We start from the raw sequence: 54,568 nt of genomic DNA on the forward strand, positions 1-54,568 counted from the left end.
AATGATTTTCTCTCCCTTTCTACAAAACCCCTTTACCTGTTTAATCTCAGTTCCTTTTCTGTTAAAATATCTCTATAGCACTTTTTTATACTGCTCCCCTTTTGTGTTCTATCTGGTCTCTTCTTTCCTTATGATTTATTACTTTTTACAATTTTTTTTTTTTTTACAATTTTCCATTCCCCAATTCTCTCCTCCATCTGTAGTTTGGTTTTCAAACTTTCAAAAATCCCCTCAAAACTTTGACCCTGCAGCATCGTATTCCCACACATTTTATTAGGTATACAGTACAGACAGACACAGCCAGCACCATCCACAGTCACACACAGGTACAAACACTGGGTCAGGGGGGGAAAGTGGGAACCGTACGGTACGTACTCGTCTCCACTCTCTGTCTCACATGCACAGCAGCAGCAGCACAGGCAGCTCCTAGTCCGACCAGCCCGCCCCGAGTCCAGCAGTCACGCGGTGCCAGTGCAGGCAGGCAGCCTCTGCCTAATCTTGCTTCTTCCGCTCTCCCTGCCTCACCTGCACCGTCTGTCACGTGACTCACGTCACAACGTGCGACGTCCACACAACGACACAAGAGGAAGAGGGAGGGCGAGAGGCGAGTACAGACGTCAGACGAGCAGAGAGAGAGAGGGCGGAAGTAAGAATGAGGCGGACTCGGGAGCAGTGGCGTAACTCGGGAGTATGCCTGGAGAGGAGGTAGGGCCAGTGGCAGTGGGGACGGATGACGGATCAAACACCCGATGCGATGCTGGCTGCATTCATCAGCCAGGAGCCAGGAGGACATCAATTTCGGCCGGGCCCCCTCTCCTCCCGGGCCCCCCCGCAGCTGCGGGGTCTGCTTCCTCCCTAGTTACGCCACTGGACTTGATCCATTGACGGATCTTGCTATGTATCTGCATTTATATACAATAACCCTCATTTCTAATTTGGAATGTGTTGGCCCTTGCTGAATCTTAATCTCCTCCCTTTTGACCAATTAGCTTATGCTGACACAATAATTCACAAACACCCCAAACATCCTGAAGTTCAGTGCACAAATAAAAGCATCCTCAAGGGCCAGTGCATTACAATACACACAACACTACTGCATAATTACCAATCTTGGGGAACTCACTGCTCAGTCCCTGTAGCAGACTGCATATAGCCCTTAATGACCCTGTAGTGAATTGTATTTACCCTCTAAGACAGGGATCCCCAACCTTTTTTACTCATGAGCAACACAAGCCTGAAAAAGTCCATTGGAATATCAAATAAGGACTGTGATTGGCTGTTTGGTAGCCCCTATATGGACTGGTAGCCTACAGGAGGCTCTTTTTGGCAGTTCACCTGGTTTTTATTCAACCAAAACTTGCCTCCAAACCGGGAATTCAAAAATAAACACCTGCTTTGAGGCCACTGGGAGCAACATCCAAGGGGTTGGTGAGCAACATATTACTTGCAAGCTACTGGTTGGGGATCACTGCTTAGCCAAGTCAGTCAAACTTCACTGTTCACATGCTGCTCATTACACTACCCCATGGCCCCTGCATGTCCCACTATATACATTGCCTTTTATATCTAATCCTCCCCTTGCGCATTCTTACAGCCTTTTTATGTCACAATATAAATCCCCAGTTTACATATCCTTCTCTCTTAACAATAACAATGTAGTACTTCTCCCTAAATCTTCTTTTAAATTGAATACATTCAGAGAATGTATTTATTTTCCAAAATTACTTTGTTGTAATAAGAAAATAATTTTATAATTGTTTGCCATTTTGTTACTATCCATTAACAAGAACCCAAAAGAAAGGTGGTCTGTTTGACAGCATTATGGGAATGGCCATCTGAGCCATTAATGCAACATGGCATTGCAGGAACATTTCACGATATTTTCTCATATACTATATTGAAAAATACAATGGCAGCATAGCTATTCCACCTGTACTAAGCCCCCTTATCCAGTAAAATATGAGGGGAAAATAGTCCTTTACAAAAAAAAAAAAAATAAGGTCTGTGGGTGTTTTGTTAAAAGCCACCAGTGGTCAGTAGATTTCACCAGTCCAGTGTAACTTGATTAAAAAGCAAAGACCTTGCTATGTATTTCTGGACTAAGGTTACCACTGCTCTTGTTACCACACATATACAGTATATCCTCCTATAGCATACCTCCCAACATTTTGGAAATAAAAAGAGATACAAAAAAAGATGCCCATTTTTGTGGCCACATCCTCTAATTACCATGTTCATTTTACAAAATTTGGCAGGTCATAAAAGTTTGAACATATTTCTGTGGTTTTTTTCCCCACAGTTTTGCTAATGAAGTTGAATTGCCCTTTAAGCTGTGAGTGTAACTTTTCCCAAGGGACCTGTTATATTATATTGTTACAATTACGTATTTGCTTATCTCGAAATTGTTACAAAAGTTTCTTATTTGCAGCTGTGGCTGTTCTGGGCTCTCTGCTAAAAGCCAATTGAGTTAAAAACTTTGTTTCTTTTTCTGGGTGTTCAGTGCAGAGAAAGTCGGGACTTTCCTGTACAAACGAGGAACTGTGGGTTGAGCTGTCAAACGCGGGACTGTCCCTCTGAAAATGGGACAGTTGGGAGGTATGCTATAGAGTATAGAGAAAGGTATATGTGAATGTTATAATCTACTTTAACCACATTAACAATGTATCTTTAATCTGTAAATTTTCATGAAATATACAGGTTTTAGCCTTTGCAGTATATCAAACATGTATACTTTTAAATTGGTAAGGCCAACTGGATTTCATGTTTGTGCATAATATGCCCATATCTGTTTTAGAGACTGTGCCAATTGCCCCTGAGTATGCATAATGTAAAATCATAGAGTTTTTATATACATAAATATAAGTCTGCTTGTCCATTATTCTGTAAAGAATTAGAATTTGGCTTCCATTAGAAGTGATGCCACAGGGAAGAAACATGGCAGCTGAAATATACTAGTAATGTGGTGAACGTCGGGTGGCAGTTTCTTTATCTTATGAATAAATGCTTAAAAATTATGGAGATTTAAGAGAGAAGAGTAGGACCTACTGTAATTATTCTGGATATGTTTCCGTCTCCTTTAACAATGAATATCAGATGTTCTGGAAGCAACATTGACTACACTTTCCGCTCAAACATCTGCTGAACTATATCTCTCTTTGAGAAATGGTATAAAATGGTTGAACCATTAGTTGTTCATGGAAAATGCTGCAAGGCCTGATACTGTGGGTGCCTCTACAATGCAATCAGTAATAGTTCCAATGATATAGCAAAGCCCCAGCAGCAGTATCAGTACAATAAGAACTGTAAGTGGCCCTTTGATGACTTAATATTGACACTTTTGAATGATACAAGTAGTAATAATAGCTTCATTCTAGTGGTCTAAAAACCTAGGGCAATATGTTGGCCTTTTTACATTTACCTTGCCTGAAATCAGAACCAAACAGTCACATTCAATCTTTGTCGTAATAAGTCCAGTTGGACAATGTTATACCCTTAAGTGTTCTCTCCATGTCCATCAGGCTGATTCTTCTGAGCACTTCCATATTTTGTGTCCACAATGGTCAGCTTAGTATTTGATAGTCGACTGGTCAAAGATGGAGACTTGGCAATTTCTTTTATTTTCAATGGCTTCTGACAGCACAAAACATAACGTATAAGCCTAAGAACAGGAGGTCTTAAGATGGTGAAGACCCAGGGGTCAATAATTGAATTGACAGAGATAAATCTTAGAGCTAGAAGGTCCCTCTTGTCATTATGGCGATCCGGACAGAACCTATTCATGTATACCTGGACCTGCAAATTAAAGACAAAGATGATGTTATAGTGCAGTGTCTGCAGACCTGTGAATTAAAGAAAGCAAATCATAGGGTACTTTATCTACTTCAATGTTATGTTTGAAATGTCAATAGCCTAGAAATTCTTGCCTTTGCAAATTGCTAATTTTCTTTATTAACATATTTGACCCCAATTCCTTAAAAAAACCCTTAAGTGCCATAGATCCAATAATGTTCATTGTGGACTCTCAATTTACAGAGCGTCAACCCAGTAGCCATTTTTCGAGATATAGGTTATTCAGTATCATAATGTGAATTGCTTGGCAACTTGTCATCTTACTCATAATATAATTGTCTCACTTGCAAAGGGTTAAAACAAGGAACAGCAGGTGAAATATACGTCTTTACTGCAACGAGAAATCAAGCACACGTGATTGATTGCGAAGTAACCGGGGGGGGGGGTGCAACAGCCCTTACTTTCAGAAATTTTCCATGCTAATTGATAATGGCTAATTTGGAATCCTTTATCGAACTACTTGGTGATACACCGTGGAATTTTACCCTTGTGCACTCTTTATTTTTAAGATATTATGGCATTCTGTTGTAGTTAGATTTGCCACCATAACAAATATTATAAAAGGCAGCAAATTGATGAATAATACAATTGACCCCCAAAGTGCTACTGGAACTTGAACGGCAGCTTGAATTAAATGTAGCTGCCTTCTGTATTGAAAAAGCCAGTTGCATTGACTTACTACTATAGCTATACCATGACCTGGATGAATGACAACCTTCACAGACAATGTAGCTGCCCATTTTATATAAAATTTATTACAGCTTTTAATGGAGAAACAAACCCTTAATAAAAAAAAACCCTACCCCCCAGCCTAGCTGCCCCCTTGGGAAAATGCCCCTAACTCTTTACTTACCCCTCAGTCCAGATTCTGTCCAGCGGAGTTAACGGGCGCCATCTTCAGCCGCTTCTGTAATCTTTGGAATGAGACTGGCTCTTCAGCAATTTCACGTGAGTTTTGGCGCATGCGCAGTTATTGCGAGACACAAAATTTCTCAGACTGCACATACGCCGCTTCGCCAGTCTCATTCCGAAGATTACTGAAGAGAAGAAGTTGGCGCCCATGAACTCCGCTGGACAGAATCTGCACGGAAGGGGGTATGTAAAAAGTTTGGGGGTATTTGACCGGGGGAGCAGCTAGGCTGGGGGGGGGGGGGGGAGGAGAGAGGGGGACTATGTAGGTTAGGGGTTTTTTTAAATTAAGAGTTTGTTTCTTCTTTAAAGCTAAAGCACAGTTTTTACCAATGCAGAGTATATTTTATATAAATGGAGAACACTTTTAGCCCTTTCACCCTCTTGCTGGAAGCTAAAGGGCCAAATGTAATAGTTTATAAGAGAAATCAATTTGTCTGCAGCCATTAAAGGAAATAGATATACCGTATCTATATCCACACATATTCAGTAGGAAAAGTTGTGTAGCTCCCATCACATATAAAGCATTTAAATATGAATACAGCAAAGGGATGTTCTATGGGATGAGCTGTGCCCACATCCTTTACTGGAGACAACTTATTACAATATGCAGTTCATTTAATAGATGATAAGAGAACAATCCAAATTATTCTTTATGTAAATGTACCATTTAAGTGAAAATAAGAAAAGTTTGCAATGCTAATGTTACGTTTACAGTTACAAATTAATAACTCAAATGAATAACTTCCCAACCAAAGTTTGGTTATTGATGTAGCAAATAACTAATTTTATCCATTCCAAGTTCACTAGTGGACTCACCCAGGATCTATTTTTTCCTGTTTTTCTAATTCAGGGACATTTACCTTATTTTAAAAGCATTTGAAGCAAACATCTCTAACAACTAGGGGTAATACTAGTTTTGTTTCTCAGTCTACACATTGCCATGTCTGATATTACCACAATGTATTGGTTTTTTTAAAGTTCTCTCCAAATGGATCACGTGTTTATAAAAACTCTTCTGTGCTCTGCAAGGAGTTTGTATTGTCTTCCCTTGTCTGTGTGCGTTTCCTTTGGGTACTCCAGTTTTCTCCCAGATCAAGCAAGCAGATTCATTAGCTCTTGATAATACTGACCCCATACCTCCCAACTGTCCCGTTTTTTGGGTTTGAGTCTCAATTTTGACAGCTCAACCCACAGTCCCAGATTGTTACTGAAATGCCCTGCCTTTCCCTTTGATCTCCTGCACTGACACCAATAAAAGATACAAAGTTTCTGAAACTTAATTAAATAAGAGGCTTTTGGCAGAGAAACCAGAATACTCAGCACCTGCACTAAGATACAATTGTAACTATTTAAGGTAAGCAAGTCTCTTGGGAAAACTATGACTTGCAGCTTAAAGGGCAATTCACCTTCATTAGCAAAACTGTAATAACACATAAAACATGACCTTAAAACCCCCATAAATGTCTTCAAACTTTCCATAACCTGCCAAATATATTTATTTAGTGGTTTGGCCATAAAATGGGTGTGGTGCATTACGCACAGCCAAACTTTTTGTCCCTCTTAGCATTTTTCAACTATGTGGGACGTGTGTGTCATAGGGACCTTAGATTGTAAACTCCACTGGGTCACAGACTTATGTGAATAATATATAATCTCTGGAAAAACACTGTTAAATATATATTTTTGCTATATTAAGCATAATAATAATACCATCAAAATAATATTCTCATACTGGGAGTACAAATGTCTATGTTTATTAGTAAAGGAACAGTGCAGTGTACAAATAAAAACTGGGTAAATAGATGGTACATGCAAAATAAAAAAATGTTTCTAATATAGTTAGTTAGCCAAAAATGTAATGTATAAAGGCTGGAGTGCTTGGATGTCTAACAGAACAGAACAGAACTTCCTGCTTTTCAGCTCTCTAACTCTGAGTTAGTCAGTGACTTGTAGGGGGCTACATGGGACATAACTGTTCAGTAAATTTGCAATTGATCCTCATCATTTAGCTCAAATTCTAATGCAACAGTTATGACCCATGTGGCCCCCTCAAGTCACTGATTGGTTACTGCCTGGTTACCAATCAGTGGAAACCAAGAGAGCTGAAAAGTAGGAATTAGTGTTCTGTTCTGTTAGACATCCAGTCACTCCAGCCTTTTATACATTACATTTTTGGCTAACTATATTAGAAACATTTTTTATTTTGCACATACTATTTATTTACCCAGTTTTTATTTTTACCCTGAACAATTCCTCTAGCAAAGCTATTGTTCTGACATTTTTCACAATTCAGCCACCTTACAGTACTAATTTATTAGAATCTATGAATCTATTTCCCATATACTTATTCAAAATACTAGTTTGGCAACACATGAGTAATTATCCAATGCAATAAAATAAGGCTTCCCTTGCAGCTAAACCAATGCCTGTGTTATTAGAGTTAGTTCACTCGAGGGGATTTGGGGAGATTTTGTCGTCTGGCGACTAATTGCTTCTTCTTCTGGGCTACAATCTCCTCGAACTGTTTCCTTGTGTCTTCCCATCCGCTAAAATGAAAAGTTGGCGGCGCTGCGTTTTCAGAAGTTGCCCAAAGTTTCCTCGTGAGGCAACTTCGGGCGACTTCTGAAAACGCAGTGCCCAGAAGAAGAGGCGATTAGTCGCCAGGCGACAAAATCCCCCCGAATCTCCTTGTGTGAACTAACCCTTACTATATTAGATTATTAGATTATATCAGAGGGTTACTACCTTCACTTCCCTTTTACCTTGGGCCCGCCTGCAAATAAATGGGGGTTCCCTCCACATTAATTTATTGTGAGCCCCTCCAGTGGCAATAAGCAAATTGAACTGATAACACAGAAATACAACAAACTATACCTATACTGAGAGCACAATATAATTTCCTAAAAACTCCGAAAGCAGAAGCCCTGGCTTAATGGGCAAACACGCATTAAAAACCTGTAGCATGAATCATGCTTGTGAATGTTTACTAGAAAAAAAAAGAAGACAGAATTTTTGGCAGGGAAAGCAAAAATAATTGTGATTTCCCAAATATGGGTTTTGTAGCAGAAACAGATGACAAGTGTTTAAGTAACTACTGCATACTTTATTGAAGATAGCCTGAGGTTAGTTGGTTATATAAATGAAATTCTAAAAGCTTTTGTGTTTGTACACAGCTGACGAAAGTGCAACGCCTACATTAATCTACACAAGTAGAGTGAGGGAACAGGAGAATGACTCATGGTTTTCGAGGGAATTTACAGTAGCTGCAGATCATTTGGTTGTACTGGTGCATAGTCACAATAGTACAACTGTGTTATCAGAACTTTCCAAATAATGGTGTGCAATTGCTCTTCGTTTGTTGTTATTTTTGTAATGAACCTTATGGTTCTGCACTTTGGCGTGAAATTGCTATGTGCTCAGAACCATTGACACTTGCAGGCAGTTGATTGTCTGAAAGGGAACTAAGAAAGCCTGAATGTAAGATTTGTAATGACAATACAGACCTTGCATCACACTGACACCAAAAAAATGTATCACCTTCACAGAACTGATTCCTTAATGAAATTTATATGAGAACTTTTTTTTATTTGGGATTTTTCCAGCATTTTATATTATGATATACAAGAAATAAGGACATGACCCCGAATATGAGACCTTTTAATGGATAGGGTGGCCATATATTCTGCTTTAGGAAGTAAAGTCCTACTTTTGAGGACTCTGTTCTCTCCTCTGTGGCACCTCAAGCAGGACATGAATTTGTCCTTTTTGGGACCTGTCTAAAAAGAATTAAAGCCAACAGAAAACTCCTGGAGATGGCAGAAATACAAAAACTTGAGTAATGAGTTTGCTAACTACTATAATTTGTTAATTGGTGATTCTGCTTACTATAATATAATGCAGTAAAATGTATATTATATAAATATATAATTTATATATAATATAAAACTATATCCTAATTAAGGGCAGACTTTTGAGTTTGAAGAAATAGCAACCACAAATATGTGGGTGGAAATAAAAAAAACGAGACAATACTCATAATTTTTTTTCCGCAGCTGCATGTTTTATTCTCAAGCGCTTGCGTAATATATGTGGGGAAAAAAACCGAGACAAAACTCACACTTTTTTTTCCGCAGCTGCATGTTTTATTCTCAAGCGCTTGCGTAATAAAGAAAAAGCCCAAACAGAATAGTGGATTGCATGTTGTCAAAGAAAAAAGGTTCTTTTTCACATTCATTTTCAGTAAAACTAAAAATTTTAATTGTTTTAATAAACTTGGAAAAAATAAAATAAAGCTGCTTGAAGTATTCAGAGACAATTCCCACTGATTTCAATACAAACTTGTTAAAAAATATTCTTGAGTATATTTGTGTTTAGTTTTTTTTCTCCCAAATCGCTGAAAAAGTCAATCTTGAATTTGGATAAATCTTTCCGTAAATGTCATTGATCCATTTTTATTTTACGTACATGGTGTCCTATAGTTATTTTATTGGATACATTTCACATTAATACAATATGTTATTTCTTGGAAGAGCTAGATTTTTCTTTAGAATATTAATACGTTATTCTGATTTCAACATACTAATAAATTGATTCTGCTTATAAAATTTAAATGAAGACATTGATAACATTAGGAACAATTATCCAAAAACTGACTATTTTTGTTAAAAAGGTGTAGTTTGCATTTTAACAGGCTGTAATTAACGTGTAGTAAATGCTATTTCGAGAAATGTTGCAGCTGGTCTTTTGTGAGTGCCTGAACAGAAAGTTAGTTAAGAAAAATGTACTTTTTGTCTGCTTGGGTCAGTGTCCCCCAATTGAAAGCTAGATATAGTCAAAAATGGACTTTTAAATCAATTGAATAGTAATAGTTCACTGCTAAAGGAAATGTTTTAATGAATTTCCGATTCTTAGCAACTCTTTTGTTTTTCATTTTTTTACTTTTTCTGTATTTGGAACACTTTGTCTTCTTTGCCTTTCCAGCTTTCGTACGGGGGGTCACTGATCTGGCAGCCAACAAACTATTACTTTGTTAGGCTACAATTTGATTGTTATGGTTACTTTATATAAATGATCTTTCTAATCAGCAACAAAAATTGTGACTGTTGCTGGTGCAATGCCCTATTAATGCATTTTCATGCGAGGAAAGTTGTTGCTGGTCCCTGACTAAGGTACCAAACTGGTTATTTCAGAATAAGAGAAGTTAAAAAAATGAAAAATATTCACTTGTAGAAATGCAAGTTACCCATGCCTGCCTGTAAAGATGTTTTATCTGAAAGCAAAGTACAGACTTTTATTGATGTGTGTCTCCTCTTACATTATAAATATGTTTGTTCTTTGTACATAAAACCCACACACAGCCTCTGTCTAACTAGGCCAAGAGTTCAAGTAGAAAGGAGAATATCTACAAAGTGAAAGTAAAAGTACTGTTAACTAAAGATAGATCTTGAGAAGAGATGGCAGCATTTACATTATGTATACAGTAAATGCATATCAGTAATATATTTTTATTGTAGGTTATTGACCCTTTTAAAGGGACATATTAAATGTAAACTTTCCACTGTACAAGCAGTAAAATATAAGGCCAAAAAAACTTTTTGCATCCATAATCTGTTATGACCACTAGGGGCAGTGCAGTTAATGTATGGGAGTACACAGAGCCATTTCAGCCCTGGATTGCACTTAGAGAAATTGTGGAATATGATACTTCATAACAATGTGCAACAATCTGCTGCCTCTTCCCAGCAATAGAAAAAAAGTACCGCTCGGAGATAAACATGGGTTCAATGAATGGTGGAAACAGCATGACATATAGTTTAGTTCCAAGATTATTGCAAGATTTCGAATGGGCTACAAATGAAAAAAATATTACTTTTATTTTTGACCTTCTTTGTCATACAATATGCAAATAAGGATCTGTGATTCATTTAGTTTGTTATTGGAAAGAACTCTGTAATATTTATAAATCCTTCATGTCCCTGATGGTGCCGTTTTTTTTCCATATGTAGAAATGACAAGAAAAGCTCATGTTAGCTTCGGTGGAGTTCAAGGCTGACGTACACTGTGTCTTGTACAACAGTCCTGTAAAATCTGAAACACCAAAACTTTAAGACACATTTTCTTACATTGAGCAAAGTGCAATTTGAGCATTTTTTCCACAATGTATCATTTTCCCCTCTAAGCATTTCTGCATCAAAAGGATTCAACTGCATGTTAACTTCCTCTCAAATCAGACGCAGTTGAAATAAATATTTTTAAAGTCTGTCTGACGCCATTGCCAGTGTTAGGTGAGCTGAGCTTATTGATGAAGGGAACAATGGGAACCCCGGAGCTACCTCCTGGTCTGGTGGTGGTGGTATCTCCAGGTTTCCCCGGCACCAATAGAAGTGGCAGCGCCACGTTTGCAGAGGAAGGCACAAAGGACTGAGCATGTGCCAGGAGTGCTTTTTGTAAGTTACTTAAATGAAAGTGGTTTTAGGCATAACTCATTGCAAGGAAAAGGGTAAGCTGCCCACTGCATTTGCGGGGGTGTAAATGAGTACTTATATGTGAGAGGTAGTAATGGGGATGGCACTTAGAATGTAAAGTCAATAAAAGCTACAATCCATTTTAAATATATTTATGTATATGTTTAGGACATAAAATAATACAATGTAAAATGTGGAGGCAGTATGCAGTCTGAAAATGGCACAGGACACCTGATCTGGTGGACCCTGGGCAAAGTCCCCATTTGACTTTTTATTAAAGCAGCCCTGGTGTGGATGGAGGCATAACCTCCATCCCAAAAGCCAGAGGATAGGAGAGAGCAACTATTAAAGGTAACAATGTGGGCTGGAATAAGATCACTGTATCAACTGAATACACCCTTATATTACACTGCTCCTTTTCTTTCAATCCGAATCAACAGGAAGCAAGGCATGGCTTGATGATCTGCACTGTGATAAGGTAAAAGAATTCAACATATCTTGGCAAATCAAGGCGCCACTGAGGCAGTGATGCATGTCCTATTTACTCAGGTATTATCTGCTGTATAGAATACATACAGGCACCAGCATGGTCATCAAAACCTACATGCCAGCTAATGTAGAATAAAAAAAAACTTGCACAATCTGCTATTTGCCTTGATTGACTAATCTCACTTTAAAAACCACAATGCTTTGTCAATCTGTCCGAGGACAGATGATTAATATAGACAAATAATAATATAGACTAAATTCACCTAGAGAGACACATGAACCTACATAAACTGCTTTACTGTATATGTTAACTCTCTAAATATAAAGTGTTGTGGCTGATGCCTATGGTTGCTAGCCTGCAAGTACTAAAAGATAAATGTAGTCCAGTCCAGATATGCAGGGAAACAGTTGTATAGATTATTCGGACAGAAGCATTACCAGCTTCAAAATGGAAGGTTTGTGTGTGGGTGTACAGTAGGTTGAGTATACACATGTACTCTGATTGTAGTTATATATGGCTGTATGAATTTACAATATAGGTTATATGGGATAAGGGAGCGGTGTCTACTGCGTTATCACATGTTAAGCAAAAAAAAGGGTGTTGAGCTATTTTATTAGAAATGCTGCACTGTATATATATTAACTGCTTGTGTCCCCTTGAGTGTGCACTGGCTCTTTCTCTATTTGGTGTCAGATTTAAAGTGCCAGCTGGTGAAGAGACTGTGAACTTACTGGGACTTACTGGCAACTATTTAAATTTAGATCACATCCACTGCCATCTATTATGCATAAAACCTTACTGGCACAAACTTATAGTATTTTGCTCACCAAAATCAAGCATTAAAGGAATTCTGTCATGATTTTTATGGTGTCATTTTTATTTTTAATTTACACTGTTTACACTGCAAATAATTCACTCTAGTGCATAACATTTTATTTCTCAACCACCAAGTTAGTTGTAATATTGGTGTGTAGGCAGCCATCTTATGTAATTTTGCCTGGTCATGTGCTTTCAGAAAAGAGCCAACACTTCATGATGGAACTGCTTTCAGTTAAGCTATTCTTTCTCCAACTCAATATAACTGAAGGAATCGCAGATGGACTTGGATTTTTACTATGGAGTGTTGTTCTTTTATATACCAGGGAGCTGTTATCTTGTGTTAGGTAGCTGTTATCTGGTTACCTTCCCATTGTTTTGTTGTTAGGCTGCTGGGGAGGTGTGACATCACTCCAACTTGCAGTACAACAGTAAAGAGTGACTGAAGTTTATCAGAGCACAAGTCACAGGACTGAGGGCACCTGAAAAACTGACAACATGTCTAGCCCCATGTCAGATTTCAAAATGAAAAAATCTGTTTGCTCTTTTGAAAAATGATTGGAGCCGCACTATTAACTGATGCGTTTTAAGTAAAACTTTAAGTAGAAATGGTTTTGGGAACATGTGATACAACATTAACACTAAAAGCTTAAAGGGAAACTTACCCCCAAAATGAATACTTAAGCAAAAGATTTATAGAGTTTATATCATATTAAATGGCATATTAAACAATCTTACCATACTGGAATATATATATATATATATATATAAATCTTCTGGTGACAGCACTCTAAGTAAAGTAAATAAAACAAAACAGTTAAACTAAAGCAGGTTTATTGTATCCTTTCCCTGATGAAGATTCTGAGATAGAACCGAAACGTTGGATACAATAAACCTGCTTTAGTTTCACTGTTTTGTTTAATTTACTTGGAGTGCTGTCACCAGAAGATTTCTACATTAATAAAAAAAACAGACTGGCACCCAGGCTTTGATTGAACTTTTGGTGTGCATTCCATTGGGGACTATATATATATATCCTAAAAATTGAAGTTTTTTTTGTATTACCCAAGGGCACATACTACAAAAAAGGTATATTATTATGAAAATGGTTTATTTAGATGATGCCAGGTTTTACTTATAAGCTGTTTTATACAATATATTTTTATAGAAACCTACATTGTTCAGGGGTATAGTTTTCCTTTAAGCTTCTCTCTCAGAGATCCATGCTAGAGAGTTGTGTAAAGCAGAAAGCCTGTAATACGAATATGTCTCTGGTATCAGAAAGGAAAGTGCAGTATAATACAGGAAATAAGTGCTACAGCAGATAACTGTATGTAATTATGTTCATTTCTGAAACTAGTCCACAGTGTGGTTTAAGAATTGTACAGTCAAAGAAGCCATGCAGAGAGGTGCTATTCACAAGTTACTTCCTCAAATAAAAGTACATACAAGCCATTTGTATTTTAAAAAATGTAGGGATATATTTCTCTATAAGGGTCTCTACACCCAGAGGAAAGGCTGGGACAGCTCAGTTTACATCGATGTGATGGCAAAATACTGATTCTGAACACTAAAATTTTCCCTCCTCTAGTAGCAATGGACTAACAGTTAAAGTTAAGAAGCAACTGTATTGCGTTATTAAGTAAAAACTGGAAATTATATTGATTTGGTGGTTATATTGTAAGGTAACAAATTATTGTGAAGCATTGTGTAACTTGCTGGTGGTTTATAAATTATAAAGATTCTGCTGGCTTGTACAATGATCGATTAACAACGATAATTTTCCACTTTGGCTTGCCACAACAAACACATGTAGGTACAAACGGACTACTAGTAGTCTACTATGTGGCTGCTTCTAATAATTCCTGAACAGATTCTGATTTGGATCACTGGGACAGTTTAATCCTAAACATCCAATTTGCCAAGCAATTTCTTTTGTAATTTTAGTTTTAACATTTCAACTGCCAAAGGTGCATGACTTGGCTTTATATGACTAATTCTTCATAGCTAATTGATTTAACAGATCTCTCCCCAATCTGTGACCACTAATTCAAGTTTTTGCATTGTTGCTTCATCCTGCATAGTAGCAGACACAAATGGGAGAAAGTGTTCAGTAAAAGCATGCATTCTAATCTAAACCAACACTCAATTGAATATTAGAGGTTTTGATCAAAGCATGTGGGTCTGCTGTGCGAAGGTGGAACAACATCTGAAATCATGTGACTAACAAATAATACATAATTAAATGACAAAGAAAATATTGGGAACAAGGCATATGACAAGCTAGTAGCATATGGTAAGGACATGAAAAAGACATGGCAAAATGTATAGATAGAAACTCAACGGAGGTGCTATTAAAGCAGAGTGCAATTATGTAAACTCATCCCCTAAATGCATAATGTGTGTATCTCTAAGAGTGCATGGAGTAAGTCTAGATACCCTTCTCTGACGGCTAGTGTAATGGGACCAGACCCATTACACTTATACATTTACAGTAACTGTGGTGAGTTATACTAGAGCGCTGAATTAGGATACCTTATTAATAAATAAGTCAAGAGCTGGAACCTAAATATTTGGATCATCAGGCCAGGTAGGAAATCACTCTACTGAGTTATACAGAGATTCCTATAAAACTCTGGTTAAAAGGGACCGGGGAAAGAGCAGGAGCGACAGAGGGAGACTGTGCAAATGTTTGGAGGCAGATGGCCACTTTGTGAGAAGTAGTAATCCTGCCAGGTCTGTTGAGATGTATATGGGCTCAATAAACCACTTTTGATACAACTTTAACAAAAACGTGTGCATCCAGATTTTTTGCAATGGCAGGTCTGTTGAAACTGACACACATAATAAAATGACATCAATATATAAAGGGTGGCAAATAAAAGCTCTTGGGACTGCTCTCAGATTTGAAAAAGCCAAGGTTGGTATTAATGCTCTGAAGTGCATACATGTCCACCTCTTTCCCTAAATGATGCAGAGGAACTCAATTTGAGACACAGTGCAGTTAAAATGAAACAAGCTTTTTGTGCACATACAAAGCCTGCTACTAGTAATGGTATTAATGGCAGATTATCTCATTTAGTACCAATATGGCACACCCAATTACTAATCACTACAAAAATATGCAGAAATATATTTACTCCCCTATACTGAGCCAGGGCGATAAATGTTATCTAGGAGAAAAAGCAAGAAACCCACAGCTACAAGGCTAAAAACAAGGCAAGTGTGTGAAGCACAGATATATATATATCACATGATGCATACATACAGTGTGGTGAAGTGAAGTGACAAAGGAAATGAAGGAAGCGTGAGCAAGGTGGGTGGGATCTGCATATGAGAGAAAAAAGTGCAAGGGATTTTCTAGCACAATTAGCAAAAAAGCAGCACTTACAGGAACTCATGAAACGCACACAGTCTGTTGGTGACACCAAATAGCAGGAAGTTGTATGTTAGTCAGACTCACTGAGGTCACTGAGTTAATCAGCAAGATGAAGCAACTCAAGTGTTTCATTTTGCCCCTAAGATAAAGCCAAGAAATATATTCTGATAACTTTCAGGTCACAAACCTCCTTATTTAGACAGGAGGATACCAGGTGTTATCACTTATTAACAACTTTTGTACTTCGACACATTTGGAATATCGTGTTACCTTCCAACATTTTGGAAATGGAAAGAGGAACAAAAAAGTTTTTTGACCACGCCCCTTTTTGCGACCACACCTCCGAATTACCATGCCCATTTTACAAAATTTGCCAGGTTATGAAAGTTTGAACACATTTCAGTAGTTTTTATGTTCTATTACAGTTTTACTAATGAAGGTGAATTGCCCTTTAAGCTGTGGGTCTAACATCTTATCTGTCACGATCGCCGCCCGGAGCAGGACCAGGAGTTCCGGGCGGCGCAGCTATTCCTTCCGACGCCGCTTCCAAAATGGCGGCGCCCATGGCCGCCACGTGGGTAGCGGCGCCGGCGCAGAGACGCCTGCGCGCAAGTGCGCAGGCGCGAAAACGTCACAACGGCGCGACGGATGCAGGCGCAGCGCGTCGGTCGCAGACGTGCTGACGCCGACGCAAGGGCGCCAAAAAACCCCTTTAAAAGGACGCCTGAGGCGTCAAGATGGCGCCCGAAAATAGGATCTTGTTCCTGATTAGATTCCTGGGTTCCCTGTTGCTGTTATTCCTGTGTATTCGTTTGATTGATCTCTTGTTGTTGACCCCCTGCCTGGACTTTGGACTCTGTTGATATTCTGCCTGCCTTTTGACCTGTTGCCTGAACTTTATTACCCCTTCTGCTGAATCCCTGGATACCACGATCCTGATCCCTCCTGAGGGGCTTCCTCCTATATCCGGACAACTCCCCAGAGGGAACTCCCGGTTCCCTGACATTATTTTCGGGCCATGGATTCCTCTGAGGAAGCTCAGCCAGATTTCGGCAGGGCCTTTCGGGGCCTGCATTCCCGCATGGAGGCGTATGAAGCCCGGCAGAATTACGTGGGACACACGCTGGAGGCGATCTTGGAAAAGCTCTCCTTGTTGACACCAGCGACCCCCCTGCCGGCACCTCCTCCGCAAGCGGCTGCTGCCAAGGCTACCCAGCCCCCCACCTCTGGTCCACATATTCCTGCTCCGCCTCTCTACGATGGCGATCCTCAAGCCTGTCGAGGATTCGTGAATCAGTGCCAGATTCGATTTGCCCTACACCCCACTGAATTTGACTCTGAACGTGCCAAGGTGGGGTTTGTGATTACTCGTCTGGCAGGGAAAGCTCTCGAGTGGGCATCTCCACACTGGGAGAAGCAGTCCCCACTGATGGATGACGCGGAAGCATTCCTCAAAGAATTTCGGATCGTTTTCGATGCTCCCGGCCGGGTGACATCCGCTGCTTCCCGTCTGTTCCAAATCCGCCAAGGGAGTCGCAGTGTAGCGGAGTTTGCTATTGAATTCCGTACACTTGCTGCTGAGACTCGTTGGAACAACGACGCATACCATACTACATTTTATAATGGTCTCTCCCTCCGCATCAAAGATGACCTGGTCTCCCGGGAATTACCCACGCAAGTTGAGGACCTTATCGCCTTGGCTGTTAAGGTGGACACTCTTCTGAGAGAGCATCAAACCCTGAGAGATCGTGTCAGGAAGTTTCAACCCACGTTGGCACCCCCGCTTCCAGAGGCCTCTCCTGCAGGCTCCTGTCACCCCGCCTGCCCAAGCATCCAATTCTCTCCAGGAGGAACCCATGCAAGTGGGAAGAACTCGCCTCACTGAACAAGAGAGACTCCGCAGACGGACGTCAGGCCTGTGTCTGTATTGTGGCGGACATTCCCACTTCGCTAATGCCTGTCCTGCAAAGGCTAAGAGTTTTGTACCCCGAGGTATGTCTATGGTAACTCATGTAGGGGGCACAACTCAAAAGATTGGTCTCAGGGGAAGACCCAAGGAAACTCACACAGGTTTCTCCTTCCCTTCCAGATTCGTCTGACTGATAAGACCATCTTCGGGAATGCTTTCCTCGATTCCGGAGCCGGGGGTAACTTCATGGACGCTCTCTTTGCTAAGTACATGGGAATCCCCCTATTTCCTTTGCCTTCTCCCATGAGGATTTTCGCCATAGATGATAAACCCCTGGAGTCTGTACTCACGATGACCACTGGCGAACTACTTGTGCAGGTTGGGACCCTGCATAAAGAGAGACTTTCGTTTCTTATCATCTCTTGTCCCGAGGTTCCTGTAGTTTTGGGTCTCCCCTGGCTGCGCCTGCACAATCCCACCATAGACTGGTCCACAGGGCAGGTTTCTCGTTGGAGCCCATTCTGCTTACAGCATTGCCTTCCTGCTAAACCCCTCAAGAAGGTAACTATCTCCTCAACCGAATTAAAGTCTCTTCCCTCCTGTTATAAGGAATTCTCCGATGTGTTCTGTAAAAAGTCTGCGGAATTCCTTCCTCCACATCGCTCCTACGACTGTCCTGTCGAACTCCTGCCAGGAGCCATGCCCCCCAGAGGCCGCACTTACCCTCTTTCTCCTGCTGAGACTACCGCAATGAAGGAATACATCCAAGAAAATCTCCAGCGGGGGTTTATCCGCCCTTCTACCTCTCCTGCAGGGGCTGGGTTCTTCTTCGTGGAGAAGAAGGACGGAGGTCTTCGGCCATGTATAGATTACCGGGGCCTGAATAAAATCACTGTAAAAAACAGGTACCCTCTGCCCTTGATCGTAGAGCTCTTCGACCAGCTGAAGGGGGCGAAGATATTCTCTAAGTTGGATCTCCGGGGGCGTACAACCTCATTCGCATCCGTGAGGGTGATGAATGGAAGACGGCTTTCAACACTCGTGACGGGCACTATGAATATCTCGTTATGCCCTTCGGCCTTTGCAATGCCCCTGCCGTCTTCCAGGAGTTTGTTAACGATGTGTTCCGGGATCTCCTAGGAAGGTTCGTAGTCGTGTACCTGGACGACATCCTGATCTTTTCTAAAGACCTAGAAAGCCATCGCTCCCAGGTGAAGGAGGTACTCTCTCGTCTGAGGAAGAACTCTCTCTTCGCCAAGTTGGAGAAGTGCGTCTTCGAAGTGTCCAAGATCCCCTTCCTAGGATACATTATCTCTCCTGAGGGATTTGAGATGGATCCCGTGAAAGTGTCTGCCATCCAGGAGTGGCCTATCCCGCTGAGTACCAAGGCAATCCAGAGATTTATCGGATTTGCTAACTATTATCGGCAGTTCATCCGGGGGTTCTCTTCCCGCATTGCACCTATCCTGGCCCTCATTCGGAAAGGGGGTAAACCCAGCTTGTGGCCTCCATCTGCCATTGAAGCTTTTCAGTCATTGAAAGAGGCCTTCACGTCCGCTTCTGTCCTCCGACACCCCAATCCTGAACTACCCTTATGCATCGAAGTTGATGCTTCTGAAGTCGGAGCTGGAGCCATCTTGTCCCAGAGACACCCCGCTGATGGGAAGTTGCATCCCTGTGCTTATTTTTCCAAGAAGTTCTCGTCCGCAGAGCAGAACTACGATGTCGGGAACCGATAACTCTTGGCTGTCAAACTTGCCCTTGAAGAGTGGCGTCACCTCCTGGAGGGTTCTCTGATTCCTGTTCAGATCTACACCGATCATAAGAATCTCGAGTTCATCCAGTCCCTCAAGAGGCTAAACCCCAGACAAGCAAGGTGGGCTCTCTTCTTCGCTCGATTTAATTTTATCTTGTCTTATCGCCCAGGCTCCAAGAATCTGAAGGCCGATGCCTTGTCTCGTAGCTTCACTCCGGTGGACCGCTCTCCTGAGAGACAAGAGCCAATCATTCCTCCAATCAAGATTATTGCCTCCCTGTATCCACAGTTTGCCGACCAAATCCTGGCTGGTCAGTCTTCTGCTCCTTCTGATACACCCATTGGAATGGCATTTGTTCCTCCTGAGTTGCGTCTGCCTATCCTGCAACAGACCCATTGCTCCAGGCAAGCCGGACATCCTGGCCCAGCTAAGACTCTTGAACTCTTACGACGCCTGGTTTGGTGGCCTGATATCCGCAAAGATGTGAAGGACTTCGTTGCTGCTTGTAATGTTTGTGCCACGTCTAAGTCAAGCCACTCTCGCCCCAGTGGGTTACTACAGCCTTTGCCGGTTCCTTCCCGTCCCTGGACCCACCTGTCCATGGACTTCATTGTCGAACTTCCTCCCTCTTGTGGGAACACTGTGATCTGGGTTGTCATTGATCGATTCTCCAAAATGGCCCATTTCATCCCTTTGAAGAAGTTGCCCTCTGCGGTGGAGTTGTCCCAGTTATTTATCCAGTACATCTTCCGCCTGCATGGTTTCCCGGTGGAGATCGTCTCCGATAGAGGCACCCAATTTACTGCCAAATTCTGGCGTTCCCTATGCAAGAACCTGGGAATTGTTCTTCAGTTTTCTTCTGCATACCATCCGCAGACGAATGGGGCAGCTGAACGTGTCAACCAAGCCCTGGAACAGTTCCTGAGGAACCACGTATCCCTCTGCCAGGATGACTGGTCAGATCTCCTCCCATGGGCGGAATTCGCTCATAATAATGCTTGTCATTCCTCTACAGGAAGATCTCCGTTCATGTCGGTGTATGGGCAGCATCCTCAAGCTTTTCCCCAAGACTTTGTACTATCTGACGTCCCGGCTGCTGACGATTCCGCAGCCCATATGTCTGCTATTTGGGCTGCTACCAAGTCGAACCTAGAGAAGAGCGCTCTTGTTCATAAGACTTTCGCGGATCGTCGTCGAAGATCCTCTCCTCCCTACAAGGTGGGTGATAATGTCTGGCTCTCTTCCAGGAATATCCGGTTGAAGATACCATCTCCCAAGTTGGGTCCAAAATTCGTGGGTCCATTTCCCATCTTGGAGATAATCAACCCTGTGGCTGTCAGACTTCAGCTTCCACCAGAGATGAGAATCCCCAACGTGTTCCACGTGTCTCTGGTGAAACCCGCCATCACCAACCGGTTCTCTGGCGGTCAATCTCCTCCTCCTGCCATCTCTGTGGAGGGTCAACTCGAGTACGAGGTGGAGAAAATCTTAGACTCCAGGATCTCCAGAGGGTCCCTTCAGTACCTCATTCAGTGGAGGGGCTTTGGTCCTGAAGAATGCTCCTGGGAAGGACACCGTGATGTTCACGCTCCTCGTCTGGTGAGGGATTTTCACGCCAAGTTTCCCCAGAAGCCTTGTCCGGGTGGTCCTGAGGCCCCCCGTGAGGGGGGGGGGTACTGTCACGATCGCCGCCCGGAGCAGGACCAGGAGCTCCGGGCGGCGCAGCTATTCCTTCCGACGCCGCTCCCAAAATGGCGGCGCCCATGGCCGCCACGTGGGTAGCGGCGCCGGCGCAGAGACGCCTGCGCGCAAGCGCGAAAATGTCACAACGGCGCGACGGACGCAGGCGCAGCGCGTCGGTCGCAGACGTGCTGACGCCGACGCAAGGGCGCCAAAAAACCCCTTTAAAAGGACGCCTGAGGCGTCAAGATGGCGCCCGAAAATAGGATCTTGTTCCTGATTAGATTCCTGGGTTCCCTGTTGCTGTTATTCCTGTGTATTCGTTTGATTGATCTCTTGTTGTTGACCCCCTGCCTGGACTTTGGACTCTGTTGATATTCTGCCTGCCTTTTGACCTGTTGCCTGAACTTTATTACCCCTTCTGCTGAATCCCTGGATACCACGATCCTGATCCCTCCTGAGGGGCTTCCTCCTATATCCGGACAACTCCCCAGAGGGAACTCCCGGTTCCCTGACATTATCTAAAACTGTTACAAATGTATCTTAAGTATATATATTTTTTGGCTGTTCGGTGCAGAGAAATCGGGGCTTTCCAGTACAAATGAGGGACTGCGGGTTAAGCTGTCAAAAGAGGGACTGTCCTGCTCAAAACGGGACATTTGGGAAGTATGAAAACTAGGGATGCACCGAATCCATTATTTTGGATTCGGCCGAACCCCCGAATCCTTTGTGAAAGATTCAGCCGAATACCGAACCGAATCCAAACCCTAATTTGCATATGCAAATTAGGGGTGGGTAGTGGAAAAATTTTTACTTCCCTGTTTTGTGATGAAAAGTCACCTGATTTCCCACCCACCCCTAATTTGCAAATGCAAATTAGGATTCTGTTTGGCTGGGCAGTAGGATTCGGCCTAATCCTGCTGAAAAAGGGCAAATCCTGGCTGAATCCCGAAACTAATCCTGGATTCGGTGCATCCCTAATGAAAACTGGCATTTGCAAGGCGTAAAATAAAACACACCATTCGCCATTTATTTTACCGTTTTTTACGCCCTGAGACACAGAGTAGGCGCAACATAGTCATTCCATATGTAGCTGGAGTGTCAGAGAAACTCATATCCTTGTGTTTTTCAAACTTGGCAACACATTGAGACAAAAACCGGTACACCCGAAGGATTCAACACCAAAAGAAAAAAACCCAATGTGGTATACACAGTTCACTGTAGTGAGGAGTGCACAGGTCTATATATTGGGGAGACAAAACAATTGCTCCCCAAGCGGATGGCTCAACATAGGAAGGTGAACGCTACAGGGCAAGACTCAGCTGTCTAAGGCGTGTTAGACAAGACAAGGGACACTCCTTTTAAGAAATCAATGTTCACATTTTGGACAGAGAAGACTGCTGGTTTGAACAAGGCATAAAGGAGGCTTCTCATGTTATAGTAGAGAAACAGAGGAAGGCGACTTCGACACGACCTGTCTGCTACAAAACATCACACGTCCATTCATGCAACTCTCACAAGTAACATCTGTCTCTTTAAGTTGCATGACACATTGGTAATCCTATCACAGTAACTACACAGCATTCACAACCTATGTGAGGTTTCCGTTGTCACCTCTCTGGATAGTTACACTGCACCATTGTGATTGGATTATTGGAAGAGTTTAATGCCGAGAATTTCCCATACCAGTCAGTTGAACCGAAGAAGCTGCTTGAAAGAGTAGTGAAACGTCTTCAATGATTACTCAGTAAAGGTGACCACACACATAGAGATCTGCTCGATTCCGCCAAACGAGCAGATCTCTCCCCGATATGCCCCTTGAATTGGGCGATATTGGGCTGATTTGATGGTGGGCCCTAGGGCCCAACGATCGGATCATAATGTATGGCATACAGGCAATTGGATCGCTGGACCGCATCAACAAACAGATGCGGGCCGCAATTTGATGGGATTTTTGCACCTGCCTGATTGACATCTGGCTGACTTTCGGCCAGATATCAGTCGGGAAGCTCGTTGGAGGGCCCCACACATGGGCCGATAAGCTGCCGACTCGGGCTGTCCGCAGCTTTTATCGGCAAGTGTATGGCCAGCTTTAGTCCAGTTGCTTTAGATTTACTTCTACCAGATATACTATGACCTGGATGAATTAAAACCATCACAGACAGCATTTTACGCTGTTTTTGTTTTACACAGCATGATAAATATGTCCCCACAGTGTAAATGTACACTGTACACCCTGGAACTACTAGTAATCTGGACATGGCAATAATTCCAGGGCCAGGTTCCCCTAGCAGATTGTGTCCATGGACTTGTGTCTAACAAATCCAATACTAAAGCCAGTACTGACACCAAATGCATTGCAGCCCAGTAAAGCTGGCCATAGACGTTCAAATTATAACAGATGTCAGACGAACTATCGTCTTTGCCAGCTTTCCGACCTGCAACTAACCATTCAGATAAATATAAAGTAGTAAAGAGAACAAATCACACCATAGTCAGGCCATTAACTGACAGGCAGCAAACGTCGCAAGTTATGTCCAACACATAGTAGTGACAATCTCCTATTGCTATTCAGATAAGCAATACATGCAGAGATATATTATCATTATTCAATATAAATCTTTTAACCTGTCCAATCGACTGAACAATCGATCGCCATGATATGAAAAACATCAGGACACTCCATACATGGTCCGAAAATCGTATGAATCTTCGTTTCATACAATGGTATCTTTGTCTATGGCCAGCTTAAGTGACTCCATCCCCACATGATTCATGAAAGCAGGTGACAACTATGGGAATAAAAGGCTGCGTTGTGGGTAAATATATTGATTTGCACCACAAAAATGACATATATATATTTCACATAAAAAAATAAGCCCTACAGTGCTGTAAATTCATGGAATACTGAATACTTTGCCTGACTTCTTTTCTGACTAGTGATCTTACTAGCACCTTAGCAAAGCTGATGACTTAAATCAGACTCTTTCAAGGAAAAAAATGTCGTAATTTAGAAGAATGTTTGCAATCTGTGATAAGACTGCACACCATCTCTGTTACTGGTGTTTATTTCCTGGGACTTTGCTCTCAAAAGGCTGTGGTTTATAGACAATTGTTCGATTTGCATGAATTTGTATCTTCGTTAGTTTTGCCAATAACTAGGTACACAGATATTTGGGGTGATTTACATAAGAGAACACAGCACAGAAATTGTGTTGCTCCACAAGAGCTGGAAAGCTGCACAGTTTTCTGTACCACTCTAAAATATAATATAGCTATATATCCAACTATAACTCCCAAATCTCTCAACAGAGCTATCAAAGGATGCATGGCGTTTCAGCGTAAGGGCTCTTACACACGGCCGTTCCGACCTGCGCTCCCCTGCGTTCCGTTTTTTGGCGTTCAGCCGCAGGGGAGCGCAGGAATAGACGCAAGTCATTATTTGAAATGGGGCTGTACTCACTCAGGCGCGTGTAGGCGCCGAACGCAGGAAAAATGCAGCATGTTGCGTCTGAACCTGCGTTCGGCGCCTACACGCGCCTGAGTGAGTACAGCCCCATTTCAAATAATGACTTGCGTCTATTCCTGCGCTCCCCTGCGGCTGAACGCCAAAAAACGGAACGCAGGGGAGCGCAGGTCGGAACGGCCGTGTGTAAGAGCCCTAAGGCTAATGTTGCTTTGTTCCTAATTAGTTGATGAAAGAATCTGGTGCTCATTAACCATAAGGCAAAATCATTTGTACCAGATGATTGAATAGGACTATTAGGGTCACATAATTAACCTCTTAATGGCGATATAACCCATCCATTAATCTCTCCTACTGTGCCCCCTAGGTTTCAAATATAGGTGGTCCAAACTTTGTTACACATGCAAAAGTTTAACCGATAACAATCCTGGTTACCAACACCAGGTGCGTCATCTTGCTGTTATATAACTAAATGAAAGTTCTGGCTTCCTTTTCTGTAATCAGACATCAGAATGTTCCATTGTTTCCTGCTAGAAACCTGTCTTTAATTCTTCCAGATTAATTTACGGGAACAGAGAGCAAGGAGCCAGGCAGGATTCTTATAGTAGGATTTTCTTTAATTCAGTGGGCTGCTGGCCCTGAAGAGTGAAAGAAAACGTTTACTGAACAGTGTTTCTTGATTTTACTACAGCTCCCAACTTGCTTTGGAGCATGTTTGGATTTGTAGTCTAGTAAAATGTAGGCACAGTATGGATGAACACCACTGTCTACATAATTTGGCTTTTTATAGAGCGTTAATTTTTGCCTTACATAGCAATCCTTTTTACATGAAATTACATATGATCTGATAAGTGTTCCTTACACTGCTGATACCCCACAAACTGTGTAAAACCTAGTCATCATTTAAAATGATTGCACAAACAAATATGACAATATGGGCCATAAAACACACAGGCATAGAAAAGACTTTCTCCGTCAGAGGACATAATGGTTTCCTGTTTATCATGGCAAGTAGTAAATGTCTGTCCTTCCCATGCTCTACATTCAAGTGAGTCTGAATTATTATGAACAGCTTACTTATGGCTTAACTTTGGCCTCAGCGCCCAAAGTGATGAGAATCTGGAATGTACTTTATACATACACACACTGCTTGTGATATTTCCATGTATGCTGCATAGAGATGTGTGCAATTACTTTGGTGAAACAAGCTAATATATATTGATCTGATTTGGCACTCAGTCAGAGATATGCACACACACACACAGTTTGTAAGATCCTTTAAAATCTGATCCCCCATAACTATAACGTAAAGTTGGATCAGATAAAATCAGATGGTGTAGTTTGTTCATGCATCTATACAGCATGGGACTGGGGGCCCACCACCGCTGCCACCTCAGGAGCCTGAACACCCCCCCCCCGGCCCCCTGCTAAAGCCGCAACCCCCATTTGTCCCTGGCACCCTTCAACCAAAAAAACAAAAACATTTATACAACAGACTGGAAATTATTATTTTTATTGGCACTGAAGATTATGGGTAGAAATGAGCTGAGCGACCATAGACCATAGTCCATAGCTAATGCCCAACATTGTTTACTGGGACCAAAGCCTTGGCATCGGTCAAACCAACAAAGTCACGTTAGTGAACAAGAACTTTGACTGGCAGCAAAGATTAAAAATAGGTAATAGGAAATTATGCAATTTTTAGCATGCTGTTGGAACTTATTTTCCCCATTCTGAATTTGCATCTTACTCTCACCATAAGGTTGGCCATATACACAACTGCATGCTTTTTTAATTCTGCTTTTGTCCAGCTTAAAATTCAAAAGGCCATCTGGTTGCTGGGGACACTAGGGCTGTATATATTTTTGTTATTTTTCTTGTACTATTACTTAGCTTTCTATTATCTCCCCTATTCTCTCTACTATTATCTAGTCTTATATTCAAATATGTCCATATTCAAACTAGTAGCTGGCTGCTAGAACCCGAGGAACCCTAGTAACTAGGCACCAGTTTCAGTTCCAAACTAGAGACAGTCAAAGCCAAGAGATAACTAGTCAAAAAAAATGCAAAACAAGTAAGAAAAATCCAAAAAATCCCCATTAAATTGCTTATTTTTCTAAATATAGCATGGTATTCCATACAACAGTGACTTTCTTTTATAAATTCTTTTCCCTTTTAAACAGGTTTTGCAAGTTTTCAGTTTCTCCAGGTGTGTATAGAGGTAAGCAACACTTTCACATCTTCAAGAATCAGTCTCATCTACTTTAAATATCTTTTTCTATAGTTACAATGTAATAACAGGTGCATAACAACTATTCACATCTGTTAAATGGCTTCCCTAGTAACAATGCAAGTGAGGACGTATGACAGTTAGTTTTGATTCCTGGGCCGGTTTATTATGGCCTTGGGCAAATCACCTGTGCCCAGGGAACTGTTCTATGACTTTACTTTAAAGGGGTTGTTTGCCTTTGAGTGAACTTTTACTATGATCTAGAAAGAGATATGCGGATACAATTTGCAGTTGGTTTTCATTTTTTTTAATTTGTGGTTTTTGAGTTATTTAGAAGTTCAACAGTTCTCCAGTTTGCAATTTCAGCAACCTGGTTACCAGGGTCCAAATTATTCTACCATGCATGCATTGATTTGATTAACAAACTGAAAAGGAGAGGGCCTGAAGAGAATGACGAGTAATAAAAATTAGAAATAACAATAAATTTGTAGCCTTACAGAGCATTTGTTTTTACATAGGTTCAGTGACCCCCATTTGTAAGTTGGGAAGAGTCAGAAGAAGAATAATTTTAAACTATAAACAAATTAATAATGAAGACCAATTGAAAAGTTGTTTATAATTGGCTGTTCTATAACTTATGGTATCTGGAGTCAGAGTCGACAAAAATGTTCCGAGCACTGAAAATATGGAGGATATGGCAGCAATTCTGTTTCTAAGAACAATACTTTAGTTACTTTTGGATTGTATTTAACAGCTTTTCTAAAGCTATATGTCAGGTTCAATTAATAAATAAGTTGTTTTAAGTCTTCCAATATGTAGTTCAACTTTACGGTTTATATTTTTGAGCTTTGGCAGTGATAACATGCCTTGTATATTGTCTACTTAACTTCTTTCAGTCAACATGGAAATTACATAAGGAACAGCAACACCAAAAAATTTAAGTTTTTTAAAGTAATTAATATACATTATACTTTTAGCATGCTCTGGTAAAATCTGTGTGTTTGTTTCAGAAAACTACTATAGTTTATATAAACAAGCTGCTGTGTAGCCATGGGGCAGCCATTCAAACTGCTGGAGAAAAGGCACAGGTTATATTGCACATAATAGATAAATTCTGTCCAATAAATGGTGTTTTATCTGTTATGTGATATATAACCTGTGCTTTTTCTCCTTTTTTCCAGCAGTTTGAATGGCTGCCCCCGTGGCTACACAGCAGCTTGTTTTTATAAACTATAGTAGTCGTCTGAAACAAACACACAGATTTTACCAGCGCATGCTAACAGTACCTTATATTTTAATTGCTTTGATACACTTTCAGTTTTCGGTGTTACTCTTCCTTTAAAAATAGAGGAGTCGGAGTTGGAGTCAGAGTCCTAGGTACCATAAACTAAGGAGTCTGAGTTGGAGTGGAAGGATTTATGTTGCCCTGCGTACAACCCTGACTATAAGTTAATTTAAAGGTGAACCACCACTTTGGAGCAGGGGCTTCCAATGCCTAAATAAAATTGTGAACTATAAATTAGTAAGCCTGCGAAAAATGCATTTTTAAAAAAATAAAACAACTGAATAACAGCAGTTATGCAATTTATTGTATTAGTTAAAAGATAATATAGAATGTGAGTAACTTTATCTAACCCCTTGCAAGGTAAAAGGAACAAATGGACTTACTGTGAAGGGCACAGAGCAGATAAAGAAGATGATAGTCATCAGGGAGAGAAGAATAAGATGGTCTATCTCCTCAGACATGGACATCCTCTCTCGCTTGGTCACTGTGAGAGAGCCAAGTCTCCGCGCTTTCTGGCGCTTGTGCATCCTCACCAGGCTGATGATGACTATGGAGTTGCAGGTGAGCACTGCAATGATGAGTATGAGCAGGAGGGTGGCATACAAAGTGGAGTAGACGTTGCTGGTGGAGCCGTCTATGTGCTCGCCTCTCATGTTGATGAAGCACCAGGTTCCAGGGCAGTACTGGATGTATTCCCCAACCCCCATGGCTGGGAAGAGGCAGAAGAAGACGCAGAAGGAGTAGATGACAGGGAATGTGACCAGACCACAGCGTTTACTGATGAACTTCTCATAGAAGTAAGGGTGCCCTATGGCCATTGCCCTCTCCAGCGCCATGGCGAACAGGACCAGCATAGTAGCCAGGCTGAAGAAAGTCATGGCAAAGGCAAAATAATGACAGACAATAGGTTTGTCACTGCCCCCCAAAGCATTGAGGGTCAAGTTCCTCGAGTAAGAAGCCAAGACTACAGGGCTAATCATGCAGGTGCCCATCAGGTCAGTGATGACCAGGCCAGTGGCCAGGATGTGGAAGAGAGAGATTTTGCCCCTGATCCCCCTCCTGCGATTCTCCAGCAGCACCAAAGCGATCAGATTGCCCAGCACCCCGGCAGAGAACATCACGGCGCTGGGGACCGGACTCGCCCCTGAGTTTAGGTGCGAACTGGACTCACACAAGTCACTCATATTGTCCCTCATCCTCCCGAGCGTCCCACACTTCTGTCAAAAGTGCCTCAAACTTCAACCGCCCCCAGCCCGTCGCGTTTCTCTGCCCACTCTCATGACAGGGACTCCGCGCCCGCACCACCCGCCAGCTTGTGGCTTCTCCCGACTTAGGACAGTGGAGTCACAACGTGGGGAAGCTCTGACATCAGCAGCGCCGCTCACCCCGCCCTTTATTCACATGGACTTCAGCGCGGGCTGCTCCGACCTCTCCTTTATCACCGTCCAACCTGCGTCCAACTGTCAGTTTCCTACCCGTGACCCCTCAGCTGCCACTGGGCTCCATGATACTTCCTGACTGGAGCAACCAAAGCAGTGGAGAGGGCAGGGCGGCTCGGGGTTGTTACATTTCATACTAACTCCGCTGCTGTAGCTCAGAGGTATCACACTTGGTATCACACACCTTTAGCATGAAACGCTGAGTCGCTGTCATTCCCCTCTTACTTATTACATAATAGGTATAAAGAGACAAATGGAATGCTACCTTCTGTGCGTGTGCTAAGTAAATACCGCAGTTGCGCAACTTTGCGCTATAATAACCTTTCCCCTATTGTTTGGCCTCTATTCATCAGTGCCAGGGAGTGTATCGTTACAGCTCTCATGTGTTACTGCTGTTATGTGAGTCCAAGGGCTAGTAGGTACAAATCCCATTGAGAGACTGGCAGCCTAACAAAAGCCGGTGTTCTACACTTTTGCTATTCACTGTCCTTTCTCACTTTACCCTGTTCATAAAGAACTTTGACATCCTCTGAGTAAAATGTCAGATGAAATCTGTTGCTCAGCCTAGACTTGGCAACACGTTGGGGCAGATTTACTATAGGGCGAAGTGGCCGACGCTAGTGGAAATTCCCCAGAAATCCAATCTCTTTTATCTTTATTTAGCTTCCTTGGACATGTGTAATAAAAAGTGGCCACTTCAAGCATTTGCACCAACAGCTCTAGAAAAGACGTCCATAAGACCTCTATGTACCCACCCCAATTCAAGTTGACCTAAGCATAAGAGTACTAACAATGTTTTGCTCGCCAGAATTGAACGCTAGTCAAAAATCACTATTAAATGATTGTGCTGGCGAATTAAGCGAAACTTCGCCAGCATTCGGCTGCAGAGACACAACTTCGTATTTTAACAAATTAGCGTAGTGGTAGAGAATTTGCGCCAGCTGAAGTGTGGCGGAGCCTTGGCAGGCGAAATTTGCCCCGTTGTCTCCTATGAGAAGATAAATAATCCTGTTAAAGTAACTGAAATGTTGTTTTACTACTTGGACAATATTGCCATTAATACTTTCACAGCTTCCCTTAGACCTTTCAAGAAAGTTCAGGAACAGTAAGACTAAAAAATAAAAGCGTTTTAAAGTAATTAAAATATCCGATTTTAACAATCGCTCTTCTCAGTCCCTATCAGACGCCTGCCTAACCATTAGCTAAAATGCGCCTGATGTGCGTTTCACCCGCCAGTTGCGGGCTTTGTCAAAGGTTAGGCAGGCATATGATAGGGACTGAGAAGGGTGATTGTTAAAATCGGATCGGGAGGGGACTCATGGTGGGTGAAGGCGTTGGAGACTGTAATGATCCGAGGGCTCTGTTACTTTCCGGTTAGATGTGCCTGAGGCACACTGCAATATACCGAATGTGCGTCGCATTAATATGGCTTCAGGTCATCGATACCTATTAGCTTAAGCTGTTCAACCTCACACTATATGGGAGGGGTCCTGAAGTGGGTGAAGGGGTTGGCACTGGGAAGTGCATCCTTGGCGTACCTCGTCGACGTTCACACTTATTATGGTGACAATTTGAATGTACTATTTAATCATCATTGACTAGCAGTCACTTCTTCAATATAGAAGTGCAATAGCACATTACCCCCTAAACCCACTAATTGCCTGGTCAATCAGCCTCCTGTGCCTAACCTTTAATTTTAATGTTGCATACTAGACTTTGACTTTAATGATATATTAAAGGTTAAGTTTTACTTATTACTTCATATGAGTTTCGGAGCCAATGGATGGGAAGGTGCAGTTGGATGGGTCAGCTCTTTCATTTCTCTCTGCTGTTATACATTAACTATTTGACCTTGCACACCATACCCTGTGTTTGATGGGCGGTGCTCCCCAATACCCAATTTTTTCATTTATATAAACTATAGTAGTCTTTCTGAAGAAAACACACCAGTTGTACCAGCAGTGCAACCGTATATTTTTATTACTTTACACTTTTATTTTTTGGTGTTACTATTCAATAAGGTGTATGAATAAGAGATAATATCAATAAAAATATATATTGAAAAATTGGTCAGAAAAACTCAACCTGCACCCGACCCTGAGCCAGCAAAATATTGGATCTAGGACCCGACCCATACCCACATCTTCCTGCTCTGTGTGTGTGCCACAGGTTCCAAGACAGGGAATCTTGGAAGCAGTGGAGGAGCTTACTTCCCCAGTCTGATCCAAACCATAACCTGCAATGGTTGGCCAAACCTATCCAACAGGGATCAACCTACAGGTCATCACGGATTAAGGGTGGTGGCAGACAGGGATATTAGTCGCCAGCGAAAAAATTTCCTCTACTGTGGGCCAATAATCTTCCCGCACTGCCTTCCCGCCGGCAAGAATATGAATCACTGGGGGTATCGCTTCGAATTTCCGAAGCTGCCTCACGAGAAATCCTCTGTTTCATGAATTATGGCATAATAGAGATATATACCTTTAATGTTCAAACAATGATGATTCTACCTGAGTAGATCAAAAGAGTGCCTGAAAAGTGGATCACCTGCGTTCATACAATTCAATGAGAATAATCACAGCTCTTTGTTTCCTCTTTCTTCTACTCTGTGTGATGTGTGTCATAGCCATCACCTAAATCCAAAACCAAGCAAATACTACCAGTGACAGCTATTACTGTCATATATATTTTTTGATGAGACCATAGCAAGGGTAAAGTTTGCAAACCAGCAAGATATGGGTAACAAATCCTATATATAGTTAACCATCTACTATTTTTCTTGTTGACATCCAAAATTATAATTTATTATCACTTTACGGCCAAGGTCAATGGCACATTGGTATTTGCATATATATATATATATAACAAACAAGGGAAAGTTGTGCTCACCACTAATTTTTAAAACCATTAGGCGGGGGTGCAATGAGGCTGTGACCACAAAATACATATAGACAAATACAAGAGTCCTCTGCATTCAACCCATTATCAATATATTTAAGACAGAGACATTTTGTGCATACTTTCCATTTATTTGCAACTTTTTGCGATTGTGCATCTATTTGTGAATTTTTGATCCTTATTTTGTGCATACTGCTACTGAAAAACGCCTTACCCTTTAAACAAAACAGGGATTGTTTGTCCATATATTGCAATATATTTAAGCTGGCCAACTACGTCACAGACATCCCATATCTGGCCAGTCCTACGCTCAGTTTTCATCTGATTCATTAAGAATTCTATTGCTTCATTATACATTTTACAAAGGGACTAATTTTACCTGCAACTTACTTGCTGTTTTCAAAGTAAACCTCCCAAACTTGGCTGCCCTTTTATTAGACACCAGTGGGATCACCTGACTATAGCTGGGAAGGGTGGGAGCTACAACATGGAGCTGGTCACTGCTCCTGTATAACTAGAACAAACAAGGGAAAGTTGTGCTCACCACTAATTTTTAAAACCATTAGGCGGGGGTATATATATATATCCCGAAACCCATTATCCAGAAAGTTCAGAATTACGGAAAGGTTATCTCCCATAGACTCCATTATAATCAAATAATCCAAATTTTTAAAACTGATTCCCTTTTTCTGTGTAATAATAAAACAGTAGCTTGTACTTGATCCAAACTAAGATATACTTAATCCTTATTGGAAGCAAAACCAGCCTATTGGGTTTATTTAATGTTTATATGATTTTCTAGTTTTAGTTGTGAAGATCCAAATTACGGAAAGACCCATTATCCGGAAAGCCCCAGGTCCCGAGCATTCTGGATAATAGGTCACATACCTATATACTGTATATATATATATATATATATATATATATATATATATATATATATATATATATATATATATACACATATATATATATTAAGGATCATCAATAGTGCCAGAATCAGAATTAAATTATCACATACTCTAGTACTGTTTTGCAAAATGGCAAATTTGAGATTGGTGCATTAAGGACAACCAACTTTTTATGTGCATCTCCTGAATGGATTTCTTCCCCAACTTTCACTCCTATCATTCTTCTTTATCTTTTGTTTTTCAATCTTTTTTTAATCCGTTTTTTATTGGGGTTTTCAAGAAAGAAAATGACAGTGTATCATTAGGATAACATGGATACAGTTAGCAAACAAGTATCCTCAAAGAGAAGAAGGAAAACAAAATGTATGAAAAATGAATGAATAATGGAGCAACATTTTTTTCAATCATTTAAAATAAAGGATAAACTGAGAAAGTCCTTGAGAAAATAAAAAATAGTTTCAGATTACTCCTAAAAATGCTATAAGTGGCAGATTTATCAACATTAGAAATTAAGTTTTTTTGTGCAAAAAAATAACAAATTTGAGTTTCTGAAACTTAAGAGTTATTCAGTGCAAGAAGCTTGAAAGCATGAATACAGAAATTTGTCATCTACAACCTGGTGAGGTTATGTAGAAATCAATGGGACAGTACTAGTGGAATTTGCAAAAGTTGAGCTACAGTATATGTCATTTTGAGTTTCAAATATGAATTCAAAATATTAAAGATTAATGCTAAAATAAGGGATAGTATTGCATTCCATTTCGTTCCAGTTGTTTTTTTTTCACAGTTTTAAAATTTAAAAAATAGCTCATGTTCAAGGTTTTTGAGTTTTTGTAATTTAAAATAAAACTCTAAAATTACAATTTGAATAAACCTTCCCCTTTGCATGTTTATGCGTTTTAATTATAAACAGACAAGTTTTCTAAATTTGTAAAGAGCAGTAACCAATAACAAACCAACAGGGGTTCACCTTGCACTTGGGGCAACCAGAAGAAACTAGTGATGGGTAACTACTCTCAACTACAATTACTGCAATGTGTAACCACCCCAGCTTTGTCTCTCTCACTTTCACTGTAGTAAAACCAACTTTATACAGTGTTTCATGTCAGTTATGGTAGTTGATTAATGGAGATGGTAATGTTAGAGTTTATGAGTTGGGGGAGAGATTAGTAATGCGAATGTTATGGTGTGTGTTTGATTTCCATAGCCTGTGCAAGTGCTTCCACTATTTGTCAGGGAGCTGATGTGTTTATGCATGCCTTGTGCTGGCACTGTAAAAACGTCACAATGTCCTAAGAGGGTAAAGTGATGAGTCTAGAAGAGAATATGAGTGTTTGTTAGAGTAAATGCTTAAGGTAGACTAACATAAAGCATGTCATTTTGAAGGAATTCTCTCATCTTGTAGCATAGTCATTATTTTTAAATTGCACTGTTTACCCAGCAAATAATTCACTCTACCATATCAAATTTTATTCCTTAACTAAGTGTATTTTTTTAAGTTGTAATACTGATGTGTTGGCAGCCATCTTACGTCATCGTGGCTTATCCTCTGCTTTCAGAAAGAGCCAGCACTTCTGATCTGATTACTAATATAAAAACCTCAAAATCCTCTAATTTTTTTCATGCAAATTCAAACAAAAAAACCCCAAAAACCTCTAAAACCTTGCAGTAAAGAAAGATTTTACAACTGGAAAAAGACAAATCCCATTGACTTCTTCATGACCTTGACAGCTTTTTTATTAGTGTTTTCTATTTTGTTTTTTTTTGTTGTTTAAAAAATTGTGAATTTTTTGTGGTTTAGAGTAATTAGTATAATCCAAATTTTTGGCACTAAAAAATATGATTTGTAAAAATGAATGAAATATGAACATTAGTACATGGGTCCCATAATTACACATGTTGTGATCATGGGTGTGTGTGATTAAGGGGCAGATTTATCAAGGGTCGAATTTAGAGTCTATGGGAGTTTATAAAAACTCCCATAAACACCCATAACCTTGATTTTCAGGTTCCAAATGGCCAATTGCAATTTTTTTCAATTCGGTGAATGGGATCGATCCGAAAACTGGAATCGAATTGGAATCAAATTTGATTCACGTTTTTTCTCAGACAAAAAACTTGATTTTCAGAATGCCACCAAACAACTCCAGATTGATCCCAGGACGTCCCCATAGGCTAAAACAGCAATTTGGCAGGTTTAAAGTGGCAAATAGTCGAATTTGAATACTTAAAGTGCCAGTACATGATACATTTTTTTAGAAACTCGAATCGAATTTTAATTATTCCCTAGTCGAATCACACTAAAATAAACTCGAAAATTAAAATTTTTCAAATCCAAAATTCCACTTCGACACTTGATAAATCTGCCTCTAAATGTATTGATGTTTAGTTATCAGACTAGTCCCTGGATCAACTTGTACTATGAGCTATCTTCCATAACCCTGTATTCCCTCACTTGCTAAAAAGCCATCCAACCCCTTCTTAAAGCTATCTAATGTATCAGCCTGTACAACTGATTCAGGGAGAGAATTCCACATCTTCACGGCTCTAATTGTAAAAAACCCCTTCCGAATATTTAGATGGAACCTCCTTTCTTCTAATTGGAATGGGTGACCTTGTGTCAGCTGGAAAGACCTACTGGTAAATAAAGCATTAGAGAGATTATTATATGATCCCCTTATATATTTATACCTAATCATCATATCACCCCTTAAGCGCCTCTTCTCCAGCGTGAACATCCCCAATTTGGCCAGTCTTTCCTCATAGCTAAGATTTTCCATACCTTTTACCAGCTTAGTTGCCCTTCTCTGTACCCTCTCTAGTTCAATAATGTCCTGTACTGGAGACCAAAAGTGTACGGCATATTCTAGATGGGGCCTTACTAGTGCTCTACATAGTGGAAGACTAACCCCCTCATGATCCTCATCCCACAAATGTGATCCTTTGACAAGACTTCAAAAAATTTGCCCACTACAGGTGTCAAATTTACAGGCCTATAATTGCCAGGCTGATATTGTAATCCCTTTTTAAAGGAATAGTTCAGCGTGAAAATAAAAACTGTGTAAACAGATAGGCTGTGCAAAATAAAAATGTTTCTAATATAGTTAGTTAGCCAAAAATGTCATGTATAAAGGCTGGAGTGACTGGATGTCTAACATAATAGCCAGAACACTACTTCCTGCTTTTCAGCTCTCTAAAGGTGGCCATAGATGCAAAGATCTGCTCGTTTGGCAACATCGCCAAACGAGCGGATCTTTCCCCGATATGCCATTAAACAAACATGGCTATATCGGGTGTAATCTGATTGTTCGGCCGCATGGCCGAACGATCCGATTACGATGTGCCCTGGGTTCCGGCGGGATCGGTCGGGTCAAAATCAAACCTGACCGATCGACCAAACGACCGATCTCCGCCGGACGAAAGAAGTCGGGGCACGTCACACACGATCCGAAAATCGTACGAATCCTCGATTCGTACGATCGGATCTGTGTGTCTATGGCCACCTTAACTCTGAGCTAGTCAATGACTTGAAGGGGGGCCACATGGTACATTTCTGTTCAGTGAGTTTGTAATTGATCCTCAGCATTCATCTTAGATTCAAAAGCAACAGATATGACCCATGTGGCCCTCCTTCAAGTCTCTGATTGGTTACTGCCTGGTAACCAGTCAGTGGAAACCAACAGAGTTGAAAAGCAGGAAGTTGGGCTATATTCTGTTATGTTAGACATCCAGTCACTGCAATCTTTATACATTACAAATTTCGCTAACTAACTATATTAGAAACATTTTTTATTTTGCACAGCCTATCTATTTACCCAGTTTTTATTTTTACACTGAACAATTTCTAAATATTAATAATATTAAATATTGAAATTACATCAGCTTTCCTCGAATCCATAGGTACCATACCCGATTGTTCACATTAATTTTTATTAAAGCTTTATAAACCATATCCTGAGTCAGCCACCGACTAGATTGAGCTGAGCCAACAGTTCAGCTACGAAGTCATCCTGGGAACTTTGACTTCTCTGTTGTATACACTGAAAAAAAAGAACTGATTTAGCACATTTGCCTCTTCTGTATCTGTTATTAACAAAATATCCCAAATAAATCGGATAGTGGAAAAACTCAATAAAATCTAGCGAAAACCCGAATCACTCAAATTTTTTCCTCGAATCGCTCATTTTTTTTCAAATTTTTTGCTACACTCATCTCAAACCACGATAACTTCAAATTGAGATAGGTGCCTCTCCCATTGACTTATACAGGACCTCGACAGGCCTGAGATGGCGGATTTTAAGATTCAGGCTCTTTGCAGCATCAGGGTATAATAAATCTCGTCTTATTTTTCCACGAAAAATTTGAGTTTTTGCCCCAAAAAGCCTGGTCAGAAAAATTTGAGGTTTAGTAAATAACCCCCTGTGTGCGTGTATAAAACTACTGTGTTTTTGAGAATACAATTGACAATGTGTCTGTTTTAGTAGGAAATTGAGTCTCAAAATCTGCTGTATTTAGAGGTTAGTGTTTAGTTAGAATAAGGTAGTGAAACAGTATGAGAAAACAGCAAGTTTAATATTCTAATAACATGCAAAGATGTGAGTATGTGTGTTTGCTGGCTGAGTGTATGCAAAGTTGAATAATCTCTAAAAGGCACTTATTTAACTGCCATTAGAATACAATTTCCACAGAAATGACACTGGCTGTGTCTTTAACAACTGAAAGCCAATATACTGCAAGTCCATGCTCTACATTTGCTTTATCTATTTTAAATATGGCTTCCTCTCTGTCACACTATTTACTTCTTCAGAGATGTATCTATATTTATTTCTACCTAGCTAACCTTGTCAGTTATTTCATTTCATGGAGTAAGACTAACAAGGTTCCCTCTCAGTCATGTGCTCACATACACATATTAAATAGTAAAGCACTCGTACAATTACAGTATACAGTAAAGGTATGGGATCTGTTATACGGAAACCCGCTATCCAAAACACTCTGTATTTTATCCATTATCCAAATAACCAACATTTTTAAAAATGATCTTTTTCTTTGTAATAATAAAACAGTACCTTGTACTTGATCCAAACTAAGATAACCAGCTTATTGGGCTTATTTAATGTTTATCTGTTTTTCTAGTACACTTAAGTTATGAAGATCCAAATTATGGACAGATTTGTTACCTGGTAAAAGCCAGGTCCTGAGCATTCTGGATGTCAAGTCCCATACCTGTATTAGCTATATTGTTAATTATAACAAAACACCACACACATTAATTTAGTTTTAGTGTAAAATAGCCTGGAAATAGAAGCCAATACATATATTAGTCATAAAAAAATTGGCATACAAAGGGGCGTATTTACTAACGCTGGTCAAAGTTGCCCTGTTGCAGTAGCAGATACCTTACAATTGATGATTTTACAATAACAATTAATGATTTTCTTCCCATTGTTCAACCTGCAGTATGCAAATCAGTAATAATTGCTGATTGGTTGCTTTAGGTTATTGATTTAGGGGGAATAACCTTGTTTTGGTAAATAAGACCAATGCTGGGTTTCATAAATGAATCCATAGTTTGTAAAGTTTCACAACCACCTGTAACCATCAAACCCACCATCCATCCATAGTTATATCTATAATTATGTTCTTGAACTTTTCCTCTAAACATTCTTCATACCATCCACCTGCTCATTCCTGTAGTCTTCTCTCCAGCATTCATCCGTTTGTCCATCTCTTTCTCTCTCCACTTATTCTCTAATCCCGCCTTTCCATTCCTCTGTCTATGTGTGCATGCATCATCCATCCAAGCTTTTATATTTCCATCTATCCTTGTATGCATCTTTTGAACACTTATATTGGAACTGTGCATCGGGCAGAGGCTGTTGCCTCTGCTGTCATGCCATTGATTTAATAAACTTTTATTGCAATTCCTTTACAAAAAAAAAAGAACTGTGAAATAAATTGGGATTACAAAGAAATGAAATAGGTATGTTTTTTCACACACAAATATGAACCGAAAACTTTTTATTCCATATATTTATTGAAAAAAATGGAAGAAGAGAATGCTAGTAAAAAAATAGATTCTTCAGAAAACAATTTACAATCCAGTAAACTGACATTATAAAAAGCAAAAGTTTACCCACAGCAAGCAACAGATTTTATTTTGGGGATTTCAAATCTAAAACATATCATTCAGTTTTAAGATTATTGGCTAAAGTCCCAGACTGCTACACATGAATAGCATTTTGTAATTTTCTGCTTCATAAAAGATTGTTGTCTCTTATATGAGCACATTTCTTATGATTCCTATTAAACAGCTGCCACAAGATTAAGCAAGGTTAAATCTGAGGGTTAGCTCCCCTTCAAAAATGAACTTGTGTATAGATAGCTGTGTAAATACTTATTTTCACATTAAATACAGACGCTAATTTTGCAGGAAATTCGTGAATTATTCGGTGAGGCGAAACGCCACCGATTCGCCCATCACTAGTCGACTGTAGATGTACTGTAAATGTTTCTGAACATTAAATACCCTACGAGTACGCTCTAGAATATGCTGACTCTGTGTCCATCATTTCTTCTGTTCCTGTCATTTCCTTTTGGCCTCTTATAGTCTTTATATTTCTTGGTTTACCTTGTAACTTCACCATGTTGGATTTTGATGGTTAGATCCTGCTCAAGCCATGTTATTTATTTCTTATTTTGACCATTACCTAGTTTTGACTGTGTTACCTTGCCGCCTGCCTGCCAATTTGCCCATTTCTCTTAAAGTTTGTTGCACGTACCTCACCTGTGTAGTCTTTTGGGTTCTTTGTCAGGACTGTCACAGAACTTTACAAGCCACTTAAAGGGCGTTGACACAGAGGAGAGGGTCCAATTGCAGTTGTCTGTTCAGGACTCCAGCTCTTTCCTTCTATTATGTTATTATATCTTTCCTTACAGGGAAACCAAGTGCATACTCCAAACACCACAGAGACACACACAATATTTTGTCTTGTGTGTTCTGATTTCAGGGTTGGTACTACAGGTAACAGAGGCGTTGCCTAGGGTGCAAACATTATGGGAAAAGTCACTTTGTCCTAGGTTAATTTCCAGCCTGGTCACTATCCGCAAGGAGTTTTTATGTTCCCATGTGCTTGCATGGGTTTTGTTTCACATCCCCAAAAAAATATAAGAAGGTTAAGTGACTTCTGATAAATCTGACCATAGTATATATGCATGTGATAGAATAGATTGTAAGCTCCGTTCGGATTGGCACTGATGTATAAACTCTCTAAAGTGCTGCATACATGAGTCAGCACTATATAAAGATATAATAATAATTACAATAAGAAAGAAAGTATTTGTTGATTGTTGTTTATTTAGATTTTGTTGTCCAAATTCAGTGAACAGCATTTTGTGTCTGGCACTTACTCTGCCAAACTGCAGATAATGGTGTGGTAGTACCATGGGGGGCATAAAGATTGCCATCCTTGCAATAACTGCCATGGGTTCTCTGCCTAGTTTTTTTCTTTTGAGATCCAATTGACACCCAGAAGTAGTATAATACTGTATATAATTCCATTTGGTGGGACTGAAATGTGAAGAATATACCGAGACCCTGTTGCAAGGTTTCAATCGTTATGAACTATGCCTAATACAGTACAACTGTCGACTGCAGTTGCTTAAATAAACAGTAGAATGGGATGTTGAGATCTAAGTATTGCATGGGTCAGCATTGTGAGCGAGGGACTGAGACAAGAAAAGGGCAGCCCTCATAATCAATGTTTTTAGTCCCCCATAAATACACCTGTGTTTATAGTATAAAGGAAACTATTTTTAGAATGGGATTTCTCTCAGAAAAATGGGAGCTTCAATCATTTGCTTACCAGCCATTTCCTTTAAGTGGGAGCAATAGCTTCCAGACAATTCACAATCCTTCACTGAATAAACAGGAGCCAGAAATGTGGATTCTGCAGTCTGATGTAAGCAAAGGGAAGAAACATTGTGATTCCATCAATGATCATATATCTTTGATTATGGGAAGGTGTTTGCTAGCACACTTAGGGTGTTATTTATCAAAGGTCAAGTTGACTTTTTGAGTTTTCTAAGGTAGTTTCAGAAAAACCACATTTTTAAAGATTTATTATACCCTGAAGCTGCAAAAAGCTTGAATCCGAAAATACTCCACTAACACCTGTCAAGGTCATGCAGAAGTCCATAGCAGAGGTCCCTTGAGTCATTTGAAGATGTTTTTAGCCTTTATGATTTTTGGGGGGTTTTCGGTGGTTTGTGCTCAAAAACTCAGTCAATTCGAATTATTTGTTTTTTTTCCCACTATACCTCGATCAATTAGGTTTTTTCATAAATAAGCAAACATTCGATTTGTGAGTTTATTCGAGGTAGAAGAAACCTCACAAACTCAATATATTTGATAAATAACCCACTTACAGTAATTTCTCTTGAAAGTAAAAATGTAAATACTGGAAAGCAGTGGACCTGAAAGAGATTTGTTGGAAATGATGGTGATATTGTGTATATCTATCCAGTATTAGACTGTTGAATAGAAAACTCCAGAGAAATATGTATATTGATGCAGCAAGTAAGGCTGTGTACTGGCTCAGGAAAAGCCAGATAAATGGGTCGCTGGAGTGAATGGAGAAGAGCAGTGTGGGCCTTCCATTCCATGCTCCATTGAGTGTTTTCAGCAGTACACAGTTAGAGGTAGCGAGGTTATTAGGCTGCAGGTGGGCTTCAGATAAAAAGAAGTGTGGGCCTACACCTCAGTGCTCCCCTGGAGACATCCTTGTGCTAGAGGAGGGTGAGTGGCCTGTGGATTCCTCCATATGCTGGAAGGTGAGTTTGTGAGTAGATAGGAAAGATACTGTTTCCCTGCTGAGCTGAAGTGTTGGAGAGAACTCCAAGTGACTGGAGAAAGAAAGAGACACCCCCTCCTAAGAGGCTGAGTATTAAGTGTGAGTCTAACAGAGGATTCTGGGACTTGTGATGTCCAAGGCTGAGTGCTGTAAAAAATCAGTTTTTGTAAACACCAAAGTTGGACCTGCTAATTAATATATGAACAAGAGTGTTGATATGATGTGATTTTGTGAAAAATAAAAGCCAGCCAAGCTGCATTGAACTCTTTAAAGGTGGTGTCAGACTTCATTTCTACTTAAACTGTGCCGTGGCTATGGTCTCATCTAACCTGAATGTCACAGTATCCAAACTGTTTTACTATGAATAAGTGGAAAAGTGGTGGGTATCTGACTGTATTAGCCTTTTCTGTAACTGATTCCCAATAATGCTTTTCTAACCCATGTGTGTTCTCACAAAGACTTCAGTTCTTAAACTGTAACACATGGACACTTAATCTGGGAAAAAAATGAACTGTGCAATACATACTGAACCCCATTATACAAAAATACATTCTCTGAATTTATAAAAACATGGGTTCTCTTTGTGTCATATTTGATTTATAAGAAACATATGTGTCGCTGTAGTAAGTAAATTGACATCTTGAGTCTTGAATTTTAAACCTACTTGTTATTCATTCAACTGCATGCAGCTCTTTGGAATTTGGTTGCTGCTATGGTAGTAAACAGTAATAACAATAATCCACTACTGGAAATACAATTTCCATAATATAACAAGCAGATGTTTTTACAACAAAAGTTGTTCATGATAGGGAATATCTTGCTTTATAAAATAATTCCATAATCCCTTTGTAATAACATGTGAATTCTGTGACCCTGAAGCCCTTGAGGTCATAGTTATTTTAATAATAATATTATCATTTTGATTTATTCATAAAGTTAAAAATATTTACCCAGCACTATATGAAAACGTAACAAAAATACAAGAGGACTGCATACAGATTAGGAAGCAGGGAAAAAACAAAACCACTGGAACATCTAAAATATATGGTATGACATTTTTGTTAAATTCTGTGTTTGAAGTGCACCAGAAAAGGGGCATAGAAGGTAAATGCCACATGTAAAGCACTGTCCATTATGCCAAAATTGTTCCAAAGTGGAAAAAACATTTTTTAATATGCAAAGTTGTCATATTTTTAGTAATGTTTCACTCCATAAATAGAGGCCCCAGCATGTCAATTGTGACCCCAGCAATTTATGACACAGTGATCCCAGCATTTTAAAAGAAAGTGGCCCCAGCATTTCACAACAAATTGGCCAGAACTAAGGTATCATCACATTGGGCTCATTTATCATTTTATATAGCTCTAATTTTAGTTAGTTTATTTATTTTTATATAATTTTTATTTAGTTAGTGGTGTTATATAAGAATTCAGATATTAACTGCCTAATAAAACATGGCTCTTTTGTTGTATCACCAATTTTGAAGTCTTGTTATTTTAAATGCCAGACCCGAGACCCGAGACCCTCTAAAGGACACAGCCCTTTCTAAATGTTTTTCTCAAAGTTCCAAAAAGTACCGTGTTGATACATATAGTTTATTCTCTTATTTTATGCCACTCTTGGCTTCCTTCGGATGCCTCCAATCAAGCTCCAACTTTAATATGGTTAATATTTTTTGTTTACTTTCTCCATTGTAGGGTGCCTTTTGACATTTCATTTTATCTTTCATATGGATTGCTTTCATTCTAGCTTTATTTTCTAAATATTTATGGCGCACAAACATTGATAAAGGAATCATTAGTATTACAAGCAGTAGCTGAGATAAAATATATTGAACATATCTTTCTAATTGAATGTGTTAACTGACAGCTTTTTTTCTAATCTGACTAATTGCAAATGTTTCCATATAATATGCTGTATTTAGTGCTGATAAAGGAATGGTCAAACAAGCAAGCACTCAATGAAAGCGCTGGACTAAAAGTCCATCAATGATCTGCAAGGGAGTCATTGTTTGACTTGGATGCTTACCAGCCGTCTATGAAATGTCAGAGGCTAGAACTATAATTTCCTCCGTGTTGATGATGATATAATTTAGTGTCAGAGTTGTTTGCTATAGTAATCTGAACATGACAAAAGAGGCAGCCTTTCATTTATATCCCTCAAGTAAATGCGGGCCACAGGCCATAATAAACTGTTTCATAACACATACACACAGCTATGTGAGTGCATGCCAAGCAATTATTTTGTTTTTCCCATAAATGTTAGGAAATTTGGGTTATTCAACCAACCAACCAACATATTAACCTATTACAAAACACAGTGACTCACAATGTATCTCTACATACATCATACTGTCCTTTCTGCATTCTTGGATCTGTTAGCAAAGAACGCCTGTTGAACAAGGGATGGCAGGCAGGGGTCAGACTATTGTATGCACCGCTGTACAATATTCCAGAGGAAAAAGGCATCATTATAGAAAGCCATTTTTTCAATTAAAAGGAACCTCTCAACCTGATCCAATTTTTAGGACATAGCAGGTTTACCAGATTGCTTCCGTAACAACATAGGGCAATGTATATGCAATTGCAGACCTAAAAATGCCTTAACTGCAATATAAGCCTGCCTTTGCATTGACTCCAGAGAATTTCTGCTAAATTTCTCAGTTTTTAAACAAATTGCTGTGGTTTTGTGAACTTTTACAAAAAGAGAAACATCCAAAGGTCACACATCACTGATAATGTGCTAAAAATCCATAAAGTTGAATCATTCAATTAGAATTCAGCCAATAGTTGTGGCTACTCTTTCCTGGGTAGTGTGGACCCTTCTCATTATTTAAACCGCTTGTATAGTTGATATATAGTACACACTGTACACACCAAATTTGAAATGTGGCCTGGGTACTCAAGCCAGAGCCCAGCGCTTGAGATCTTGTCAATTCCTTGTCTCTTGGAGGCTTTGTAGACAAATTTCACAAACTTCCAATACACTCGCCGGGAGCTTTTTGTGACCCAGGTGCTGCAGCCTGAGCCCATAGCAAGGGGGAAATTCCAACATCGTATCCTGATCGGTGTGCATTCACCAGACCACCATCCAAAAAAATATCCTGAACATTTTTACGTGATATTCCTATAGATGGTGGTCTGGTGAATGCATACTCATCAGGATAAGATAGTGTGGACCTTTACAAAACAACAAATGCTATTGTGGTTAAGAAAATACATAGATAAGTGTATTAATATTATGAATATGTTCAGTACAAACCCTTTATTAGCTTAAAACAAATAGTGGGCAAATAAAACAAATAGTGGGGCATTATAGAAAGATGATACAGGTATGGGACCTGTTATCCAGAATGCTATCCTCATATTCTGTTCAATATGGGTACACATTGATTTTGATGATTATTCTCATCAATGCATTACTCCTTATGGCGGTGCATTCCAATCTGCTGCATTGTAAAAATTGTTTACTAAATGAGTGCTGTAAGAATGTGTTACAGTCCACACAGATGTATGTTCAATTGCAATCCTCATGTGCAAGTCTATACAAATTGTGTAACCCCCATGGCCACTACACATATCTGTCAATAAAATAAATTTCCATAATAAATAATTATGATTTCAAACATATTTGCTCCTATTTATTGCAGCATATTTGTAGGATTCTAGGAACACCTACACAATTGTCTCCCGGTCCCCAGGACTGAACCTAGTCATCTATAGCCAGATTATAGACAATCTGATACTTTGGAATAAAGAGGATGTTAAATTTAAAAATACATTGAATAATTGCAATAATATAGGCATATCATTTATATATCAATATTCCAGAAGTGAAGATCACTATCAGGATTTCAGCCATAAGTAGTCATATACTGATAAGTTTAATGAGCAATATCAATGCATACCTCCCAACTGTCCGTTTCTTTGCGGGGCAGTCCCGATTTTTACAGCTCAACCAACAGTCCCGGATAGTGAAATGTCCCAACTTTCTCTTTGATCTAATAAATAATTATGATTTCAAACATATTTGCTCCTATTTATTGCAGCATATTTGTAGGATTCTAGGAACACCTACACAATTGTCTCCCGGTCCCCAGGACTGAACCTAGTCATCTATAGCCAGATTATAGACAATCTGATACTTTGGAATAAAGAGGATGTTAAATTTAAAAATACATTGAATAATTGCAATAATATAGGCATATCATTTATATATCAATATTCCAGAAGTGAAGATCACTATCAGGATTTCAGCCATAAGTAGTCATATACTGATAAGTTTAATGAGCAATATCAATGCATACCTCCCAACTGTCCGTTTCTTTGCGGGGCAGTCCCGATTTTTACAGCTCAACCAACAGTCCCGGATTGTTAGTGAAATGTCCCAACTTTCTCTTTGATCTACTGCACTGAAGAGCCAGAAAAAGATACACAGTTACTAAAACGTTATTGGCTTTGGCAGAGAGCCCAGAATACATAACAGGTGCACTTTGATACATTTAGAACAATTTAAGATAAAGAAAGATACAACTGTAACAATTTAAGATAAGCAGGTCTCTTGGGGAAACTGACATTTGCAGCTTAAAGGAGAAGGAAAGGCTAAAATTAAGTAAGCTTTATCAGAAAGGTCTATGTAAATATACCAGTAAATCCTCAAAGTTATGCTGAGTCAAAAGAAACACAGCATTTCTTTCCTTCTATTGTGTACACATGGGCTTCTATATCATACTTCCTGTTTTCAGCATAAACCTCCAGGGCTAGGGCTTGAGCTTAAGCATGCTCAGTTTGCTCCTCTCTCCCCCACCCTTTCCCCCCTGCCTCCTCCCCTCCCTGCTGTAATCTGAGCCCAGAGCTATGAGTGTGCAGGGAAAGACTCAGGCAGGAAGTGATGTCACACCAAGCTAATATGTCAGCTGCTATCCTAAACAAACAGAGAGAGATTTTAGAGCTGTTTACTCAGGTATGGTGAAGCATTCTGTATAATAAATATAGTGCTATTGCTTGCACTATTGTGGCTAATCTATTGGCAAGAAACTGCTTCAGTAGCTTTCCTTCTCCTTTAAAGGGCAATTCACTTTCATTAGGAAAACTTATACACAAAACACATAAAACATGACCACATAAAACCCCATAAAAATGTGTTCAAACTTTTTTACAATTTTGTAAAATGAACATGGTAATTAGGGGCTGTGGCCATAAAATGTGCATGGCTAAAATATTTTTGTCCCCCTTTCTATATTCAAAATGTTGAGAGGTATGTCAATGTGTATCTTTAATGAACTAAATGCAGTGATCCTTTAGCTAAAGCTGGAATTATTTTACAAACACATATCTGTGTTAAGTGTTCAGAAATTGTATTGGCCAATACATAGGGTATAACATACAAAAGGTTGCTACTGCAGAAAATCTTATTTATTATATATACAATTTGATCCTATGGTACAGGTTTATAATGCAGCAATGTAAGTATTATTTTAGTTATTTTTTATATAGCAGTTTTTAGATTATTAAATGTTTAATGTCCCTTTATTTTTTATATTAGAATCTGTTTTAAGCTAATAAAATAATTATCCTGTACTTATTCTTCAAATATATTCGCTTACCGATTTTTTTACTTGACCACCATAGAGCTCTTTTGTATTTGTGTTTTTGCAAGCTAAAAAACTCAGCAACTCAGACAGTTTGTGTTTTGTATGTAAGAGTAACTGTAATTAGCATCCTACCTCTCTGAATTTCTCAGGGTATTTTAGTATCGCTAGTATGTTACTCAGGCTGCGGAAATTTTTTATCTGGTTATGATTTCATATATTTATTTAATGACAAATGAGTAGAAATCACAAAAACAGCCAGTTAGGGTTTCATGCTGAGTTCTATAAATATGTGCACAGATTATAGGGGCCATTTATGACCTCCTAGGCCAAAATTGCTGCATGTCTCTGCAGGTCATTTCAGAACACAAAGGGCACATAGACACCCCCACTCCTGCCCACTACCCGTCCCTTAACTTTCTTGTCATTCAGTCGCACAAGTTCAAAGTGACAGAAAACCCAGGCCACTATGGGGCCCTGCCCTTACCTGTGCACAGGGCCGGCCTTAGGCCTATTGGACCAATTGGGCCCAATAGGGCCCCGCACCTCTGGGGGCCCCGCACCACAGGGCAGCACAGATAATATTTCCCTCAGCACATGATGCTGCCTGGCCTGCCCCCAACTTTGAGAGTCCAGCCCATCCCCAAATCCATAGGTCCTTCAAACCCCCAACTCTGATAAGCCAGCCTATCCCCCAACTCCATAGGTCTAGCCTGCCCCCAACTCTCATAGGCCCAGCTTTCCTCCAACCTTGATAGGCCCTGCCTGCCCCCAATCCAACCAAGCCTGCTTCCAAGCTGAATCAGCCCAGCCTGCCCCAAACTAATTGGCCCAGTCCACTCTCCTATTTCCTCCCTCTCTCTCTTACCATGTGTGCCCCTATTATGTGCCCCTATTTCATCCCTCTCACTCTCTTACCTTGTCTGCCCCTTTCCTTTCTATTTTGTGCCTGTATGCCCTTATTTTCCTAAATACTTGGTGTGTCAGTAGCCAGCAACACTTTGCCCCGCCAACATGGTCCCAATTGGGCCCCACATTTGATAGGATCAGCCCTGCCTGTGCATTCTAAAACTATGCACCTCACACAACTTAGTGCACTCTTGCATGGTTATAAATTCCCCCTTATATGTGTATAGAGAAGTACGTCCCTAAACTGGAACAATCCCAAGATATCAGAGAAGGCATCAGAGAATCACTTCCGGCCAACAATGACGCATACAGCAGATCGTTCTGCAACTTTGTGGTCTGCAAACCTCAAGCAGGGATTACCCAACAATTAAACTTACTTAAAAACTAGAGAATGCTACTTTCTATGTTGCAAACAACTATATGGCCCACAATATGTGAGAGTATATTAAGCACAAAACATGAATAAATAGATCACCTGTTTTAATGTATTTTATGAGGTTGGTGGATGATGTTTTTTGAGAAAGTTGTCAGAATTCGATTCGAGTTTTTGGGTCAGTGAAATTCATCCGTGTTTTACATATTTGATTTTTTTAATAACTAATCGAATATTTGAATTTCGAGTAAAATCTAATTTGAAATTCGACCCTTGATACATATGCCTCTTAACGTTGGTTTCTCATATTCTGCTTTCTGTTTGTACAGAAATGGGTTTCTTCCACAGGGTAGCCATTATTGATTTAATCACGTCCTTTCTCTTCTGGTTTTCTTAAAGCGTACTATTCATAGCTACAGTCATGTGAAAAAGTACACTCCATGTCAGGTTTCTTTTTTAACATATATTGGCATGTAAATTAGTGATTTGCTGAAGCCTGCCAGCTGTAGTGATAGTGAGCTGTCCAGGACCTGATGCCTCATCTGTCCAGAGCTTATTGTTCCATAAGGTGGTCTTGGGCAAACGTTAGTCTTGCCTTGATGTTCTTTCAAATGGTGGTGTCAGGTCTGGCCATAGTTGAGTGACTGACAGGTACACACAATGTTTAATAATCTTTTTAAATCACTTCTAAGACTCATAGGCAAGCTATAGCCTTGCTCTGATAACTTTCTTTAAGCAACTTTCTAAAGGTCTCAAAGAGGTCTTTTGATTTGGACATGGGGATGTTTTTTTCCTGCATTTCTAAGAAAGTAAAAAATAAATAAGATGTGAATTTCTTTTAGTAGAGGATACAACATAGGGACAGGTTAACTTAATGTAAGATAGCTGTTTGTCTAATCTCCATGACAGATTATTTAGTCAAATAGAGATTAATTTAGATTTGCAGGAGTTGAGGAAATTTGCTTTATTCCACAAGGGCCAACTGGACAATACAACAATAGCCTGTTATCTGAGCAAGTAGGGACATGAAAGTGACATTACTTTCATTATATAAATTACTTATAATCTAGCAAACAGAACCTGGAGAATAATGTTATGAAAAAAGATATCACTTCACCAGAGATCTTGGCTATGGCAGATAACACCAACTTCCATATTGCTTACTTGATTGTTGGCAGCCAGAGAAAGTCAGCTGCCTGCCGATGGTCTATCTTGATTCTTAAGATACTCAGAAAAACATTTAGTACAAGTCGATTAAAACTGCAGCTCAAAGGGTTATCTTTTATGGCTTGGGGATTAAATGCAGATCTTCTACAAAAAGTCATTTGTTGTCTGTTAGGAGAATTACATAATATTTGCCCGCCCTCAGATACTTCAGTTCCTTTATAAGGACTTAAACAATGTCCTGTCAAGAGTCCAATCACATTCTATTCATTTCTATGCGATAACTTAAGCTGGCCATAGACACACAGATATAATATAATATGATTTTGGACCATTTGTGGGCTCAGAATAATCATCGCAACAATTTTTTTACCAGAACAACTGATTGTTTAGATAGGTTAGATAAAGATAATATCTTTGCATGTATTGCCGGATGATATCAGTGGGTGACTGTCACTACTATTTCCAGACAAGGGAAAGTTGTGCTCACCACTAATTTTTAAAACCATTAGGCGGGGGTGCAATGAGGCTGTGACCACAAAATACATATAGACAACTACAAGAGTCCTCTGCACTCAACCCATTATCAATATATTTAAGACACCCACCCTTCCCAGCTATAGTTAGGTGATCCCACTGGTGTCTAATAAAAGGGCAGCCAAGTTTGGGAGTTTTACAGTCTCTGTCTTAAATATATTGATAATGGGTTGAGTGCAGAGGACTCTTGTATTTGACTATATGTATTTTGTGGTCACAGCCTCATTGCACCCCCGCCTGATGGTTTTAAAAATTAGCGGTGAGCACAACTTTCCCTTGTTTGTTATAGTTATACAGGAGCAGTGACCAGCTCCATGTTGTAGCTCCCACCCTTCCCAACTATAGTCAGGTGATCCCACTGGTGTCTAATAAAAGGGCAGCCAAGTTTGGGAGTTTTACTTTGAAAGCAGCTAGTAAGTTGCAGGTAAAACTTAGTCCCTTTGTAAAATATATAATGAAGCAACAGAATTCTTAATGAATCAGATGAAAATTGAGCATTGGACTGGCCAGATATGGGATGACTTTGATGTAGTTGGCCAGCTTAAATATATTGCAATATATGGACAAACAATCCCTGTTTTGTTTAAAGGGTAAGGCATTTTCAGTAGCAGTATGCACAAAATGTCGCTGTCTTAAATATATTGATAATGGGTTGAGTGCAGAGAACCTCTTGTATTTGACTACTATTTCCAGGACATAACTTTCGTGCTATTGCTGTCTGTTAAGTAATGGCCAGAACATCTGCTGATTTGTTATTTTTCCTACTTTAATCCTACAAATTAAATCTGAATGTTAGTTTTAGATTGTGGCATTGAAACAAATGATCAATATCTAAATGTTTGTTGTACAAGGAATACAATCTGAACATATATTGCCAGCTTTAGGATCTAATAATGCAGAAGTTTACCCAAGCAGTGGTAATATTAAAGTTTTCTTGGCAAGTGACTTAATCTTTTGTTCTTTGCGGGAAGACCATTTGAAGGAAATTAAGATTTCCCTCATTAGAAACTCATTTTGTTTCTGCTGCTTTATGAAAAAGAGTTCTAGATGAGGCATCATGAAGAGTCTGAAATCTAGCTCTAATCTTTAAACCAGCACTCCACAGCTATTTTTATGAAGATGAATATCTGACAGTTGCATTTGGAGTTCTTTTATACAGTAATAACCCAATTTAATATTTTTCAGGGTACCAGGAAAAATGGTATAAAATGTAGGAAAATGTAAAATCAGCGAGATGCATTATATATAGAAAAAAGTTGAGGTTTCGCTGTATGTCCTACTTCTAATTATGGTTTATCATCCATTACTTTTTCTTTAAATAAGTATTGGGGCAATGAAAAATTAGGAGATAAGTCACCCTGTGATTAATCTCCTCATTTGTCATTGCTCTTAGGGACATCATCTGTCCTGTGATACACACAGCATATTATTTATTCATGTTTTAGCATTTCTGTAGCCATACAAATTAGTATGCAAAAACAAAAAAATGATAATCATGGATAAGTTCACAGAACTTTATCATAAAGTAAACTTGCTTTTCCTGATTTCACAGTATGTTTGTTCTATAGCAAGCTATGTTTATTATACTTGTAACGGAATGCAGTTGGAGGCAGATGAACCTTATATATCACTGAATATATCACTTACTGGTCTAACTATAGGATCTTTGCAAGCTTAAAAATACCATAAATTTGTCCACACTAGAGGAGATTAAACAAGGGGTGGCTAGTCTCCTCATTTGTGAAAAGTTGTGAAAAGTTCAGGAACCTAAAAAAGATTCCATTTTATAATTGTTTTCATGTTCTTTTCCAATTAAAATTCCACTCATTTTGTATAACTCACCATTTCTCTATGTAGTGTTAAAGAGATACTGTCATGGGAAAACATGTTTTTTTCAAAATGCATGAGTTAATAGGGCTGCTCCAGCAGAATTCTGCACTGAAATCCATTTTTCAAAAGAGCAAATAGATTTTGTTATATTCAATTTTGAAATCTGACATGGGGCTAGACATATTTTCAATTTCCCAGTTGCCTCCAGTCATGTGACTTGATCTGCTCTGATAAACTTCAATCACTCTTTACTATTACTGCTGTACTGCAAGTTGGAGTGATATCACGCCCTCCCTTTCTCCCCCAGCAGCCTAATAACAGAACAAAGGAAACGAGATAGCAGCTCCCTAACACAAGATAACAGCTCCCTGGAAGATCTAAGAACAGCACTTAATAGTAAAAGCCAAGTCCCACTGAGACTGATTCAGTTACTTTAAGTAGGAGAAATAACAGCCTGCCAGAAAGTAATTCCATCCTAAGGTGCAGGCACAAGTGTGTTTGCTCTTTTGAGAAATGGATTTCAGTGCAGAATTCTGCTGGAACAGTATTATTAACTGATGTGTTTGGGAAAAAACATGTTTTTCCATGACAGTATCCCTTTAAACTATCTCAGTGTGGCAAAATTAGGAAAGCAAAATAAAATCCTATTCATTTAGAAATGTATTTTTGATTAACAGAAAGTTTCAAGATGGAGGGCACATATCTGCCTAGATGTTAGTTTTAAGACATAGGTGAGGTGAACCACTGATTAATCTGGTCTGACCTCGATCAGTTAGGAGCTTATGGAATGTAGCAGGAACTGTTTGTCTGGCCTGCTAGGGATGAAGAAGTAGGTATGGAATCTGTTATCTGGAATACTGGGGACCTGGATTTTTCTAGATAAGGGATCATTCCGTAATTTGTATGACTTTACTTTGTCTACTAAAATCATTTAACCATTAAATAAACTAAAAAGGATTGTTTTGCACCAATAAGTATGATTTAAAGTACATGATATTGTTCTATTGCAGACAACATGGCAATTAAAAATGTTAATTATTTGTATAAAATAGAAGATTACAATCCCATAATTCGGTGCTTTCTGGGAAACAGGTTTCCTGATAACTGGTCCCATATCTGAATCATGTAAATACAGTAATACAATAACCTGTCTGCACCAGGAACTAGGCAAACAGCAGTCACTTTTTATTGTTTGTCTTATTCTAGGTACAGATAGCATCAGTTAAACAATAGGCACCTGAAAACACCCAAGTGTTTAATCCAGTGTATAATCCTTTTATTGTTATTCTAGAAATGACTCTCTTTCATGCAAGGTACACATTTGCATCTTCATATTTCTTGACTGACAAAATAATGTCAATCAGCATATTATATCCAGCCTTAAAATCAATTATATAAACAAAACATTGGAACATAAAGACATAACCTGCCTGTAGCTGAAGCAATGGAAATAACTTCTAATGCATATGACAATGCAGCTACAGTTACTTTTGCTAAAGTCATATTCAGTGTTGCTGCTTAAAGAATGCAATACAAGGAAACCACAGATCTAAGCAGTATTACTTATTTATTCACCAGACCATTAAAATGATAGCAGCAAATGCATTCATGTCTGTTTTCTGTCAACACTTCAGTACTCATAGCATCTAAAGCATTATCCAATTCAACCACTATTTTGTGCAAATCTCACCTCTCTACCCTGCTGAGAGCAATATGTTTATGGGCATTGGATCACATTTCATGGGGCAGAGGCATGTTCTGAAGATTCAATTACATAGCATTCTTTTAGCCATACTAGGACCATCCAGCATGCACATTTTCTTCCTGA

At 39.6% G+C, this 54,568-nt stretch overlaps 1 protein-coding gene across 1 annotated transcript; it reads right to left on the reverse strand.

Moving 5' to 3' along the window:
- Positions 1-2,529: 2,529 nt before the first annotated feature.
- Positions 2,530-30,122, reverse strand: ptger2.L (prostaglandin E receptor 2 L homeolog). The gene is made up of 2 exons (XM_018230536.2): positions 28,621-30,122; positions 2,530-3,792 (listed from the first exon to the last, which is right to left on the reverse strand). The coding sequence occupies exons 1-2, from the start codon at positions 29,431-29,433 to the stop codon at positions 3,493-3,495; spliced, it is 1,113 nt and encodes a 370-aa protein (XP_018086025.1). The 5' UTR covers positions 29,434-30,122; the 3' UTR covers positions 2,530-3,492.
- Positions 30,123-54,568: the final 24,446 nt, after the last annotated feature.

The sequence above is a fragment of the Xenopus laevis genome, chromosome 8L (genome assembly GCF_017654675.1).
Source record: "Xenopus laevis strain J_2021 chromosome 8L, Xenopus_laevis_v10.1, whole genome shotgun sequence".
NCBI classification, from domain to species: Eukaryota; Metazoa; Chordata; class Amphibia; order Anura; family Pipidae; genus Xenopus; species Xenopus laevis.

Bases quoted from the DNA above. Each gene is read 5' to 3' on its own strand.
- ptger2.L (XM_018230536.2), bottom strand. From the start codon at position 29,433: ATGAGGGACAATATGAGTGACTTGTGTGAGTCCAGTTCGCACCTAAAC. The intron at 3,793-28,620 runs GTAAGTCCATTT...TTTAATTTGCAG, and splicing joins TCTGCTCTGTGCCCTTCACA to GTCCAGGTATACATGAATAG.